This window comes from Salmo trutta, chromosome 36 (assembly GCF_901001165.1).
Source record: "Salmo trutta chromosome 36, fSalTru1.1, whole genome shotgun sequence".
Classification (NCBI taxonomy): Eukaryota; Metazoa; Chordata; class Actinopteri; order Salmoniformes; family Salmonidae; genus Salmo; species Salmo trutta.
In genome coordinates this window covers 7,724,306-7,796,144 of record NC_042992.1, presented here as the reverse complement: position 1 = coordinate 7,796,144, position 71,839 = coordinate 7,724,306, and the positions used below count along the sequence as shown (strand labels likewise).

The following is a 71,839-nucleotide window of genomic DNA, read 5'->3' as shown; positions in this document are numbered from 1 at the left end:
CCATTTTTCAGCGGCAGGGACTGGGACACTAGTCAGGATCGAGAGAAAGATGAACGGAGCAAAGAACCGAGAGAGCACTCAGGACCTTAGACTGAGGCAAAGGTTCACCTTCCAACAGGACAACGACCATAAACATACTGCCAAGACAATGCAGGAGTGGCTTCGGGACAAGTCTCTGAATGTCCTTGAGTGGCCCAGCCAGAGCCTGGACTTGAACCCGATGGAACATCTCTGGAGAGACCTGAACATAGCTGTGCAGATATGCTCCCCATCTAACCTGACAGAGCTTGAGAGGATCTGCAGAGAAGAATGGGAGAAACTCCATAAATACAGGTGTGCCAAGCTTGTAGCATCATACCCAAGAAGACTCGAGGCTGTAATCGCTGCTAAAGATGCTTCAACAAAGTACTGAGTAAAGGGCATAAATACTTATGGAAATGTCATATTTCCTTTTCTTTTTACATTGGTCAAATTTTCTAAAAACCAATTTTTGCTTTGTCATTATGGGATATTGTGTGTAGATTGATGAGGGAAAAGAAACAAATTAATACATTTTAGAATAAGGCTGTAACGTAACAAAATGTGAAAAAAGTCAAGGGGTCTGAATACTTTCCAAAATGCACTGTATGTGGAGGAAGAGGGAGAGAGAAGATAATTAGCAAACATTTCTAAGAACCTGTTTTTGCTTTGTCATTATGGGGTATTGTGATGTCACTATGGGGTATTGTCTGTAGATTGATGAGGGGAAAAAACTGTTTAATCCAAGTCAAGGGGTCGAAATACTTTCCAAATGCACTGTACTTCCATTCATTTTCTCAACTGGTACCGGGGTTCCTTCAGACGAGTCCTGTGAGGCCTGCCGGCGTCTTAGAGCAAAACAACTGACATGTACATGTTCCTGAGAGTCTCACCTTTAGTGTGTAGCCCGGACACTACAGACACAAGTTGGCAGATCGGCTGTACCAACTTCAGACGAGTCTCAAGACGTTTGTGGGGGTCTTAGAGCAAAGCTCTTTCCATAGAGAGGTCAGAGAGAGAGAGAGAGAGAGAGATGGAAAACATTCCACGGGGACTCAAAGATCTGCTTCCTCAAGAGGGAATCCTGGCATCTGGATGACATTAAGAGAGAATCTGTGTGGAGAACGAGGCTGAAAAAAACAGGCCAACTGACTGACCGCAACACAAGCTGGTGCTGATGGACCAGGGTCCAGGTTGGGATGCCAAGGATGGTGAAGAGGTGGAGGGGTTAGGGAAGGATGGCAGGGTGATCGTAGTGCTGATGGACCAGGGTGCAGGTTGGGACGCCAAGGGTGGTGAAGAGGTGGAGGGGTTAGGGAAGGATGGCAGGGTGACCGTAGTGCTGATGGACCAGGGTGCAGGTTGGGACGCCAAGGGTGGTGAAGAGGTGGAGGGGTTAGGGAAGGATGGCAGGATGACCGTGTATTGTATAAGATTTATGGATTTGCTAATATCTCAGCTGAAAATATACAATGACAGTTTATGTTCCAACAAATGGAGAATGCCAAAAAAGCTGCATCGAGTGTGATAAAGCGTTAAGTATTACGACAGTAAAGGGAGTTGATGGAAACAAAAGGACCTGCATTTAAATCAACCTCTAGTGCCGCATCCTCAATGGCACACTAGAGCCCTATAAGGCTCTGGTCTAAAGTAGTGTACTATATAGGGAATAGGGCTCTGGTCTAAAGTAGTGTACTATATAGGGAACAGGCTCTGGTCTAAAGTAGTGTACTATATAGGGAATAGGGCTCTGGTCTAAAGTAGTGTACTATATAGGGAATAGGGCTCTGGTCTAAAGTAGTGTACTATATAGGGAATAGGGCTCTGGTCTAAAGTAGTGCACTATATAGGGAATAGAGCTCTGGTCTAAAGTAGTGTACTATATAGGGAATAGGGCTCTGGTCTAAAGTAGTGTACTATATAAGGAACAGGGCTCTGGTCTAAAGTAGTGCACTATATAGGGAACAGGGCTCTGGTCTATAGTAGTACCACTATATAAGGAACAGGGCTCTGATCTAAAGTAGTGCACTATATAGGGAATAGGGTGCCATTTGGGATGTACGACGGGAGGCTGGCATTCATCCCGCTCTGTTAAATTGCTCGAGGCCCTGAGTGTAACTGATGACAGAACTTCATTCAAACATTTCTCCCTTATTCCCCTCATGACTAAAAAATAAATTCATACTTACTGTCATCTAGAAAGTAGCCAGAGAGACTGGAGACCTATAAAACCCTCCCTTGGGATGAGGCTTGAGTGTATATGTAAGCAATGAAGTAAAAGGCGTTCAGTTCAGTTTAGGGGGGGAATGTTGAGTTACGAGGGTTTTCTTCTTCCACAAGGCTTATGTTCCCGAATGGAACCTTATTTCATGTGTAGTGCATAGGGTGCCATTTGGGATGTGTAGTGCATAGGGTGCCATTTGGGATGTGTAGTGCATAGGGTGCCATTTGGGAAGCACCCTTGATCTGAGGTTTCAGGCATCGCGTGACCGAGAGAGTGCAGAGCCAGATCGCAGTTAACTGGCGGAGCCAGGGCGTTGTCCTAGTCACTAGGGCTACAGTGAGCTCCAAAAGTAGTGGGACAGTTTCAGATTTTTTTTGTTGTTTTGGCTCTGTACTGAAATGAGATTAAAGTGCAGACTGTCAGCTTTAATTTGAGGTTATTTTCATCCATACCAGGTGAACTGTTTAGAAATTACAGCACTTTCTGTACATAGTCCCCCCATTTTAGGGGACCAAAAGTTTTGGGACAAATCAAATGTTTACTTACAAGCCCTTAACCAAAAACGCAGTTTGACGAAAATAGAGTAAAGAAAATATTTACAAAATAAACTAAAGTAAAAAAATAAAAAAGGAACAATAAAATAACAATAACAAGGCTATATACAGGGGGTACCGGTACAGAGTCAATGTGGAGGCTATATACAGGGGGTACCGGTACAGAGTCAATGTGGAGGCTATATACAGGGGGGGTACCGGTACAGAGTCAATGTGGAGGCTATATACAGGGGGTACGGTACAGAGTCAATGTGGAGGCTATATACAGGGGGTACCGGTACAGAGTCAATGTGGAGGCTATATACAGGGGGTACCGGTACAGAGTCAATGTGGAGGCTATATACAGGGTGGTACCGGTACAGAGTCAATGTGGAGGCTATATACAGGGTGTTACGGTACAGAGTCAGTGTGGAGGCTATATACAGGGGGTACTGGTACAGAGTCAATGTGGAGGCTATATACAGGGGGGTACCGGTACAGAGTCAGTGTGGAGGCTATATACAGGGGGTACCGGTACAGAGTCAGTGTGGAGGCTATATACAGGGGGGTACCGGTACAGAGTCAATGTGGAGGCTATATACAGGGGGTACCGGTACAGAGTCAATGTGGAGGCTATATACAGGGGGGTACCGGTACAGAGTCAATGTGGAGGCTATATACAGGGGGGTACCGGTACAGAGTCAATGTGGAGGCTATATACAGGGGGGTACCGGTACAGAGTCAATGTGGAGGCTATATACAGGGGGTACCGGTACAGAGTCAATGTGGAGGCTATATACAGGGGGTACCTGTACAGAGTCAATGTGGAGGTATATACAGGGGGGTACCGGTACAGAGTCAATGTGGAGGCTATATACAGGGGGGGTTAACGGTACAGAGTCAATGTGGAGGCTATATACAGGGGGTCGGTACCGTACGAGTCAATGTGGAGGCTATATACAGGGGGGTACGGTACAGAGTCAATGTGGAGGCTATATACAGGGGGGTACCGGTACAGAGTCAATGTGGAGGCTATATACAGGGGGGTACGGTACAGAGTCAATGTGGAGGCTATATACAGGGGGTACCGGTACAGAGTCCAATGTGGAGGCTATATACAGGGGGGGACCGGTACAGAGTCAATGTGGAGGTATATACAGGGTCAGGGGGTACCGGTACAGAGTCAATGTGGAGGCTATATACAGGGCTGGGGTACGGTACAGAGTCAATGTGGAGGGCTATATAAAGGGGGTACCGGACAGAGTCAATGTGGAGGCTATTACAGGGGGGTCCGATACAGAGTCAATGTGGAGGCTATATACAGGGGGGTACCGGTACAGAGTCAATGTGGAGGCTATATACAGGGGGTACCGGTACAGAGTCAATGTGGAGGCTATATACAGGGGGTACCGGTACAGAGTCAATGTGGAGGCTATATACAGGGGGTACCGGTACAGAGTCAATGTGGAGGCTATATACAGGGGGTACCGCTACAGAGTCAATGTGGAGGCTATATACAGGGGGTACCGGTACCGAGTCAATGTGGAGGCTATATACAGGGGGTACCGGTACCGAGTCAATGTGGAGGCTATATACAGGGGTACCGGTACCGAGTCAATGTGGAGGCTATATACAGGTTGTACCGGTACCGAGTCAATGTGGAGGCTATATACAGGGGTACCGGTACCGAGTCAATGTGGAGGCTATATACAGGGGTACCGGTACCGAGTCAATGTGCAGGGGTAAAAGTTAATCGAGGTAATTTGTACATGTAGGTAGAGGTAAAGTGCATAGATAATAAACAGATTGTAGCAGCAGTGTAAAAACAAAGGAGGGGTGTCAATGCAAATAGTCCGGGTGGCTATTTGATTCATTGTTCAGCAGTCTTATGGCTTGGGGGTAGAAGCTGTTGAGCATTTTGGACCTAGACTTGGCGCTCCGGTACCGCTTGCCGTGTATTAAAGTAGACAAAAGTTTAGTTTTTGGTCCCATATTCCTAACACACAATGACTACATTAAGCGTACAAACTCGTACAAACTTGATGGATTCATTTGCTGTTTGTTTTGGTTGTGTTTTAGATTATTTTGTGCCCAACATAAATTAATGGTAAATAATGTATTGTCATTTTGGAGTCACTTTTATTGTTAATTAGAATAGAATATGTTTCTAAACACTCCTACATTCATGTGGATGCTACTATGATTACGGATAATCCTGAATGAATCGTGAATAATGATGAGTGAGAAAGTTACAGATGAATATCATACACCCAAGGCATGCTAACCTCTCACCATTACAATATCATTGGAAGTTAGCATTTTATATCATACACCCAAGGCATGCTAACCTCTCACCATAACAATATCATTGGAAGTTAGCATTTTATATCATACACCCAAGGCATGCTAACCTCTCACCATAACAATATCAGGGGAAGTTAGCATTTTATATCATACCCCCAAGACATGCTAACCTCTCACCATAACAATATCAGGGGAAGTTAGCATTTTATATCATACACCCAAGACATGCTAACCTCTCACCATTACAATAACAGGGGAGGTTAGCATTTTATATCATACCCCCCTGACATGCTAACATCTCACCATAACAATATCAGGGGAAGTTAGCATTTTTGGGGGGTATGATATTTATGCCTCTGGAACTTTCTCATCATCAATATTTACGATTCATTCAGGATTATCCGTAATCATTGTAGCATCCATGGATTGGACCCTTTTTTTTCAATTTTCGCCTAAAATGACATACCCAAATCTAACTGCCTGTAGCTCAGGACCTGAAGTAAGGATATGCATATTCTTGATACCATTTGAAAGGAAACACTTTGAAGTTTGTGGAAATGTGAAATTAATGTAGGAGAATATAACACATTAGATCTGGTAAAAGATAATACAAAGAAACAAAATCGTTTTTTGTATTTATTTTGTACCATCATCTTTGAAATGCAAGAGAAAGGCCATAATGTATTATTCCAGCCCAGGTGCAATTTTGATATTGGCCATTAGATGGCAGCAGTGTATGTGCAAAGTTTTAGACTGATCCAATGGCCCATTGCATATCTGTTCAAAATGTTGTATCAAGACTGCCCAAATGTGCCTAATTAGTTTATTAATACATTTTCATGTTTATAATTGTGCACTCTCCTAAAACAATATCATGGTATTATTTCACTGTAATAGCTACTGTAAACTGGACAGTGCAGTTAAATTAACAAGAATTGGAGCTTTCTGCCCATATCAGATATGTCTATGTCCTGGGAAATGTTTTTGTTACTTTCAACCTCATGCTAATCACATTAGCCTACATTAGCTCAACCGTCCCACGGGGGGACACCAATCCCGTAGAGGTTTTAATGTAGGAGTGTTTAGAAACATATTACATTCTTATTCACAATAAAAGTGACTCCAAAAGGACACAATACATAACCAATACATAACCACACCACATTTACCATTCATTTCTATTGGGCACAAAATAATCTGAAAAATTCCCTTAATTAATTTCAAGTCCAAACTGCTGTAGTACAGAGCCAAAACAACAAAAAATGTGTCACTGTCCCAATACTTTTGGAGCTCTCTGTATGTCAGCCCTGAGCAATTATTTTCCATGGAGGGGCACATTAGAATATATTTTTGCCATCGCGGGCCAGAATTATATTACAGGATTATACATCATGTTTATGTTCATGTGTTGACAGATCTATCTACTGTAAATCACATCCAGATATACAACTTTTTTAACATGCACAGAAATAAACCACATCCATGTTCTGCTTTTGGTAGGTATATTCATTATTAACAGGTAGCCTAGTGGTTAGAGCGTTGGACTAGCAACCGAAAGGTTGCAAGATTGAATCCCTGAGCTGACAAGGTAATAATAAAAATAAAAATAAAAGAATCTGTCGTTCTGCCCCTGAACAAAGCAGTTAACCCACTGTATCCTAGGCCGTCATTGAAAGTAAGAATTTGTTCTTAACTGACTTGCCTAGTTAAATAAATATAAAATTAACCCTTGTGTTGTCTTAAGGGTCAAACAATTACCAGTCACTATGTTAAACAGCAGAGAAAACCCCCTAAATGATATTTTTTCAACTTGAAATTTGATTACTTTTCCTAGATTGACCCCAACATTAGAAAAAGTGAAACACCGCCGTTGTTCATATTTCCATGAAAGCTGTACACCACCAGAGTACAAATATTGTTTTAGGGTCATTTTTGACCCGGCAGTTATAAAAATAATTGAACACCACAAAAACCACAAAGACAGACGCACACACAATGAGACATTGAGATTATGTGTGCTACCGATTGAACTCAGACAAAACTAAAACGCCTCAACATTCTACATGTTCATCACACCAGCCATCGAAAAAATAATCCTGGAGATGACACATTTGGAGGGTTTCCGTAAATATGGAGACAACTGGAAAAGGATGGATGAGATTGACCTGCGTGCCTACATAAACCTGCTAATCTTAGCAGGTGTGTATAGGTCCCGTGGCGAAGCTACATGTGGTCTCTGGGATGCAGAGAGTGGAAGGGCTGTTTTCCGTGCCAAGATGCCACTGAAAGTCTTTCACACTTTCTCAAGAATGCTACGATTTGATAACAGTGAGTCAAGACCTACAAGACATGTGAGAGACAAACTGGCGGCCATAAGAGAGGTCTGGGAGAAGTGGGTGGAGCGTCTGTCATACCTCTACAACCCTGGGCCTGAAGTAACAGTGGATGAGCAACTGGTCCCATTCAGAGGTAAATTTGTATTTTCATATCTGTAATGTAAGTGATATGTATTGCTGTAATATCATTGATTTATGTGATTATTTCTGTAACACTGATACTAACTACTGATAGTAATCTCTTTTGTCAAAAGGTCACTGTCCTTTCCGGCAGTATATGTCCAGCAAGCCAGCAAAGTATGGCATCAAGATATGGGTGGCCTGTGATGCACAATCCAGCTACGCTTGGAAGATGCAAGTCTGCACAGGGAAGCTGACCAGTGGAGGCCCGGAGAAGAACCAAGGGATGCGGGTTGTGCTTGATGTGACAGATGGACTGAGGAGGCACAATGTCACGTGTGACAATTTCTTCACCTCTTATGAACTCAGCCAGCAGCTCCTGAAGAGGAAGATCACCATGGTTGGCACAGTTAGAAAGAGCAAGCCCTGAGCTCCCCCCTGCACTCCTCGCAACAAGAGGGAGAGAGGCCTTCTTATCAAAGTTTGCCTTCACCCCCACCACCACTCTAGTTTCATACCTCCCAAAGAGGAACAAGAATGTGGTCCTCTGCGCACACTGCACAAAACGGCTGAGATCAGTGATCGTGAGGACAGGAAGTCAGCCATCATCCTGGACTACAACCACAACAAAGGAGGCGTGGACAACCTGGACAAGGTGATTGGAACTTACAGCTCAGGAGAATGACTGCCTGCTGGCCCCTGGTTATCTTCCATAACATCATTGATGTGACCTTATACAACGCCTTCATGATACGGAACAAGATTAACCCTACCTGGATGCCTGATAAGCGGAACAAGAGGAGGGTGTTCCTGGAGCAGCTGGGAAAGGCACTTGTAACCCCAAAAATTCAAAGAAGGGAGCACCGCCCCCCCCCCCCCCCCACACACACACACACAGCAGCCTCTGCAGCGCTTGTGAAAGCTGGTCAAGGGGCTGAATCCTGTCCTGGTCCACCTGAGGCTGCAGCTGGGGCAGGCAAGAGGAGATGCCAATTCTGCCCCCCAAAGAAGGACTGTAAAACAAATACTATGTGCTGCACATGTGAGAAATACATCTGCAAAGTCCATGCACACACACTTGCATACTGTCCTACATGTGCTAATTAGAGTTAATTGATTTATGTTCTTCACATTTATCTATTATCTTATTTTATTCGTATTTATTGTTGTTGTGTATACACCTTGTGGGTGGAGGCAATGGTTAAACAAATGGGAGAAGACTAGTATTTTGTAGTTGAATTCCTCATTGTACTGTATATAAGAATATATTTACATTTACATTTTAGTCATTTAGCAGACGCCCTTATCCAGAGCGACTTACAGTAGTGAATGCATACATTTCATTTAATTTCATACATTATTTTTCTGTGCTGGCCCCCCTGTGCTGGCTGAGTTCATATATCACTATGTTGCCAAAAAAGTTCAAGACTGTTATTGTTTCCCTTCAATAAAATGCATTCAAATCTACTTTCTGCACATTTCTGCTACTTTCTTAGGCTATACAATTGCTATCTCTTGCTAAAAAAATATGTTTACACCTATGCAGTACCTTTAGCAATAATAATACTAATAATAATAAACCTCAACTTTGGTAAAGAAAATAATTATGACAGGTGTGTTGTAATAAAAACGAGTGGTGTCCACAGATTAAATGCAGTCTTTCTGCATTGCGAAAAAGGAAATCCCAGATATTCACAAAGTTTGAATGACAGGTTGTTTCTTCATGCAAAATAGATTTGGGGTTTAAAATTCAATTAAGCGGCTTTATTTTAGGGGTTTAGTGAAGGTGGATAATTTTTTACCCTCAGGACAAGGGGAGTATACGGAATGTTAAGACTACACAAGGGTTAAACATGCAATGAACAACACGGAGGGAAAAGTACACTGTGCATTCAGCACCACGGACAGAACTCTTGTTAATGGGTATGCATAAAAACAAGAAAGAGAGAGAGCTCAACATTACATTTAAACTACTCAATCAGTGTGAGGATTGAAGTCTCTGATGGGCATCGACTAGAGCAGTGAAGTCAGGTATAGTTTCTGACGTCGCTATGCGCAGGATTGTTGAGAGGTGAGTCAGTAAGAGATGATCTGTGCCTTGACTTGCACGCAGCAGCGATGTATACTTCTCCCGCTGGTCATCTGATAGGGAACAGACTAGTAGTGTCGGAAGGTGGGTGAGATTGTTGGCTTCTACTTGGCGGGTCAGGAGTAATTTTCCCTTGAAGGCTTTGACAAGGCTGTACATCTGATTGTAGTTTGGAATTCAGTTCATTCATGAGGGCCATGATGTCCACGGTAAAGGCAAAATCAGCCCACCATTCAACCATCTTGCAGTTGAGGGAAATCCACATATTTTCCTTTCATTTGCAAAAACTCAGCAATCTCTGACTTTAGGTCCCACACCCTTTTAAGCACCTTCCCCAAACTCAGCCATGTCACGTTTGTGTGGTAGGGGAGATCAGCATGTCTCTTCCAACAGTGAGACAAACTGCCTGTGGTTTAAAGATTTTGCTCTTATGAAGTTTACCACTTTAGTGACTGTATCCACAACACGGCTCATTTTCAGAACACATTTACAGAGCACCTCCTGATGAATAATGCAGTGCAGGAAAATTATTTTCTGATCAGGGTTCAGCTCAGCTACTTGACCTTGTGTCCTTTTCAAAAGACCAATGTTTTTTCCTGTCAAGTTTGGGCACCCATCAGTGGTCACACTGGATAACTTCTCAAAACTCAGTCCCAGCTTTGCCACACACTTATTAACCTCCTCCAATAAATCTTTCCCTGTGGTTGTGCTCTTCATTGACTGCACTGAAGCAAGCTCCTCTGTCATTTCAAAGTCTGGGGTTCTGGAGTTTTGCCTCGTAAGAATATCAACAAATGCGCCGTGTCACGTGCATCACTGCTCTCATCCAGGGCCAAGGAGAAATAGGTGAAATACTTTACCTTGTCTTTCAACTGTTGTTCCATATTCTCTGCTATGTCCTCAACACGCCGTGCCATGGTTTGTCTTGACAGGGAAACATTTTAAAACAGCTCTTTCTAGTCGGGGCAAAGTATTGCTGCAGATTCAATTAAACATTATTTAATGAATTCGCCCTCAGCGAATGGCTTGCTATGTTTAGCAATTTTGTGGGACAGTACATAGCTAGCTCTCGCAATTCCGTCGTTTGTGAAAAGTCCTTGCAACTGAGAAAGAAATTATTTTGATGCTCAGAAGACATATTCCTATATTTCTCTGAATGCTTCGTCTGGAAGTGTCATGGTTGTGTGGAGAGACGGACCAAGGCGCAGCGTGCTCTGAGTTCCACATATTTTACTTAGTGAAACTTACAAAACAAAAGGAAACAAACAACTAACCGTAACATCAGAGGTGCTACATGCACTAACTCAAAACAAGATCCCACAAAACACAGTGGGGAAATGGCTGCCTAAATATCATCCCCAATCAGAGACAACAATAAACAGCTGCCTCTGATTGGGAACCATACCAGGCCAAGATAGAAACAAAACACCTAGATAGAAACACCCCCCTAGTCACACCCCGACCTAACCAAAACAGAGAATAAAAAGGCTCTCTATGGTCAGGGCGTGACAAGAAGTGTCGGGACAAGTTGTAGTCTTTCAAGACAGCGATGCTCTCGTTGCACACTAAGCACACAGCCTTCCCTGATACCTCAATAAAGAAATATTTCGATGTCCACTCTTGCTGGAACACCCTACATTACTTGTCTACTTTCCTTTTCTTAGAAATCTTTGAAAAAACATTTTTTTTTGCACAATTTCTAGCTAGCTACTATTTGTAACTGTGAAGTGTGTGTCAGTCTGCTAGTCGCTGTCTGTCCTCGTGCAGTTGTTATTTATACGTGCCTTCAAAATAAATGTCCCTCAAGAGGTGGGAGTTAAATCATTACACAAAGGTGGGTATTCATTGGGCTTTTAATTTGAATAACAAATATGTTTTTCAAAACTTTACTATCGCAAATTCTTTATGTGATCTGAGCATGATTCCATGGGCCGTATTGAATCAGGTCACGGGCAGCATACGGCCCCCGGGCCGGCCTTTCCCCAGCCCTGCTGTATGTTATGGTGGCAAAATTGAAACCTCTGTTACGCACATGCGCTGTATGAGCCTTCAACCCGTACATTTCTACTGTCTGTTTCTGTCATGAAAAAGCTAGTATTTTTCCTATCTTGTCTTTATGTAACTTGGTCACGCAGCCAAAGACAAAGAGTCTCTTTGAGTCCATCCTGTTCTTTTTTTGTTTTTTACAGATGAAGAGTGTACTTCTGTATAACTGTTTAATTGTTTAAATGATTCCCTTAAGAATGTTTTGCATCATGTGAAGGTAAAAAACTCAGTGGCACAACAGAAGCCATTTACAAAGATAATGTACTAGTGTAAGAAAGCCCTCTCCAACGTTTCATATTTTGCTTGGTTGAAGTTTTGCTTAGATTATGACATAATTGTCTTATATTATGAATGATTACTTACATGCTTACTTGTAATTTTGTATTAGGTTGATATGAGTCTTAAAAGGGAGGAATATGGTGGCAATATTACAAACTCTGTTATACACGCTGTATGAGCCTTCAACCTGCACATTTCCACTATCTGTTTCTGTCATGAAGAAGGTAGTATTTTTCCTCTCTTGTCTTTATGTAACTTGGTCAAGCGGCCGAAGACAAAGTGACCACAGTTTGAGAGTGACCTCTGAGAGTGACCACAGTTTTTGGTCCATCCTGTTCTTTTTGTATATTTCAGGGGCACAGCTGTGTGGATATATGACGAGAACAGAGGCTAGCGTGAGCAGCAGCAACAATTCTATCAGCAGAAAAGAGTAACAAAACTGGAAGCCCACTTGTTTGTATGCTATGTTCCCACCATGATCTCACACACCTGCTAAACTGCCACGAAGACAGAGGTTGTATTTTCCTATAAAGGCTGAGACCCAACTCTTGTTTGTTGGGCTCTTACCTCTACACTGTTGTTGAGTGGATTGTTGACCAGCCCCAGATTTGCAAATCTTATAATAAAAAGTTGCTGTTTGAAGAATCTACAGTCTCTTCCTTTCTGGTTAGAATTTCCAAAACAATGTCCCAAATGGCACCAAATTCCCTATGTAGTGTACCACTTTTGACCAGGGCTAAGCTTGTTAAGTGGTTTGAAGCCATGCCTGTACTGAGACTAAGCTGGCCTCTTAGCCCTGACATGGGGTACCCAGAGACTGAGCCAGGCTCCTAGCCCTGACATGGGGCACTCAGATGCCCTAGCCGGTCTGTATGGGCCCTTGCCCTTCTTCGCTCCACCATCACCCACCGTGACCAACATCTGCAAACCATTGCACCCCCTAATTATCCTCGGGTGAACCTCATGGAAAATGCGACACAAGCCATTGGAATGTAAACTTAACCCATTGAGAACTCCCATTGATGTTCTCTTTTGTTTTGTATTTAAAACCCAATTACTTTTAGACTTTTAGTACTATTTTACTGGATGCCTTTTCTATTAAGGTATCTTCACTTTCACTCAAGTACGACAACTGGGTACTTTTTCCACCACTGTGTAGAATCTATACCAAGGTGCATTGAAGCTAGTCTGGCTCGTGATTGGCCCAACGCCCTATTAAGACACTTAATGTTGGTGTTTCCTTTATTCTGGCAGTTACCTGAACCACTTTTCAGTTTGCATGTCTCTTTGTTATTAAACATGTTTGTTTTTTTTGGCAACGTGATTTTTCAAGTGTCGTGTTTTGGTGTGTGTGTGTGTGGTTAGGGAAAGGGGGATACCTAGTCAGTTGTACAACTGAATGCATTCAACTGAAATGTGTCTTCTGCATTTAACCCAAACCCTCTGAATCAGAGATGTGTGGGGCGGCTGCCTTAATCGACATCCACGTCTTCAGCGCCCCCAGGGAACAGTGGATTAACTGCCTTGCTCAGGGGCAGAATTACATATTTTTACCTTGTCAGCTCGGGGATTTGATCCAGCAACCTTTCGGTTACTGGCCCAACACTCTAACCACTAGGCTACCTTCCGCCACAGTTGCCCTTGTGATGCTTGTACCGGCTGGCAATGGCTTGTCATGCAAAAGACACACAAGAAGCATTTTCCACTCTGACTTGTGGCTGATTGTTCATGGTACACTGACTACGAAAGAATAAGGCAAACACAACAGCAAACACAACACATGGTGAAAATAGAACATTAGACCAAGGCTGTAGTACAGCTGTAGTGGTTTGAGTCCCAAATGGTACCCTATTCCCTATCCCCTTGTCAAATAGCACCCGATTCCCTATGGCCTTGTCTGAAGTAGTGCACTATTAAGGGGAATAGGGTGCCATTTGGAAGCATGCCTGGTTATGTTGGCTACGTGCCTTCCCATCGCAAAAAAGCTACTGATTTCCAAATCACTGCCAGAATCTTCCCAGCATCCAAAACAAGCAATTCTAGAGGAATGTGCACGGCACAACAATTCCAAATGCTGAAACAATTATGGTGAGTCAACAGGGATGTTGAAGCCGTCATCAGAGCCTGCCTGTATACCCAGGCCTGTGATAAAACCTGCTCATGCATTCAGACAGACAGGGAGGAGAGTGTACAGTACAGTGGTGGGCCTCTGTTACACATGCCAGGCACACCAAACACAACATGTGCACAGAGACTGGTTAAAGACTGGAGTACAGAAGGTAAACAACTTCCCATGATCATGGTGTAGGTCTGATGTGTGTTAGAGCAGAAGCCCAACCAGGTAGGGGCCTGTGTAAGAGCAGAAGCCCAACCAGGTAGGGGCCTGCGTTACAGCAGAGGCCCAACCAGGTAGGGGCCTGTGTAAGAGCAGAAGCCCAACCAGGTAGGGGCCTGTGTAAGAGCAGAGGCCCAACCAGGTAGCAACTTGTACAATTATTTACAAAAAGGCTTGCTTGGTAGAGCAAGACAAATGTTGCTTTGTCTTGATGCAATCTTCTGAGAACCGGTTTTAATTGAATTGAGGCCTGGGTTTCCACTTATCTTGGTTTGAATTCAACTGAATAAGAATAATTTACATGACCATATTGGCCCAGTTTTAATTACTCAAACTAAGTTAATGGAATCCCTGGCTCCTGACAGCAGGGCAAAATGAAAACACAGAAAGAATCTCTGGCTCCTGACAGCAGGGCAAAATGAAAACACAGAAAGGAATCCCTGGCTCCTGACAGCAGGGCAAAATGAAAACACAGAAAGGAATCCCTGGCTCCTGACAGCAGGGCAAAATGAAAACACAGAAAGAATCTCTGGCTCCTGACAGCAGGGCAAAATGAAAACACAGAAAGGAATCCCTGGCTCCTGACAGCAGGGCAAAATGAAAACACAGAAAGAATCTCTGGCTCCTGACAGCAGGGCAAAATGAAAACACAGAAAGGAATCTCTGGCTCCTGACAGCAGGGCAAAATGAAAACACAGAAAGAATCTCTGGCTCCTGACAGCAGGGCAAAATGAAAACACAGAAAGAATCCCTGGCTCCTGACAGCAGGGCAAAATGAAAACACAGAAAGAATCCCTGGCTCCTGACAGCAGGGCAAAATGAAAACACAGAAAGGAATCCCTGGCTCCTGACAGCAGGGCAAAATGAAAACACAGAAAGAATCCCTGGCTCCTGACAGCAGGGCAAAATGAAAACACAGAAAGAATCTCTGGCTCCTGACAGCAGGGCAAAATGAAAACACAGAAAGGAATCTCTGGCTCCTGACAGCAGGGCAAAATGAAAACACAGAAAGAATCCCTGGCTCCTGACAGCAGGGCAAAATGAAAACACAGAAAGAATCCCTGGCTCCTGACAGCAGGGCAAAATGAAAACACAGAAAGGAATCTCTGGCTCCTGACAGCAGGGCAAAATGAAAACACAGAAAGAATCCCTGGCTCCTGACAGCAGGGCAAAATGAAAACACAGAAAGAATCCCTGGCTCCTGACAGCAGGGCAAAATGAAAACACAGAAAGAATCCCTGGCTCCTGACAGCAGGGCAAAATGAAAACACAGAAAGGAATCTCTGGCTCCTGACAGCAGGAATGACAGCTTGTGCCTTATGTTTTACATTTCTGTGTATATAATCTTTTAGTTCCAGATTTTTGACGGGTGAGAAGGGAGTGGTGCTGCAGCTGGATCTAATTCAAGCCTGGATGTTTGGAGAGGAGGAGGGGGGGGGCTTTAGACAGCATCCCAAATGGCACCATATTCCCTATTTAGTGCACTACTTTAAACCAGAGCGAATAGGGAGCTAATTGGGACATATCCTATTGTGTTCCTCCACATTGGGGGAAACCTGCTTGGTCCTAGCTGTCTTTAGCCAGTTTCCACTCTGTTCTGAATCTACTAGCTAGCCTGGTAAATTAACAAGACGTCTACTGACAATGTAGGCACCGAAATATAACATGTGCAGGACGCTGAGTCACAGCCAAGACATGTGAGCTCTCCCCAAGTAATGAAGGACTGGAGGGTTTCTTTATTTCCACTCTTCATCTTCTTTCTCATGCATCCTGTTGGTGCAGGAAAAAGAAATGGATGATTAAAGCTGGCAGCAATAAGAGGCTGCCATTGGCTGTCCTGTGAGTTAGCCAAGAAGAGAGAAGTCAGACTTGAAAATAAGAAATGAAACATCAGATAAATCCATTGGTAGCTCAGCTCTTATATAACTGGTGGTGGAGCACATGTGTATGGTCTACTGTTGACTGTGAAAACAGAGCACGTGTGTATGGTCTACTGTTGACTGTGAAAACAGAGCACGTGTGTATGGTCTCCTGTTGACTGTGAAAACAGAGCACGTGTGTATGGTCTACTGTTGATATTGTTGTTCTGTTGTTGAGACTGGGAATGAATCCAGCTTGTTCTGTTGTTGAGACTGGGAATGAAGCCTGCTTGTTCTGTTGTTGAGACTGGGAATGAAGCCAGCTTGTTCTGTTGTTGAGACTGGGAATGAAGCCAGCTTGTTCTGTTGTTGAGACTGGGAATGAAGCCAGCTTGTTCTGTTGTTGAGACTGGGAATGAAGCCAGCTTATGTTGTTGAGACTGGGAATGAAGCCAGCTTGTTCTGTTGTTGAGACTGGGAATGAAGCCTGCTTGTTCTGTTGTTGAGACTGGGAATGAAGCCAGCTTGTTCTGTTGTTGAGACTGGGAATGAAGCCAGCTTGTTCTGTTGTTGAGACTGGGACTGAAGCCAGCTTGTTCTGTTGTTGAGACTGGGAATGAATCCAGCTTGTTCTGTTGTTGAGACTGGGACTGAAGCCAGCTTGTTCTGTTGTTGAGACTGGGCATCTGTGGGTGATCAGGGGCCGTCACATAGGAAGAAAACATGACAAATTTACAAGACACTGATCTTATGGTATCCATAGTTACCGCAGTAAAAAAAACATCTAAATCTAGACATTTTCACATTCCTTCAATGTTTTGTTTTTACACATTTATGGAGAATAAAGAAAAGTTAAGTTAAAGATGTATGGTTCTTTACTATCAGCACTCAATGTAAACACAGAAAGTGCTGTGTCGTAACGCAACCTGTCACACAAATCAGCGATGACGTGTCACACCTCTGAAGAAAAGGGATTGGCTGGGTGTAAAGAAACATGGCTTGAGACACCTCCACAGACAGGCTGAATGGTTACCAGACCAAGGGAGCATCCCAAATAGCCCCTTATTCCCTTTATAGTGCACTAGCTTTGACATCGGCCTGCCATTTGGGACGCAGCCCCAGGATGTGACATAATGCCTTAGTACCATTGAGCGCCGTGGCAACGCCCCGGCTGTTTCCCCTTGGCCAAAAGTGTCTCAAATGGCACCCTATTCCCTATGTAGTTCACTACTTTGGTGGTCAAAAGAAGGGCTCCATAGGGAACAGGGTACCATTTGGGAAGCAGGCTTACACCCCCCCCCCCTCCCAGCCCCAGAAAGAAAGGGACGTAATGTGATATCCATCCTAATTAATTAATTAGGGGAAACCAAGAGGCATTCGTTCACGTTACTGGGCATGGGAAAGGTCCCCGTGAACCAGGAATGCCACTTTCTTTAATAAAAGGTAGGCCTATGGCATACCCTCTCATAACCCCTCTATTTCAGTCTTGGTTTTAACTTGACAGACTTTCACTGTCAAAGAGGTAAACTATTTAAAGAGTGCATGGTGGTGGAGGAATTTACCTACAAATCTACGGCTATAGCAGCCTATAGTAGGCCTACCTGTTATTTCTTAAATAGGAAGAAATAGGTTCCAACACAAAGCCCTCTTGTTGTTAGTAAAGTCTAATTAAAATGAAGACGGTTGAAAGGAATTATTCTTACTCAAATTTGCCTCCTTTCAGCACCATGAGCTGTCCAATTCTGATTGATTGTGCCGACGAGGCAGCTGCTTCAAGTTTCAGCACCACAATGTAAGTTATTCAAATCTGGCTTATAGTGAGGTCAATAAGTCTGATAAATACATCATGGGCAAGAAACATAGTTTTTTAATAAAAATCAATTATAGTAGTAGCAAGATGACCTCCGGCCCTCCTTCTCATCTTCGCGCTCTCCTCAAACTGAACAGAACATAGGCTCTAGGCTAGTCCGTGAGCAAGACAGTGAATTTTACTGGACTAGGCCTAAACAAAACAAAAAAGAAAGCTTTGACTCTCCGCCTGAACTGCCACCGTAGCCCTACACAGCACAGCCACTGGCTAAGCAGCACAGCCACTGGTTAAGCAGCACAGCCACTGGTTAAGCAGCACACCCACTGGTTAAGCAGCACAGCCACTGGTTAAGCAGCACAGCCACTGGTAAAGCAGCACAGCCACTGGTTAAGCAGCACAGCCACTGGTTAAGCAGCACAGCCACTGGTTGAGCAGCACAGCCACTGGTTAAGCAGCACAGCCACTGGTTAAGCAGCACAGCCACTGGTTAAGCAGCACAGCCACTGGTTAAGCAGCACAGCCACTGGTTAAGCAGCACAGCCACTGGTAAAGCAGCACAGCCACTGGTTAAGCAGCACAGCCACTGGTTAGGCAGCACACCCACTGGTTGAGCAGCACAGCCACTGGTTAAGCAGGACACAAGAACGTGTTTGATCAACAAGAGCAGAGCAAGCCGGGGCTCAGGGTTGGAATATCCACTGCCGTGTGCAATGCAGCCTAGTTTTAATTACACCATCCCAGCAGCTATCTTAGGAATAAAACTTTTTTCTCCAAGCAGACATTTAGTAGCCTATAGGATTGAGACCACACTAAATAGGCTATAGCTGCAATTGATATTGCCCGCCCAGCGGGGGGCTGAGGGGCGGCATCGAGCACACATCAATATATATAGCCTAATAAGCAACTAATTCTAAAAAGAAACTGAGAAATATTGAAATTTCATCAACTACAAATTACGTGACCCTCCCCTGGACTAGATTTCAAAAACACTACACCCTCCCCTTGACTGAAATTGAAAAAGCATGACCCTCCCCATTGTCTTTCAGGTAACCATTCTGTACATTTTTATCTATCCCTAATCTAAATGACAGTGGGAAAAGAACTAAGCCTGTACAGAACAAAAATATTTTAAAAAATGCATCCTGTTTGCAATAAGGCACTAAAGTAAAAACAAATTGTGGCATAGAAATGTACTTTATGTCCTGAATACAAAGCGTTATGTTTGGGGCAAATCCAACACAACACATCACTGAGTACCACTCATCATATTTTCCAGCATGGTGGTGGCTGCATCATGTTATGGGTATTTATTTATTTATTTTATTTTTATTTTACCGTTATTTTACCAGGTAAGTTGACTGAGAACACATTCTCATTTACAGCAACGACCTGGGGAATAGTTTCAGGGGAGAGGAGGGGGATGAATGAGCCAATTGTAAGCTGGGGATGATTAGACAGCCGGGTATGCTTGTCATCGGCAAGGACTGGGGAGTTTTTTAAGATAAAAATAAACAAAATAGAGCTAAACACAGGCTAAATCCCAGAGGAAAACCTGGTTCAGTCTGCTTTCCAACAGACACTGGGAGATAAATTCACCTTTTAGAAGGACAATAACTGAAAACACAAGGCCAAAATATACACTGGAGTTGCTTACCAAGATGACCTTACCAATGTTCCTGAGTGGCCTAGTTACAGTTTTGACTTAAATCGGCTTGAAAATCTATGGCAAGACCTGAAAATGGCTGTCTAGTAAGGATTAACAAAAAACTTGACAGCGCTTGAATAATGTGCAAATATTGTACAATCCAGGTGTGCAAAGCTCTTAGAGAGGTATCTAGGAAGAGTCATCGCTGCCAAATGTGATTCTAACATGTATTGTGAACACTACATGAACAAAAGTATGTGGACACCTGCTAGTCGAACATCTCATTCCAAAATCATGGGCATTAATATGGATTTGGTCCCCTCTTTGCTGCTATAACAGGCTCCACTCTTCTGGGAAGGCTTTCCACTAGATGTTGGAACATTGCTGCAGGGACTTGCTTCCATTCAGCCATGAGCATTAGTGAGGTCGGGCACTGATGTTGGCCGATTAGGCCAGGCTCGCAGTCGGCGTTCCAATTCATCCCAAAGTTGTTCGATGGGGTTGAGGTCAGAGCTCTATGCAGGCCAGTCAAGTTCTTCCACACAGATCTCGACAAACCTTCTGTATGGACCTTGCTTTGTGCACGGGGGCATTGTAATGCTGAAACAGGAACGGGCCACAAAGTTGGAAGCTCAAGAATCGTCTAGAATGTCATTGTATGCTGTAGTGTTAAGATTTACCTTCACTGGAACTAAGGGGCCTAGCCCGATCTATGAAAAACAGCCCCAGACCATTATTCCTCCTCCACTAAACTTTATAGTTAGCACTATGCATTGGGGCAGGCAGTGTTCTCCTGGCATCTGCCAAAACCAGATTTGTCAGTCGGACTGCCAGATGGTGAAGCGTGATTCATCACTCCAGAGAACGCATTTCCACTGCTCCAAAGTCCAATGCTTTACACCATTCCAGCTGGCGCTTTACGCATTAGGCTTGTGTGCGGCTGCTCAGCCATAGAAACCCATTTCATGAAGCTCTTGAAGAACAGTTCTTGTGCTGACGTTGCTTCCAGAAGCAGTTTGGAACTCGGTAGTGAGTGTTGCAACAGAGGATAGACTATTTTTACACGTTGTGTGAGTTTTGTGTGTCATACCACTTCGCGGCTGAGCTGTTGTTGCTCCAAGACATTTCCGCTTCACAATAACAGCACTTACAGTTGACCGGGGCAGCTCTAGCAGGGGATACATTTGATGAACTGACTTGTTGGAAAGGTGGCATCCTATGACGGTGCCACGTTGAAAGTCATTGAGCACTTCCGAAAGGCCTTTCTACAGCCAATGTTTGTCTATGGAGATTGCATGGCTGTGGGCTCGATTTTACACACCTGTGGCTGAAATTGCCGTATCCACTAATTTGAAGGAGTGTCCACATACTTTTGCATATATTGTTTATCTCTGTATTTCCAATACAATTGCAAAAAAAAGTAAAACATGCTTTCACTTTGTCATTATAGGGTATTGTGTGTAGATGGGTGAGAAGAAAATATATTTAATCTCTTTTAAATTCGGGCTGTAACAACAAACTGTGGAATAAGTCAAGGGGTATTACTTTCTGAAGGCACCGTAGAGTGTGTCTAAACAGATGGTTAGTAGTTTGCAGCTTCTCCTTTAGAACTAAAGTTGTGTAGACACTTACATGTTCTCCCCAGCCTGTAGTCAGAGCTGCACTGACCCCTGCTGGCTGAGGTCATAACTGTTTTCCTCAGCCTGTAGTCAGAGCTGCACTGACCCCTGCTGACTGAGGTCATAACTGTTTTCCTCAGCCTGTAGTCAGAGCTGCACTGACCCCTGCTGGCTGAGGTCATAACTGTTTTCCTCAGCCTGTAGTCAGAGCTGCACTGACCCCTGCTGGCTGAGGTCATAACTGTTTTCCTCAGCCTGTAGTCAGAGCTGCACTGACCCCTGCTGACTGAGGTCATAACTGTTTTCCTCAGCCTGTAGTCAGAGCTGCACTGACCTCTGCTGGCTGAGGTCATAACTGTTTTCCTCAGCCTGTAGTCAGAGCTGCACTGACCCCTGCTGACTGAGGTCATAACTGTTTTCCTCAGCCTGTAGTCAGAGCTGCACTGACCCCTGCTGGCTGAGGTCATAACTGTTTTCCTCAGCCTGTAGTCAGAGCTGCACTGACCCCTGCTGGCTGAGGTCATAACTGTTTTCCTCAGCCTGTAGTCAGAGCTGCACTGACCCCTGCTGACTGAGGTCATAACTGTTTTCCTCAGCCTGTAGTCAGAGCTGCACTGACCCCTGCTGACTGAGGTCATAACTGTTTTCCTCAGCCTGTAGTCAGAGCTGCACTGACCCCTGCTGGCTGAGGTCATAACTGTTTTCCTCAGCCTGTAGTCAGAGCTGCACTGACCTCTGCTGGCTGAGGTCATACAATCTTATATGTGAAGTAGAAGTTATGTTTTGCATTTCACCTTATATAACATAGAATGGCTTTAACTTTAATTTCAGTTGTGAGAAGATAGATAAGAACGGTAATACCAAACCTTTTTTTATGTACTCAGAGGACCGTTATTAGCATGCTTTAACCACTCCATTAAAATCAGATCCAACAATAATATAAAATCCACAATGTTGACCCCTCCACGACCTCTAGATGAACTCTGTGAAGCATTTATTTGGACTGGAATTTCTGAGGCTGGTAACTCTAATAAACTTATCCTCTGCAACAGAGGTAACTCTGCAGTCTTCCTTTCCTGTGGCGGTCCTCATGAGAGCCAGTTTCATCATAGCGCTAGATGGTTTTTGCAACTGCACTTGAATAAACTTTCAAAGTTCTTCAAATTTTCCGGATTGACTGACCTTCATGTCTTAAAGTAATGATGGACTGTCGTTTCTCTTTGCTTATCTGTGCTGTTCTTGCCATAATATGGACTTGGTATTTTATCAAATAGGGCTATCTTCTGTATACCACTCCTACCTTGTCACAACACAACTGATTGGCTCAAACGCATTAAGAAGGAAAGAAATTCCACACATTAACTTTTAACAATGCTCACCTGTTAATTGAAATGCAATCCAGGTGACTACCTCATGAAGCTGGTTGAGAGAATACCAAGAGTGTGCAAAGCTGTCATCAAGGCAAAAGGAGGCTACTTTGAAGAATCTAAAATATGTTTTGACGTGTTTAACACTTTTTGGGGGTTACTACATGATTCCATGTGTGTTATTTCATAGTTTTGATGTCTTCACTATTATTCTACAATGTAAAAAAAAAAATAGTAAAATGAATTAAAACCCTTGAATGATTAGATGTCTAAACTTTTGACTAGTACTGTATATGGGGGATAGAACCATCCCAGCTCTGCAGATTTTTCTGCGAAGAGACAGAATCATTAGATAATTTGTTTAGGTACTGTCCATATGTAGCTTGTTTTGGTACTGTCCATATGTAGCTTGTTTTGGTACTGTCCATATGTAGCTTGTTTTGGTACTGTCCATATGTAGCTTGTTTTTGGTGGCAGGTTCAGGAACGGCTGAAGAATGGCAACATTTACCTGGAGATAACTGTGCAAATAGCACTGCTGGGTGATTTAAAAAGGCATAGTCAAATCGATCAATAATATAATAATAGCAACAACAAAAATGTATCTTTCATTTACAAATCGGTAGAACCTATGAGAATAGAAAGGTTTAGAACTTTGTGAAACATCACAGTTGAAAAATATATGGCAAATAGAAATCAAACCTGGATTGTGTTCAGAGATAGATGGGAGGGATTGAATGGAGCTGAAGGATGAGACAAAAAAATAACAAGTTAACTAAAGTAAAATATACTGTGCCCGTAGAATGTATATAGTATGTATAAGCTGGAAGTAGAAACCTAAGTGTAGGGGTAGGGGAAAATAATAAAAGGAAACTATATATTTTATATATTTACGGAAGGTAGCCTAGTGGTTAGAGCGTTGGACTAGTAACCAAAAGGTTGCAAGATCGAATCCCCGAGCTGACAAGGTACAAATCTGTCGTTCTGCCCCTGAACAAGGCAGTTAACCCACTGTTCCCCAGTAGGCCGTCATTGTAAATAAGAACGTGTTCTTAACTGACTAGCCTAGTTAAATAAAAAGGTCAAATTAAAAATGTAATATATTTATGAAAAAATAAAAAATGTGGGATTAGAAATGATGCAGATAATTACATCGATGGAATCTACATTACTCAAGCTGATCCACCCCCTAAAATATGAAACAAATTATAAATTGGATAACAAAAAGATATACAATAAATATAAAAACAGCTTTACAAGGTACAAAGGTGATCATATTTACACTATTGATTATTTGGAAGGAAAAGTCCTGACAAAAAAGTCTCACAAAAAAGGAACTTGTGTTTAAGACATTGTTTTTATTTAAGCATATTGATAGAAGGTCATAGATATCAATAAAACAGGTTGACAATTACTTTTTTTTTTTTTTTACTATGGTTGCATTTAACAGATATAATATTGTCATTATATTGGGTCCGTAGTCCAAGATTGTAATATATTACAAAGATTTGCATCAAAACGAGAACATCAGTCATAAATGAAGTTTTACAGCACATCAACAACTATGCTCTTCGTGTCCAGTCAACACCATCTACGACAGGGATTATAAACTAGATTTGAGCCGCGGGACAATTTAAAAAAAAAAAAATTATTATCGAGCGAATGGTCAAGGTGCCGGTAACATAATTACAAATAATATGAAGCTTAATCTGTGTTTTGTAAACTGCCAAGAGGTTTGCTCTTTCAACAGTGTTAATAAATGTGGTTATTACCACCAGAGTTTGTTATTATCATGTAGACAGTTGGATAAAAAATAAAAAAAAAGACAAAAGGTTCACTATCAGAACCTGATCTCACCTGAGCAATATAAAGACTATGGGGTGGTTTCCTGGACACAGATTAAGACTAGTCCTGGACTAAAATGCAAACGCAATGCAGAATCGCCATCGAGGATTAATCTGTGTTCAGGAAACTGGTCCTATAACTTGAATGGAGTGTGGCACTCTAAACTGTTTACACCAGAAAGGTGCCGGAAATGTACAGGTTACCAAAATCATTTATCTCCCTACAAAACCCAGAGATGAATTTACAAAAAAACAACAGTTTATTTTTTTCTATTCGATGTCCGTCCCCATTTGCTATATAATAGTTCATCAACAATAATATTAATAACAATTACGTGTGTTTGGAAATACAATGAATGTTAGTGTAGTAAATATCACAAGTAGAATTAAACATATCTTTATATTAATCCACTCTCCCGCCCCATTTTACTCCAATACTCTCCTTCATTTGAATAGAAATTCTACTTGCTTGTCTCAGGGTAAATGAGACAGGAGGTTAGCTGGAGGCCTTGAGCTCAGGTAGGGAATGTCAGGTTACATATCCCAGACCCATCCTTTTGCCCTGATGCCACTCCACTGACCCTGGCAACAGTGAGCTAGCTGGGCATCGCTCCGGGTATCCATCCCGGGCTGGTGTTTCAGGTTGGAGGGGGTCCATCCCGGGCTGGTGTTTCAGGTTGGAGGGGATCCATCCCGGGCTGGTGTTTCAGGTTGGAGGGGATCCATCCCGGGCTGGTGTTTCAGGTTGGAGGGGATCCATCCCGGGCTGGTGTTTCAGGTTGGAGGGGATCCATCCCGGGCTGGTGTTTCAGGTTGGAGGGGATCCGTCCCGGGCTGGTGTTTCAGGTTGGAGGGGATCCATCCCGGGCTGGTGTTTCAGGTTGGAGGGGATCCATCCCGGGCTGGTGTTTCAGGTTGGAGGGGATCCATCCCGGGCTGGTGTTTCAGGTTGGAGGGGATCCATCCCGGGCTGGTGTTTCAGGTTGGAGGGGATCCATCCCGGGCTGGTGTTTCAGGTTGGAGGGGATCCATCCCGGGCTGGTGTTTCAGGTTGGAGGGGATCCATCCCGGGCTGGTGTTTCAGGTTGGAGGGGATCCATCCCGGGCTGGTGTTTCAGGTTGGAGGGGATCCATCCCGGGCTGGTGTTTCAGGTTGGAGGGGATCCATCCCGGGCTGGTGTTTCAGGTTGGAGGGGATCCGTCCCGGGCTGGTGTTTCAGGTTGGAGGGGATCCATCCCGGGCTGGTGTTTCAGGTTGGAGGGGGTCCATCCCGGGCTGGTGTTTCAGGTTGGAGGGGATCCATCCCGGGCTGGTGTTTCAGGTTGGAGGGGATCCATCCCGGGCTGGTGTTTCAGGTTGGAGGGGGTCCATCCCGGGCTGGTGTTTCAGGTTGGGTGGGGGAATGAAATAAATAAAGATGTGAAAGAGAGGAGGGTTGTCTCTCTTCTCATTTGGTGGCTTGCCAGATGATGATGCCCAGTATGGTCAGTACTATGGACATGACCATAGCCAGAATGCACATCTTCTTACGGGACTTTTGCTGAGGGGAGAGACAGAGCAGAGGGATGGTAGGTTGGTGACAGTCGAGGTGCAGAAAACAGCATGGCACCAATTCATTTAATGTTACCTGTTACTGGGGATGAAACGCTCTATTCGACGGTTCAACGCTATGTGGGCAAATTTTTTTTCAAGCAGCAAACTCACAGCATGCTAGGTCGTGCTCAGTGGTGTAGTGGAGGGTATTACGTCGTATATCCACATTTTCTTTTCAGTGGGCTTTGTGTATACTCACTTCTCAATCCCCACTGACTTGTATCAAAGTAGTGTAGTGGAGGGTACACGCCGTATTAATCATGCACAACGTAGCCTACACAAATGCAAGTCAGTAAAATATTTGGCAATATATGGGTGTGAAAAGTGCGAGTGTGAAAACATAGAAGAAACCTATATTATTCAGCACCCAGGGCAGGTAATGTGGCTTGGCCCGGCGCTGGTTGAACCCGGCGAAATTCGGATCAAATGTTTCAGCACCAGACCGCTCCGCACTCCTCTCTTTTCTCAGACTCCTGATATTCCCACGTCTCATGAGTTGTACAGTTTAGCCTCTTCATTTTGCTTCTCGACAGAAGAGTTTAAGGGACAGGCTATGAGGTTTAGGCCAGGGCCCTGACTTGAACAGGTAGAGTTTAAGGGACAGGCTATGAGGTTTAGGCCAGGGCCCTGACTTGAACAGGTAGAGTTTAAGGGACAGGCTATGAGGTTTAGGCCAGGGCCCTGACTTGAACAGGTAGAGTTTAAGGGACAGGCTATGAGGTTTAGGCCAGGGCCCTGACTTGAACAGGTAGAGTTTAAGGGACAGGCTATGAGGTTTAGGCCAGGGCCCTGACTCAGAAGCGAGTAGCATCCAAGCCTTTATCTGAGGTCAAACGTAGGAACTCCTCGAGTATCCCGTTCTCATGTAAACGCACCACCACAGAAAGCTGGTCCTTTTTCTGAGCTCTGTGCTTATCTGGTCCCTTAGCCTAACGTATCAGCCATAAGGGCTGAGTCTACTGTTTCATTCTGGATATCATGGTGGATTGTATTTCTCATTGCCATGATTTAGGTCATTCAGAGTACATGTCACCGTTTCTCATCATTTTACTACACCGGGCCCTCCTTTACTACACCGGGCCCTCCTTTACTACACCGGGCCCTCCTTTACTACACCGGGCCCTCCTTTACTACACCGGGCCCTCCTTTACTACACCGGGCCCTCCTTTACTACACCGGGCGCCCCTTTACTACACCGGGCGCCCCTTTACTACACCGGGCCCTCCTTTACTACACCGGGCCCTCCTTTACTACAACGGGCACCCCTTTACTACACCGGGCACCCCTTTACTACACCGGGCACCCCTTTACTACACCGGGCACCCCTTTACTACACCGGGCCCTCCTTTACTACACCGGGCCCTCCTTTACTACACCGGGCCCTCCTTTACTACACCGGGCCCTCCTTTACTACACCGGGCCCTCCTTTACTACACCGGGCCCTCCTTTACTACACCGGGCCCTCCTTTACTACACCGGGCAGGCCATTTTGGAAATTAGAGTATACCCACTTCTCCATGGCATCAACAGCCAATCAAGCATGGGCTGGAAGCTATAACGATCTTCGATTGGTCAGTTGCACCATTATATATCGCGCTATGATATCGCCTAGAATTTGCATAATGTTCAGCTTTTGTCAAATTATTGTTCTGTTCACACTTTGTTCAAACAGTTCGGCGCGAGGCGCTTTCCTTCTATTGAATATGAATGGGTTCCCTCATTTTGTTGGTAGCCATCGCTAGCTAGCAGTGGACACAGGGTCTTACTCTGCCTCAATGATATTCTGCCTTACCTGGTAGTAGGCGGCTCTCTGGAGCTGTTCTGTCCCTCGGTCTACGTGGACCTCAGCACTCTCCACGTTGGCCTCTATGCTGTCTGTGGTGTAAACACAGAGGGTCAGACAGACTGGCTCAGCTTGTAGTACGGAAGATTTTTTATTTTTTACACATATGTACCGTGCCTTCAGAAAGTATTCACACCCCTTGACTTTTTCCACATTTTGTTGTGTTACAGCCTGAATTTAAAATGGATTAAATTGAGATTTTGTGTCACTGACCTACACACAATACCCCATAATGTGAAAGCAGTATTATGTTTTTTGACATTTTTACAAATGTCTTCAGTCAACAAGTATTCAACCCTTTTGTTATGGAAAGCCTAAATAAGTTCAGGAGTAAAAAATTGCTTAACAAGTCACATAAGCTGCATGGACTAACACTGTGTGCAATAATAGTGCTGAACATGATTTATGAATGACTACCTCATCTCTGTAAGGTCCCTCAGTCGAGCAGTGAATTTCAAACACAGATTCAACCACAAACACTAGGGAGCTTTACCAATGCCACTCCAAGAAGGGCACCTATTGATAGATGGGTAAAACATTTAAAAAAGCAGCCATTGAATATCCCTTTGAGCATGGTGAAGTTATTAACTACACTTTGGATGGTGTTTCAATAACCCTGTCACTACAGATATATAGGCCTCCTTCCTAACTCAGTTGCCGGAGAGGAATGAAACCACTCAGCGATTTCACCATGAGGCCAATGGTGACTTTAAAATAGTTTAATGGCTGTGATAGGAGAAAACTTTGGACGGATCAACAACATTGTAGTTACTCCACAATACTAACCTAATTGACAGAGTGAAAAGAAGGAAGCCTGTGTAGAATACAAATATTCCAAAACACGCATCCTGTTTGCAACAAGGCACTAAAGTAATATTGCAAAAAATGTGGCAAACCAATTCACCTTTTGTCCTGAATACAAAGTGTTATGTTTGGGAGAAATCCAATACATTACTGAGTATCACTCTTCATATATTCAAGCATAGTGGTGGCTGCATCATGTTATGGGAATGCTTGTAATCGTTAAGGACTGAGGAGTTCTTCAGGATAAAAAATAAACAGAGTGGAGCTAAGCACAGGCAAAATCCAAGAGGAAAACCTGGTTCAGTCTGCTTTCCACCAGACACTGGGAGATGAATTCACCTTTCAGCAGCAGAGCTTGAATTTTTTTTTTTTTTTAAGAATAAATGGGCAAATGTTTTACCCAGGAAGACTCAGCTGTAATCATATTGACTCAGGGGTGTGAATACTTATGTAAATTAGATATTTCTGAATTTCATTTTTAATACATTTGCTACAATTTCTAAAAACATGTTTTCACTTTGCCATTGTGGGGTTTTGTGCATAGATGGGTGAGAAAATATATCTATTTAATACATTTTGAATTCACGCTGCAACAACAAAATGTGGAATAGGTCAAGGGGTATGAATACTATAATACAGATGTTTTGGGGTCAGATTTTTTTTTTTTAGAGAGTTCAAATCATGATTCAGAGGCGTGGTTTTTATGAAGGAAGCAACTGATTGGGTTCTGTACTCCAGTACTACAACAGTGATGGGACTCACCAATCATCTCTCCCTGATCATGGATCATCACTGCCAGGTCCTTGAAGATCTGGTTCACATCCAAGATGTCCGACTGAAATAACACAACATAACTCAATAAAAAGGCAAAGCTGAAATAACACATAACTCAATGAGAAAGGAAATGCTTTCCTGTTTATGCCATGTGCTCAGCAGTCTAAGGCACTGCATCTCAGTGCTAGAGGCGTCACTACAGACACCCTGGTTCGAATCCAGGCTGTATCACAACCGGCCGTGTTTGGGAGTGCCATAGGGCGGCGCACAATTGGCCCAGCGTCACCCGGGTTAGGGTTTGGTCGGGGTAGGCCGTCATTGTAAAATAAGAATTTGTTCTTAACTGACCTGCCTAGTTAAATAAAAATAAATTTAAAAAATGTGATGAGAATAGGCATTGGTCTGGTCCCCAGGCTCTGGATGCATCCTGAATGGCAAACTATTCCCCAGGGCATTAGTTTTGACCAGCACCCTATTCCTCAGGGCATTAGTTTTGACCAGCACCCTATTCCCCAGGGCATTAGTTTGAACCAGCACCCTATTCCTCAGGGCATTAGTTTTGACCAGCACCCTATTCCCCAGGGCATTAGTTTGAACCAGCACCCTATTCCTCAGGGCATTAGTTTTGACCAGCACACTATTTCCCAGGGCATTAGTTTTGACCAGCACCCTATTCCCCAGGGCATTAGTTTGGACCAGCACCCTATTCCCCAGGGCATTAGTTTGGACCAGCACCCTATTCCCCAGGGCATTAGTTTGGACCAGCACCCTATGCACAATGTAGGGAACAGGGTGTAATAAGGGACACGGCCACTGTTTCAGATTGAAGGGGGGGGGGGGGGGGGGGGGGGCAGACTGACCTCTAGCTGTCTGATGTTGGTCTCTCTCTCCTTGATAAGCTCCAAGTCCTCTTCTGTTATGGCCTCCTCTGTCGTCTGTGTGGTTGTCTGACCCCAATCCTCTTGGCTACAGAAAAGAAAGAGGGAAAGAAACACTTGTATGGAGAGGAGATACAAACAATATTTAAGAAACCAGGCACCATATCCTGGAGTAGAGAAGTATCAAAACATCCTCCTCTGAGCGAGACAGTGAGAGAGAGACAGAGAGACAGAGAGACAGAGAGACAGAGAGACAGAGAGACAGTGAGACAGTGAGAGAGAGACAGAGAGACAGAGAGACAGAGAGACAGAGAGACAGAGAGAGACAGAGAGAGACAGAGAGAGACAGAGAGAGACAGAGAGAGACAGAGAGAGAGAGAGAGAGAGAGAGAGAGACAGAGAGAGACAGAGAGAGACAGAGAGAGACAGAGAGAGACAGAGAGAGACAGAGAGAGAGAGAAGCTTGAACCTACTTATCAAAAGACACGAGCTGTTCCTCAGAGGCACCATCTTCAGCCTGACAGAGAGGAACCAGACATCACTTGAAGTTTGATCATAGAAAACCTGCCAATGGTATGACATACTCAGCATTCCATCCATTGTTCTATCTGTATTTTCAAAGCCTTACAGAGAGACGGGAACCAGCTCTGGCTCTGGCCACAGACTCCTTCTCCTTCTGTGCTGCCTGGCGCTGTGTGGCCTGGAAGTTGTTAAGGGCAGCGGAGAACTCATTCATCAGCCGATCCTTCTGGATCTTCTGTTGCCTCTGTGGGTTGAGAAGAAGAAATGGGTCATTCAAACACATTGTCCCTGTCAAGGAGTTGTCACTGTCACAGAGTTCCCCCCCCGACACAGAGTTCCCCCCCGACACAGAGTTCCCCACTCAGACACAGAGTTCCCCCCCCAGACACAGAGTTCCCTCCCAGACACAGAGTTCCCCCCCTAGACACAGAGTTCCCCCCCTAGACACAGAGTTCCCCCCCTAGACACAGAGTCCCCCCCCCCAGACACAGAGTTCCCCCCCTAGACACAGAGTTCCCCCCCCAGACACAGAGTTCCCCCCCCAGACACAGAGTTCCCCCCCCAGACACAGAGTTCCCCCCCTAGACACAGAGTTCCCCCCCTAGACACAGAGTTCCCCCCCTAGACACAGAGTTCCCCCCCCAGACACAGAGTTCCCCCCCAGACACAGAGTTCCCCCCTCCCCCAGACAGAGTTCCCCCCTCCCCCAGACACTGAGTCCCCCCCCTAGACACCGAGTTACCCCCCCTAGACACCGAGTTCCCCCCCCTAGACACCGAGTTCCCCCCCCTAGACACCGAGTTCCCCCCCAGACACCGAGTTCCCCCCCCAGACACCGAGTTCCCCCCCAGACACCGAGTTCCCCCCTCCCCTAGACACCGAGTTCCCCCCTCCCCTAGACACCGAGTTCCCCCCTCCCCTAGACACCGAGTTCCCCCCTCCCCTAGACACCGAGTTCCCCCCTCCCCTAGACACCGAGTTCCCCCCTCCCCCAGACACCGAGTTCCCCCCAAGATCTGTACCTATGGTTACTCAAGGTACTCCCATTGTCATTGTTGGGATGTCCGTCCCACACACAAACTCATTGGAACAGACACTGACCTGCTCTGAAGGTGCTGAAGATAGTGAGACGGAGCCCAGGTCTTTCAGGTGCTTGTTGGTCTCCTTGGCCAGCTGGTTGGTAAAGTGCTGAATGTGCTGCCTGAAAGAAAATGAACAGTAAGAGAGATGCTAAACTCTCAGGGAGTAACATAGAAAACACACACACACACACACACACACACACACACACACACACACACACACACACACTCTGTTCTGTATACAGCACATTAACAAGTTTGTCAGTGTATGTACTGTAAGTACATTACCAGTCAAAAGTTTGCACTCACCTACTCATTCAAGGGTTTTTCTTTATTTTTTCACTATATTGTAGAATAATAGTGATGACAAAAACTATGAAATAACACACATGGAATCATGTAGTAACCAAAAAAAGAAACAAATCAAAATATATTTTAGATTCTTCAAAGTAGCAAACCTATTCCTTGATAACAGCTTTGCACACTCTTGGCCTTCTCTCAACCAGCTTCACCTGGAATGCTTTTCCAACAGTCTTGAAGGAGTTCCCACATATGCTGAGCACTTGTTGGCTGCTTTTCCTTCACTCCGCAGTCCAACTCATCCCAAACCATCTAAATTGGGTTGAGGTTGAGTGATTGTAGGTCATCTGATGCAGCACTCCATCACTCTCCTTCTTGGTCAAATAGCCCTTACACAGCCTGGAGGTGTGTTTTGGGTTATTGTCCTGCAGATTGTCTTTGCAGCATTTATTTGGGCTGCAAGTTCTGAGGCTGGTAACGCTAAAGAACTTATCCTCTGCAGCAGAGGTAACTCTGGGTCTTCCTTTCCTGTGGCGGTCCTCATGAGAGCCAGTTTCATCATAGCGCTTGATGGTTTTTGCGACTGCACTTGAAGAAACTTTCCAAGTTTTTGAAATTTTCCGGATTGACTGACCTTCATGTCTTAAAGTAATGATGGACTGTCATTTCTCCTTGCTAATCTGAGCTGTTCTTGCCATAATATGGACTTGGCATTTTTCCAAATAGGACTATCTTCTGTATACTACTACTACCTTGTCACAACACAACTGATTGGCTCAAACACATTAAGAAGGAAAGAAATTCCCCAAATTAACTTTTAACAAGGCACACCTGTTCATTGAAATGCATTCCAGGTTACTACCTCATGAAGCTGGTTGAGAGAATGCCAAGCGTGTGCAAAGCTGTCATCAAGGCAAAGGGTGGCTACTTTTAATCATCTGAAATATAACATATTTTGATTTGTTTAACACTTTTTTGGTTACTACATGATTCCATATGTGCTATTTCATAGTTTTGATGTCTTCACTATTATTCTACAATGTAGAAAATAGGAAAAATAAAGAAAAACCCTGGAATGAGTAGGTGTGTCCAAACTTGACTAATACTGTATGTACATTAATACGTTTATCAGCATATGTACAAGCAAAACATTTTGAGAATACTTACAGACGGTCCTGCAGTTCGCTTGTGTCTTGCCTCGTCCCCAGCTGACTCACCATGCTCTTTATCTGAGCAGCTGAGAAGACATACATTCTCTAAACTGTAGGCCAGGGCTGTCCAATCCTCTTCCTGGTGATCTGCCGTCCAGTGGGTTTTCAGTCCAAACCCTAATTTAACACACCTGATTCTACTAATTAGCTGCTCGACAAGAACTTAACTAGCTTAATCAGATATGCTAAATTAGGGTTGGACTGAAAACCTACAGGACAGTAGATCTCCAGGAAGAGAGTTGGACAGCCCTGCTGTAAGCTATAGGATACATCATGTATAGATCATTACAAAGTACTGACTGAATTATCTTCATCACATCAACTTCTCTCTTTCTGCAGCAATACTTACTGTTCTGTGTGATCTTCTGGATGTTGGAGCTGCATGTCTGGATGAGGGTGTTGGAGTCCCGTGGCTGGGTGCGATAGCCGTCTGCTTTACTGTAAGACATTGCTGCCAGTGTGGCGTGCTCTCAGGTCTCACGGTGAAGACTGTTGGGGGCTGCGTGGCAGGTGTATTGGGAAAACTCTGGGAGAGGAGAAAGTCGTTTTAAGTTTTGTTATCAAGACAGAGATACACAGAGGGTGCAATTTGGGACACATCCTAAAAATCCTATCTAGCTGTTCATAATGGAGAATAGAGCATGATGTCCACTATATAGTGCATTCGGAAAGTATTCAGACCCCTTCCCCAACTTTGTTACTTTACAGCTTTCTTCAAAAAATGATTAAATTACTTATTTTCCTCATCAATTTACACGCAATACCCCATAATGACAAAGCAAAAAACATTTATTTTTTATGTTTGCACATTTATATAAAAAAAATAAGAAGAAGAAATACCGTATTTACATAAGTATTCAGACCCTTTGCTATGAGACTCGAAGTAGAGCTCAGGTGCTTCCTGTTTCCATTGATCATCCTTGAGATGTTTCTACAACTTGATTGGAGTCCACGTGTGGTAAATTCAATTGATTGGACATGATTTGGAAAGGCACACACCTGTCTATATAAAGGTCCCACAGTTGACAGGACATGTCAGAGGAAAAACCAAGCCATGAGGTCTTAGGAATTGTCCGTAGAGCAATCCAAGAGCCTGATGGTCACTCTGACAGAGTTCCTCTGTGGAGATGGGAGAACCTTCCGGAAGAACAACCATCTCTGCAGCACTCCACCAATCAGGCCTTTATGGTAGAATGGCCAGATGGAAGCCACTCCTCAGTAAAAGGCACATGACAGTCCACTTGGTGTTTGCCAAAAGGCACCTAAATGACTCTCAAACCATGAGAAACAACATTCTCTGGTCTGATGAAACCAAGATTGAACTCTTTGGCCTGAATACCAAGCGTCACGTCTGGAGGAAACCTGGTACCATCCCTACGGTGAAGCATTGTGGTGTCAGAAATCGACGAAAAGATGAACGGAGCAAAGTAGAGAGAGATCCGTGATGAAAACCTGCTCCAGAGCCCTCAGGACCTCAGACTGGGGCGAAGGTTCACCTTCCAACAGAACTAAGCACACAGCCAAGACAACGCAGGAGTGGCTTCGGGACAAGTCTCTGAATGTCCTTGAGTGGCCCAGCCAGAGCCCGGACTTGAACCTGATCTAACATATTTGAAGAGACCTGAAAAAAGCCATACAGTGACGCTCCCCATCTAACCAGACAGAGCTTGAGAGGATCTTCAGAGAAAAACGGGAGAAGCTCACAAATACAGGTGTGCCAAGCTGGTAGCGTCATACTCAAAAAGACTTGAGGCTGTAATCGCTGCCAAAGGTGCTTCAACAAAGTATTGAGTAAAGGGTTTGAATACTTACGTCAATGTGATGTTTTTTTTGTTTGTTTTTTTTACAAAATTTGCAAATTTAAAAAAAAAAAATATTTTTGCTTTGTCATTATCAAAATGTAGAAAAATGTAAAAGGAATACTATCTGAATGCACCATATATACAAAAGTATGTGGACACCCCTTCAAATTAGTGGATTCGGCTATTTCAGCCACACCCTTTGCCGTACATTTGCCGGGCAGATGTATAAAATCAAGCACACAGCCATGCAATCTCCATAAACAAACATTGGCTGTAGAAGGGCCTTACTGAAGAGCCCAGTGACTTTCAACGTGGCACCGTCCAACAAGTCAATTCATCAAATTTCTGCCCTGCTATAGCTTCCCCGGTCAACTGTAAGTTGGAGCAACAACGGCTTAGCTGCGAAGTGGTAGGCCACACAAGCTCACACAACAGGACCGCTGAGTGCTGAAGCACGTAAAAAATTGTCAGTCTTCAGTTGCAACACTTACTACCGAGTTCCAAACTGTCTCTGGAAGCAACGTCAGCACACATAGGGAGCTACATGAAATTAGTTCCAATAGCCGAGCAGCTGCACACAGGCCAAAGTTCACCATGCGCTATGTCAAGCATTGGTTGGAGTGGTGTAAGGCTCGCCGCCATTGGACTCTGGAGCAGTGGAAAGGCGTTCTCTGGAGTGATGAATCACGCTTCAACATTTGGCAGTCCGACGGACAAATCTGGGGTTTGGCGGATGCCAGGAGAACGCTACCTGCACCAATACATAGTACCAACTGTAAAGTTTGGTGGAGGAGGGATAATGGTTTGGGCTAGGCTCCTTAGTTAATGTGAAGGGAAATCTACAGCATACAATGACATTCTAGATGATTCTGGGCTTCCAACTTTGTGGCAACATTTTGGGGAAGGCCCTTTCATGTTTTAGCATGACAGTGCCCCCTTGCACATAGCTAGGTCAATATAGAAATGGTTACAGATCGGTATGGAAGAACTTTACTGGACTGCACAGAGCCCTGACCTCAACACCATTGAACACCTTTAGAATAAATTGGAACGCCGACTGCGAGCCTGGCCTAATCGCCCATCAGTGCCCGACCTCACTAATGCTCGTGGCTGAATTGGAAGCAAGTCCCTGCAGCAATGTTCCAACATCCAGTGGAATGCCTTCCAAGAATAGTGGAGGCTGTTATAGCAGCAAAGAGGAGACCAACTCCATATTAATGCCCATGATTTTGAAATTAGATGTTTGACAAGCAGATGTCCACACACTTTTGGCCAAGTAGGGTAAATACTATTATCAAACTTATCAGTCAAGTTTGTCCTAAGATAGGCCTATTAAAATGTGTCACAAGTTACATATTAACAGCTAAATGCCTAGTCATAACTGGAGAGAAGTGCTGTCAGATTTATAAGGATGTAAAAGGGGCTTTATATTTTATTTTAGTGTTAAGTATGATTTGAAATGACAACAGTACCTGTTAAAAGGTATTTCACGATCCATCCGGACCAGCTCAAATACCCAAAGTAGCAAACACTATTTTAGCCATTTAGGACAATCATTGGTTTAATCGACTTTCTGTTGCTTACGCCTTTAGACAGGAGAGTTCCAGGGAACAAACACTAAAGTGCCAGGTCAGACATTGCCAAGTCACACAGTAGCAAATCAGACAAGTGTATTGAGTGACAAACTATTTTGATATAGCAGTTGATCACTCCCAAAACATCAGACTGCCACATAACTACCTAGCCAGACATTGAATAGGTAAGATATTAAATAAACCACAAGCGAGATTTAGCCCTTGTTGCCGCCGGGTATTTCTTCAGAATTTAACTAGCTATGTTATGGTGGCTAGCTAGTTGGCTTGCTAGATGATTTACAGCTAAAGTTAGCGAACTAACAAAACTTACTTAAGCTTATGTAGCTTGCTTGTAAAACTAGACAGCTGTTGTTTTATACAAAGTTAATGAGATGTTTCCAAATTGTGTAATTGAATTGGAGTTGTATTGCCTACACAGGCCTGCACTGATGACGCTGAAAATAGCCACGCTAGCTAGCTTGATTGTTAGCACAAAGACATCAGATACGGAACTTGGCTCCCAGCAAATTGTTGGAAGCTTGTCAACAAAATGTGACTTTTTATTTTACAGCGAGTTATACATTAACGTAGGTTTTTAAACTGAAAAATAACCCAATCTTACTTGTTTAAGTAGGCTGTTGCACATAAAACATCCGCTGTGCTTCACTTTGTTCCTCCGTCAAGAAGCTCGCCTCCCAAAACTGTCAAATGACGTCATTGCGTACATAAAACAAACCTTTGGGTGGCGCCAACAGTAATAAAATAATCCCAGAGTAATTATTATTATTATTATTTTTAACATTATGAATATACATAGTAAAAAAAAAAATGTTGACACGTTTTACAACTTTCACTCGGGAGCAGAAGACGATTACCTACAAAATGGTATTCAGAAACTAAACAAACTCAAGAGCAGGTTTAGTTATGCAAAATAATCTCAAATCCTGTCCAGTGTGGGATTGATTCAATGGGCAGCCCGTCCCTCCCTTTCAGTCACTGGGAAACCTTGTGACTCGTGGTTTTCTGCTGATAAAACCTGCGCTATCACTTTGCTCAACAGAGACTGGGGCACATTTAGCGGTACACAACGTTTGAGAACACGCAGATAGAAAAATAAAAACAACCATTACTCTGACATGTAGAATAAGGAACATGTCCACTCTATTCATGCCATTTCTATCCACAACGTTGTACCTTGCTGAACTCTCCCCAGTCTATGAGATTTGAAACAACTCCTGTAATTTTGGTTGGGTAATTTTATAAGACATCTCCACCTGGTAACATGATACATACACATTTACTCCATCTTTACAAACACATATGGAAATAGACAGAAGGCAGTGTAACATTGCAGATTACACAATCACGTACTCAATTGAGAAAAATGGTGTCCCAAATGACACTCCATTCCTTATATAGTGCAATACTTTGACCTAAGCTCTTTTAGGCCCTAGCTAAAAGTAGTGCTGCACTAAATAGAGAATAGGGTCCCATTTGGGATACACAAATAGAGAATAGGGTCCCATTTGGGATACACAAATAGAGAATAGGGTCCCATTTGGGATACACAAATAGAGAATAGGGTCCCATTTGGGATACATACATCTTTGCAGTTTAGCGAAGCATAACAAAAGAAAACAGGAAGCTATTCTTAGGTACAGCATGACTTTTATAAAGATGCACAAAATAAAACATTTGTCAATTAACAAAAAAATTGTGTCTTGTAAGCAAATGGCAGTTATGGCCAAGGACTGGGGATATGCCTTTAGCCTTTCCATGATCAAACATTTACAGAATATAATATGAAAGGCCAAAGAACATGGCAAAAGAGGATATTGCCATTCCATTGTATGCCTCAACAGTAGACAGGTTCTGGAAGGCTACTCGTGGTTCCAAATGCTTGTTCCGAGGATTCCAAGGGTTGCCAGTGGCACTGGATAAGGGCATCATACAGTTCCTCACTGTGTTCCATAAACATCCTGTTGGCTTCCAACACATCCAGCTCTGGGTTAGGATCTACAATGGAGGAAAAGGCTGGCAGTGATTATTTGTTGACTGCTGTCATCACAGGTGGGGATGTGAACCCCAGTCTCCTGCTCGGGAAACTAACCATTAGACCGACTCCGCTAAATTCAATATACACTGGTTAATCCTCGGGACGTGCAGGATATCAATCTAAGTTCATTATGAAACACCTCAATTCCATCAAGTCAATGTCATTAAGAGCCTTTTAGATAATAGGCCACAATAGTCTGGTGAAAAAAAAGTCTGAAAAAATAAATAACACCTACCTTCCAGACCGTCCTCTTCCACAGCTTCATTTTCCTGAAAATGTTAAGAGTTGGTTAATAAAATGATCGTGTATATTGAAAAGTCTTAACGACAAAGGAAAAGACAATGCATTAAGGTGTTAATATTGTCTAAGAAGTTGTAGTGACGTTGAGCTACGTAACATATCACCAGTAACGGTGACATTGAGCTACGTAACATATCCCCAGTAACAGTGACGTTGAGCTACGTAACATATCCCCAGTAACAGTGACGTTGAGCTACGTAACATATCACCAGTAACAGTGACGTTGAGCTACGTAACATATCCCCAGTAACAGTAACATTGAGCTACGTAACATATCACCAGTAAAGGTGACATTGAGCTACGTAACATATCCCCAGTAACAGTAACATTGAGCTACGTAACATATCCCCAGTAACATTGAGCTACGTAACATATCCCCAGTAACAGTAACATTGAGCTACGTAACATATCCCCAGTAACAGTGACATTGAGCTACGTAACATATCCCCAGTAACAGTGACGTTGAGCTACGTAACATATCCCCAGTAACATTGAGCTACGTAACATATCACCAGTAAAGGTGACATTGAGCTACGTAACATATCCCCAGTAAAGGTGACATTGAGCTACGTAACATATCCCCAGTAACGGTGACGTTGAGCTACGTAACATATCCCCAGTAACATTGAGCTACGTAACATATCACCAGTAACGGTGACATTGAGCTACGTAACATATCCCCAGTAACAGTGACGTTGAGCTACGTAACATATCCCCAGTAACAGTGACGTTGAGCTACGTAACATATCCCCAGTAACAGTGACATTGAGCTACGTAACATATCCCCAGTAACAGTGACGTTGAGCTACGTAACATATCCCCAGTAACATTGAGCTACGTAACATATCACCAGTAAAGGTGACATTGAGCTACGTAACATATCACCAGTAAAGGTGACATTGAGCTACGTAACATATCCCCAGTAACAGTGACGTTGAGCTACGTAACATATCACCAGTAACAGTGACGTTGAGCTACGTAACATATCCCCAGTAACAGTGACGTTGAGCTACGTAACATATCCCCAGTAACAGTGAGCTACGTAACATATCACCAGTAACAGTAACATTGAGCTACGTAACATATCCCCAGTAACGGTGACATTGAGCTACGTAACATATCCCCAGTAACAGTAACATTGAGCTACGTAACATATCACCAGTAACAGTAACATTGAGCTACGTAACATATCCCCAGTAACGGTGACATTGAGCTACGTAACATATCACCAGTAACAGTGACGTTGAGCTACGTAACATATCACCAGTAAAGGTGACATTGAGCTACGTAACATATCCCCAGTAACATTGAGCTACGTAACATATCACCAGTAAAGGTGACATTGAGCTATGTAACATATCACCAGTAACGGTGACATTGAGCTACGTAACATATCACCAGTAACAGTGACGTTGAGCTACGTAACATATCACCAGTAACGGTGACATTGAGCTACGTAACATATCACCAGTAAAGGTGACATTGAGCTACGTAACATATCCCCAGTAAAGGGGAAGCAGGGCAGTAATCTTACCTGTGCAGGATTCTGTGTGTAATCATACTGGTTATAGTTGTAGCCACCGTAGTTGCCTCCATTTTGGTCGTAGCCCCAAGAGCCCCATCCACTACCGTACGGCTGTTGATTGTATTGTTGCTGGTTGTGTCTGTAGCCTCCTCCATGTGACCCCCAGCCCCTGTTGTCTGATTGATTATGCCTAGTTCTGTGAGTGAGAGAATTATTGGTAACCGAGGCATCTGACAGTGATTATTAAAACCCATCTTTTTATGAGTTGAAAAACTATTATTTTAGGGAAAGATACTCTGCTCAGGTTTTTATGAGCGCTTTGCAAAATCTGACTAACAAGAGGAATAGTCAAATACTGTGTTGGAATTATAGCTACAGTTTTAAAGGCTATAAAAGATGGTTTGGAAACTGAATGGGTTATACTACAACCCTGGTTTTCGAATGGTGTATATACACACACACCATGTCTGGAGACGGCTTACAACATTTTATACAGTAAGAACTGAAGTAAAACTCACTTGTTAGCAGCTAGGCTCAGTCGTAAGGGCTTGCTCCCGAGCCCCACTGCTCCCTGACACTCCTCCAGCGCCAGTTTCTGAAGCCTCTGGTCTGGGAACTGGACAAACCCACAACCCCTAGAAACAAGAGAAACGTTCAGACAAGTATACATGTAAATAACTAGCTTCGGCTGTGAATATTTTTTTGGGTAGTGGAAGAAGTTTAGACATTTTAAAAATTGTTAGTGTAGAAATAGTGACTATTATAAATAGTCGTGGAATAGTAACAGTTTATGTTTTGGAAATAGCCGTATCAATTGTATTCACATCCTATTAGATCACATCAACCTTGATATATGGAAACCCTTCTATAGGGATTATAATATCCTACTGGACTCACTTGGAGTTCCCCGTGCCATCCAGCACCACCTTCCCCCCACGACAGGAAGGGTAGCGGTTGTAGAAGAACTCGTACAGCATCCCGTCATCCACTTCAGGTGTGAGATCCCCAACAAACAGAGAATAGAGTGGACTGTAGCAGAGAGAAGGGGGGGAAAAAAGGAGTTGTGTGTTCATTTCCAATGTTTCTATATGGCATCTCATGACATTTAGTTTGACTTACAATCAAGCTGGTTGATATACCTGCTTTCTCCTTGCTTCCCAAAAGTGGCCCGGTTTAACTTAAATCTTCTGGGCTGTGAAGAACAAAAAAGCTTCCTTAAAAATGCTCATTTACAATATGACGACAATAGGCATTCATTTATACAAGCGCTAATGAGGCAAATTGCATAAATATCTTGTTTGTCTCAGGCTACCAAAAAGCATTATGTATAAACTTAAACAATCTGGTTCTACATCCCATTGGGCCCGGGTCAAAAGTAGTGAACTATATTAGGGGATGAATAGGGTGCAATTTGGGATGCAAAATTGAATCCATAACATCCAAGTAGCCTTGTTAAACGGTATATTTACTGGTGTGGCTCCTGGCAGTGCTTTTCCATTGACTTTACGAAGACACCTCTCAGCTGTGGCTTCATCTGTCAGCTCCACGAAGCAGTATCCTGCTGCACCCCTACTGAAGAGCAACACAGAGAAGGGATATCAGTCCAATGTTGCATTCAAAGGATGGATTTTAACTGTGTATGGTGTGTAGCTATAATACAATGGTGCTAGCCTGGGTACCAGCCTGTTTGTGCCCTCATGCCACTCCTTGTCATGTCAAAGGCACAAAAGCTCACTAAACTCAGGACTCTCTCTGCAACTGGATCCTGGACTTCCTGACAGGTCGCCTCCAGGTGGTGAGGGTAGGCAACAACACATACGCCACACAGACCTTCAACACGGGGCCCCACAGGGGTGTGTGCTTAGTCCCGTCCCCCCCGTTTACTCAAACATCATTATTAAGTTTGCTGACAACACTGCAGTGGTAGGCCTGAACACAGACGACGATGTGACAGCCTATAGGGAGGAAATCAGTGACCTGACAAGGTGGTGCCAGGACAACAACCTCTCCCTCCAGGTCAGCAAGACAAAAGGTGCTGATCGTGGACTAAAGGAAACTGAGAGCCGAACTGACTGCATCCCCGCTTGGTATGACAACTGCTTGGCAGCTGATTGCAAGGCGCTACAGCTGGTAGTGCATACGGCCCAGCTTAGCTCACTGCCATCTAGGACCTCTATACCAGGCGGTGTCAGAGGAAGGCCCTTAAAATGGTCAAAGACTCCAGCCACCCAAGTCATAAACTGTCCACTCTGCTCCCACACGGCAAGCGGTACCAATGCACCAAGTCTGGAACCGACAGGACCCTTAAGCCATAATACTGATAAAATAGTTAACCAAAAAGCTACCTGGACTATCTGCATTGCCCCAACTCTTTTGACTCATCATATACACTGCTGCTATTGGTTATTATCTATGTTGTTGGCTAGTCAGTTCACCCCTACCTATATGTACATACAATGTCTTCAGAAGGTATTCACACCCCTTTGACTTTTTCCACATTTTGTTGTGTTACAGCCTGATTCAATTGAATTTGTCACTGCCCTAAATGCAATACCCATAATGTCAAAGTAGCATTATATTTTACTTTTCTTTTTTTAACAAATGAATTAAATAAGTATTCAACCCATTTGTTATGGCAAGCATGAGAAGGTTCAGGTATAATAATGTGCTTAACAAGTCACAAGTTTCATGGAGTCACTGTGTGCAATAATAGTGCATTACATGATTTTTGAATGACTACCTCATCTCTGTACCCCACACATACAATCTGTAAAGGTCCCTCAGTCAAGCACCGAATTTCAAAACACAGATTCAACCACAAAGACCAGGGAGGTTTTCCAATGCCTCGCAAAGAAGGACACCTATTGGTAGATGGGTAAAAAAAAAATTAAACAGACATTGAATATCCCTTTGAGCATGGTGAAGTTATGAATGAGACTTTGGATGGTGTTTCACAGGGTTGGGCGGTATCCAGACCGCGTCCTCTCATCCTGGGATTTACGGAATTACCGGTTTAGTGCACAAAGGGAACACCCCCCAAAAATACGCTAAACAATCCATTGGCTGTCTATTACCAGAAAGCAAACTAAATTAGCGCATGTAATAGCGAATTTCCATGAAGTCTGCAAGCTAAATGTGCTAAAGAGCGTAAATTAAAAATAAAATTGCAATGACAGGCAATCCAGCTTATAAAAAGTTAAATTGCATTGCGCATGTTGATCTTAGGTTTGTGTGTTGGCTGGCCAAGTTCATTGTTTCCCCATGCGGTTCATCAGGTTCTACTGTCATGTTCTGTGGACTAAAACTGCACAAAACCTGGTTTTGATCAAATTAATTTTACGACGCTCCTGACAAACAGTTTTGCCAACGTTGCTTCCAGAGGCAGTTTAGAACTCTGTAATGAGTGTTGCAACAGAGGACAGACGATTTTTACACGGTGCAGCATTCGGCGGTCTTGTTCTGTGAGCTTGTGTGGCCTACCACTTCGCGGCTGAGCCGTTGTTGCTCCTAGACATTTCCATTTCACAATAACAGCACGTACAGTTGATCGGGGCAGCTCTAGCAGGGCAGACATTTGACGAACTGACTTGTTGGAAAGGTGGCATCCTATGACAGCACACAATTGGCCCAGCATCGTCCGTTGTAAATAAGAATTTGTTCTTAACTGACTTGCCTAGTTAAATAAAAACACACTTAAAAAAAAAAGTCTGAGACTCTTCCGTAAGGCCATTCTACTGCCAATGTTTGTCTATGGAGATTGCATGGCTGTGTGCTCGATTTGACACCTGTCAGCAACGGGTGTGGTTGAAATAGCCAAATCCACTAATTTGAAGCGATGTCCACATACTTTTGTATATATAGTGTATATCTTTATCAAAAATGTGTTTAAATGCTTATAAAAGTGTGGTAAATCTACATTTTCATGTTAAAAACTACATATTTTTCAAAACAAGATGTTCAGTTACTACTCTGCCCCAGTGACCGTCAGTAGTAGCAGCAGCTCCTCCGTGGGCGCATAGGACGTGAGAACATTGCTTGGATTGTTTTGCCAGCTATTTAGTATGAGGGGGAAATTCCCCAATGAAATCGCAGGATTTCATAGCAGAAATTGTAACAGGACAAAGTAAACGGAGCACTTAAATGTGTGTTCAGTCAGAACTTCTGGGTCTGCTCTAGTCTCCCAATAACTGTCGTGCCAGACGGGCTTGCTTCTGCACGCAATATCTGCTCTATCAGGTACAGATGGTACTAAAGGAAATTGTAATTCACTTGTAAATAAATATTCATAACAGTCATGGGAGCCTGGGACTTGATAAACCGGACAACTACATCCAACAAGAGTCCAAGGACAGAGGGATGCACCATCTAGAACCTTCTCATCAAGGACAGAGGGATGCACCATCTAGAACCTTCTCATCAAGGACAGAGGGATGCACCATCTAGAACCTTCTCATCAAGGCCAGAGGGATGCACCATCTAGAACCTTCTCATCAAGGACAGAGGGATGCACCATCTAGAACCTTCTCATCAAGGACAGAGGGATACACCATCTAGAACCTTCTCATCAAGGATCTGGTAGGACAAAAAAGTATGAAGTTGGCTGGCCAAGTTGATTGTTTCCCCATATGGTTCATCAGGTTCTACTGTCATGTTCTGTGGACTAAAACGGCATAAAACCTGGTGTATCACAAAGCATTATCAAATTAATTAGCCAGCTCCAGTCATTTTGAGAAACATTGAGAAATAGTTTAGTAGATTCTTTTGTCAAATGAACCACTTTTCTACCTTTGATAACCAGAAAGCTAGCTGGATGGGACAAGGAAATCTCCGCCTGCCAAACCCGGGCCAATCGTGCGCCTCCTCATTGGTCTCCCAGTCACGGCCAGTTGTGACAAAGCCTGGGATCGAACCTGGGTCTGTAGTGACTCCTCAAGCACTGCGATGCAGTGCCTTAGACCGCTGTGCCACTCGGGAGGCCCCTGCAAAATCCCGATGTGGCCCTCGAGCCAAAAGGTTTGCCTACCCTTGTGTTAGCTACTTAGTTCCCATGCCAATTTCAAGTTTAAAATAATACCTAACTCGGAAATATTATGTTATTTCATAATGAAAGTTAACTGGCTAGCACATCATGCTTTGTGACATTATGTTAGCTAGCTATCCCCAGTTAGATAATGTGTTTTCACTCATTTGTTTGTGAGCTGGCTGTTCGTTCTAAATACACTGAACAAAAATATAAACGCAAAATGTAAAGTGTTGGTCCCATGTTTCATGAGCTGAAATAAAATAAAATAAATCCCAGTTTTTCTGTCTGTAATAAAGCCTGTTGAGAAAACTCATTCTGATTGGCTGGGCCTGGCTCCACAGTTGGTGGGCCTATGAATTTATTTCAATTGATGCTTTCCTTATATGAACTGTAACTATGGAGCGAGATACCTGCCAAAAAGGTTGAGCATACGACAAAAGGTGTCCTGCACATTTTGAAGTTACAACTCTCCGTTCTCTAGTACTCCCCAGTTAAGTTTACCTCACATTTAGGTAGCTAATGTCATGGATTTGTTTACCCATGAGGAGACCCGTGAGGAGGCGTAAGTCTAGATAGCATAAGCTGTATTATGTCTACAACAGTGTAGTTTCAGTCCGCTAGGTGTCTCTCTACAGCATGGACATATCTCTAGGCGACGTAGACATCTTCATGCAAAATATTACTAAATCAATATTGCACCATCCCATTCTCTGGGCGGTCTGCAATCATAGCCAGTAGTATCTACTAGGAATAATGAAACATAGATTCACCAAACATCGATTATTATTCTATGAATTATGTATGACCACTGGAGTCTTTGCAACTCAAAATAATTATATTTTGATATTTATTTCATCCGTCAAAATCTTGCCAAAGTATATTCAGTAGGAGGGGCTAATATGAATGAAAAATGTCACAATTTATACACCGCTCAAAAAAATAAAAGGGAACACTTAATCAACACAATGTAACTCCAAGTCAATCACACTTCTGTGAAATCAAACTGTCCACTGAGGAAGCAACACTGATGGACAATACATTTCACATGCTGTTGTGCAAATGGAATAGACAACAGGTGGAAATTATAGGCAGTTAGCAAGACACCCCCAATAAAGGAGTGGTTCTGCAGGTGGTGACCACAGACCACTTCTCAGTTCCTATGCTTCCTGGCTGATGTTTTGGTCACTTTTGAATGCTGGCGGTGCTTTCACTCTAGTGGTAGCATGAGACGGAGTCTACAACCCACTCAAGTGGCTCAGGTAGTGCAGCTCATCCAGGATGGCACATCAATGCGAGCTGTGGCAAGAAGGTTTGCTGTGTCTGTCAGCGTAGTGTCCAGAGCATGGAGGCGCTACCAGGAGACAGGCCAGTACATCAGGAGACGTGGAGGAGGCCGTAGGAGGGCAACAACCCAGCAGTAGGACCGCTACCTCCGCCTTTGTGCAAGGAGGAGCACTGCCAGAGCCCTGCAAAATGACCTCCAGCAGGCCACAAATGTGCATGTGTCTGCTCAAACGGTCAGAAACAGACTCCATGAGGGTGGTATGAGGGCCCGACGTCCACAGGTGGGGGTTGTGCTTACAGCCCAACACCGTGCAGGACGTTTGGCATTTGCCAGAGAACACCAAGATTGGCAAATTCGCCACTGGCGCCCTGTGCACTTCACAGATGAAAGCAGGTTCACACTGAGCACATGTGACAGACGTGACAGAGTCTGGAGACGCCGTGGAGAACGTTCTGCTGCCTGCAACATCCTCCAGCATGACCGGTTTGGCGGTGGGTCAGTCATGGTGTGGGGTGGCATTTCTTTGGGGGCCGCACAGCCCTCCATGTGCTCGCCAGAGGTAGCCTGACTGCCATTAGGTACCGAGATGAGATCCTCAGACCCCTTGTGAGACCATATGCTGGTGCGGTTGGCCCTGGGTTCCTCCTAATGCAAGACAATGCTAGACCTCATGTGGCTGGAGTGTGTCAGCAGTTCCTGCAAGAGGAAGGCATTGATGATATGGACTGGCCCGCCCGTTCCCCAGACCTGAATCCAATTGAGCACATCTGGGACATCATGTCTCGCTCCATCCACCAACGCCACGTTGCACCACAGACTGTCCAGGAGTTGGCGGATGCTTTAGTCCAGGTCTGGGAGGAGATCCCTCAGGAGACCATCCGCCACCTCATCAGGAGCATGCCCAGGCGCTGTAGGGAGGTCATACAGGCACGTGGAGGCCACACACACTAGTGAGCCTCATTTTGACTTGTTTTAAGGAGATTACATCAAAGTTGGATCAGCCTGTAGTGTGGTTTTCCACTTTAATTTTGAGTGCGCCTCCAAATCCAGACCTCCATGGGTTGATAAATTGGATTTCCATTGATTATTTTTGTGTGATTTTGTTGTCAGCACATTCAACTATGTAAAGAAAAAAGTATTTAATAAGATTATTTCATTCATTCAGATCTAGGATGTGTTATTTTAGTGTTCCCTTTATTTTTTTGAGCAGTGTATATAAATCGGGTTGTGAACATATGGATTTTGAAATAAACATGGGAGAGGTTAAATGTAGGCATAAACGTATTCCCACACTTTACAATATCTCTGTTGCAGTGGTCTTCGGTAGTCTCCGTATAGGCCATTCTCCCCATCACGACACTGCTGCCCAGTTAAATAACTTGTGATCTCTATGCAGCACCACAGCACTATGCGCTTTTGGGAAAAACACCCCTCAACCTCAGACGATGTTCATCTGGGGGCCACAGTCAATATTTCCTAATGTACATTTCATTATATTTGAACATTTAATTCATCCTTCATCCATTCAGTCATTTGTCTTTTTCTTATTTCACCTTTATTTGAGTTGTAACAGGAACTACATAAGAGAATAGAACAGTCTTATCCATTTGTTTATTGAAATCCATGTGTGTATTTAAAATGGTCTAAATTCCTCGAGCCTATCACTTTAATAATTCAATGTTTAATTTAGAAAGATTGAAAAAAAAACAGGCCTTCAACTTGTAGGCAATCACTTTGGGTACTGGTGTCTTGCAGAATAATTTTATAACTCTGTTTTATAACTGTTTTTATTATAAGGCTCCCCTAAATGTTTTTATTTAACCTTTATTTAACTTGGCAAGTCATTTAAGAACAAATTCTTATTTACAATGACAGCGTTGGAACAGTGGGTTAACTGCCTTGTTCAAGGGAAGAATGACAGATTTTTACCTTGTCAGCTCGGGGTTTTGATCTTGCAACCTTTCGGTTACTGGCCCAATGCTCTAACCCAGGGGTGGACAATTCCAGTCCCCGGGGACCTGATTGGTGTCAGAGTTTTGCCCCAACTAACACACCCGACTCCAATAATCACCTAATTATGATCTTCAGTTTAGATTGCAATTTGATTAATCAGCTGTGTTTGCTAGAGATAGAGAAAAGGTGTGACACCAATCAGGCCCTTGAGAACTGGAGTTGCCCACCCCTGCTCTACCCACCGACCCCCCAAAAAGAGAGACCCTAGATCACATGCCTCTAAATACATTTGAAACAAAATTGTTGCAGCAGCACATGCAGTGGCTGATAGGGAAAACATCAGACAATAAAAATTAGCTTTAGATAGTTTTGAACATTTGGGACCCCTTAACGATTTCACACAAGACAGGTTATAGCCAAGACTTAATATTTAGTTTTGTCTCATTTATTGCTATAGCCTCTGTGTGATGAAGTTGTGCAACGCAAATGGCTATAACAAGCCTACATACAGAGTGGAATTCACTAATACAACAGTCAAAATGCCCATTATAAAAGCTCGACCATGCTCCCAAATACATTTCCCCAAAACAAGTAGACTAAATTACTACACAGTAAACACTTTATTGGGTTAGGGTTCCCCCAAGGCCATATCACATTGCTTGTTTGCGGATGCCAGACAGAAGACATAGGTGGCTACCTGCGCTAATTAGCTACCTAGCATCGCCCTGAACACCGGCGTGTAAGTGGACTTTCACTGGAGGCGCACAAGCTTGTGGATATGTGCAAAACTGCTACAGTATCTTTATTTCTGACATGAAAGATACGGGTTATATCAGAATATGTTTCGCAAACCGGTTTGAAAGCTATGATTAACTTTCCCAAATGTTAAAACGTTGGACTTGTAGTTCATATGGAGCCAAATGTGGGCGAATGTAATCGCTGAAAACACTAACGTTACATACGGAGAAGAGGGTTAGAGAGCCAGCGTAGTTATAGCTTTTAACTCAGGTCAAAACGTCCTAGATAAAATACTCACCCGGTCATCTTGTTGCGTATAATCCTTACACTCACCACCAACTCCCCCATAGTGCCGAAGGCTCGGGTTATGAAGTTTTCGTCCATGTATGGCTCCAACTACCAAACAGACAGACTTCATTATCATAACATGGTAAGGTTAGCTAACGTTAACTTAGCTAAGAGTTAGCTACCACATGTCCCTTGAAAATATTATAAAGGCTGGGTTTAGCTTGTAGTATGTGTCAAAATGTTCCATCTGCAGCAAGTTAACAGATTTAGCACTAATAAAACTAAGTTAACATCAGGTGGCTAGTTATGTTACTACTAGCTAGCTAGCTAGTATGCTAACATAACATAACTTAAATTGAAGCTAGCTACTTAGCTTCAACTAGCTAATTTACCTACAACCTGAAGTGTTAGAAATATCGACTGAACTGGTTTGAGATACTCACGTTTCCCATCCATAGCGTGCTCATGTTTAAGACCTGAAGTTGTAAAGCTTTTTAAAATTTGTTTTTGTTTTACATTTAGTCGTTAAAACCCGAAATAACACATACAGCCTCTTGCAAGTGTCGTGTCGTTAGAGGCAACACGGACGTTTCTGCGCACGCGCGTTGAACACAAGTCCAACTGACTGCTCTCTAGCCTGGTTCCAGATCTGTTTGTGCCATCCTACCACTCACGACCAAAATATGTTAAAAAAAAATAATTTAAAACAAAAACAAATTTTTTTCTTTCAATAGTCGTTTATTGATAAATCATCCATAAACCTCACATGGTATTACAAAGTGGGGAATAATGTGTCAATTGACAGTTTACATAATTGCATTCACAGCAAGGTCATGGCCTAGTACTCGGACAAGAGGACAGGATAGCCTATTCAGGTATATGACCATTCATTACGAAATTGGACATCTGCAACTAGCCTCTAAATTACATTGCGAGTTAAATATCTAACTTTTAGGTTATAGCCAATCAGATTGCAAAAAAGTATAACCATGTGATGTCAAGTTTTTTTTTAAACTGTAGCAAGCTACTGATCCTGTCATATCCCTGAACCACTCAGTAACAATTTTTTGAAGGATGTCATTTTCTGAAGTTACACGGCATCAAACTGGGAATATGGTCTTTCTAGCAAACCAATGTCACAGCACGTTGTGACGATAAATAACTAGTTTCATAGTAACAGCCTGCCACTTACATTTGCAAAATGTAAAAAAAAAAAAAAAAAAAAAATCGTGAGGATTGACCATATTTAGGTATGTGTACAACTGACCTCAGTTGATTTACTAGCCAGAATCTTCAAAGCTAGCCTGGGTTCCAGTCTGTTTGTGCTAACATTCGAATTCCATGGTCACCCATTGTCATGCCAAACTAAATTTGTCATGACAAGGATTGGCATTATGAGCACAAACAGATCTGGGACCAGGCTACATCACAGTCCAGTTAAAATGTATTATGGTCATAGGAAATTAATGTTCAGGGTTTTGAATAACAACCAAGGAATGGTGATGAAGAAAGAAGGGGGGGGGAAATATTATCCACTACTAAATCATGAATACAACAACCATATTCCAAAATAAAGACATTCAAAACATAAGCCCAAGATAGTTTCCAATCCCCATATAAAAAACAGAAATATTCACCAGGAAAATCATACACCTTTAAAATGCTCTTGTTGACTCACACGAAAGACCAGGAAACATTTCTTCTAAAGTTTCATCCAGAAAAAAAAAAAATAATTCACTGCTTGATCTTTACATTTAGTATAGTCTCTGCAACTAAGTGCTCAGCATACAATCTTAATGTAAAATATACAGTATATATAATTATAAGGATATGTTCATGGAAACACAGATAACAGTAGCACAGTAGACAAGCTTGAGTTAGTCCTCCCCTCTGTGGTTACCACTGCCCAGCTTGAATAAAACAGTTCTAGCATATCAACATGATTCTAATTTAGCTAAAGCTCTAAAACTGCTTGTAGTAAATCACTGGCAGATTACAATAAAACATTCTAAAGGAGCAATGGAATTGCAATTACGTTCTAGAATATTTACGCCATGACAACTACTTCTGTATTATGAATGCAAGATCGAAATCCGAGCTGGAAAGCAGGCACAGAAAGGCATATAGCAACATAAACAGTCTACAATACAATCTCTAATGAATACAGTACATCTGGAAACACCCTGAAAACCATTAAATCATACTCAAAACATATTCATGAGAACAAGGAATGATTCTCTTTAGTCCACCCCCTCATCCATTGAGGGGCAAGCTTGTAAAGGCAGTATCTAAAATCAGCGTTTTCCAACTCTGGTCCTCCAACAGTACAGTTTCATTGTCAAGGGCTACAAAAACACACCTCGTTCAGCTCATTGATGGGCTTGATGATTAGTTGAATCAGGTGTGCTTGTAAAGGGTTACAATAATAGGGGGGGGATCCTGGAGGACCAGGTTTGGACAACACTGATCCAGAGCAGTAGTGTCAAATTCAATCCACTGAGGGTTTAGTAGTGCTAGGGGAAACACTCAGCAAGACCATAACACTTCCAAAATAGTGTGAGACGTCAACTATAAAAAACACACTGACAAGACAAGGTTATTATAAACAGCTGGAAAATGGCCACCACATGACAACTACGGTATAGCACAGGGCTCTCCAACCCTGTTCCTGGAGAGCTACCCTCCTGAAGCGAAAACCTTCAACCCCAGTTGTAACTAACCCGATTCAGCTGATCAACCAGCTACATTTACATTTTAGTCATTTAGCAGACGCTCTTATCCAGAGCGACTTACAGTAGTGAATACATAAATTTCATGCATTTTTTTGTTGTTGTTGTACTGGCCCCCTGTGGGAATAGAACCCACAACCCTGGCGTTGTACACACACCATGCTGGCGTTGCAAACACCATGCTCTACCAACCGAGCCACAGGGAAGACTAGCTAATTATTAGAATCAGGTGCGCTAGGTAAGGGTTGGAATGAACCTACAGGACTGTAGCTCTCCAGGAACAGGGTTGGAGAACACTGGTATAGTGACCACTATAACCAACAATGAATATTGAAAGATTTCACACCTCTCAGATCAAATACTATGTGCAACTTAGATGTTCACCCAAAGTGCACAAATAAGAAGGTAAGAGAAGCACAAAACTCTTACTTAAAAAAATAGAATCATAAATACTATACATGATTATGTTCATAGTAGGAAGACATTCTCCCCCCCACCATGTCATTCTTCTCTAGGATAACTAGCTAGTTTATAACTCTTCTTTAAATTAGTTTAGTAAGGCTTATTACGTTCAAGAGGACAACCAAAACATGTCATCTTTCTGAACAATGTATTCCAGTCATTCTTGTGCCTGTGAAAATGCCAACCGTTTTTGTGGATTCCTATAGTTTAAAATACATAATTGCATTTTAAAAATTACAGTAAACAGAAAAGTTAAACCAAAGAAACCATTCATTAATGTATAACATGAATATTCTCTTGTTTTTAAATTGCCTTCATGGAAAATGAAGAATTCTACTGCAATTCACTGAAGTATGACAGGTTTTCTGAGACCTCTGTAATAACCCTGTATGCCTTAAGTTGGTTAAACCGTCACCACGGTTGGCCGACTACGCCAACCACCAACCCGCTCCAACACCAGACAACAAAATAAATGAAACATAAGGTCAATATACACCATGATCTAAGGAATGTGAAATAGGATGATGGCCTGGAGAGTGAAGGAGGTGTGAGAGTCTGATAGGAGACTACAGTTCAGCCCAGCTTCAGTGGGTTTGCTAGCTGAAACTGGAGTTCAGGGTTTGAGTAGAAACCCCAATAGAAACTATAAGGCTACCTCCCAAATAGCACCCCATTAAAGTGCACTATATAGGGAATAGGGTGCCATTTGGGATGCCCCCCCCCCTAGGACGACAGCGTGGAGAGCAGTTAAGTACAGAGTCCGAGCAGCCGGGAGGAAGAAGAGTTGAATGAAGATGAAGAGGTATAGGAGTATGCTGGGCCGAGCCGCTTTCCACATACACAGGTTCAGTCCATCTTCTCTTTCTGCACCAGTTTGGGGGCGTCCACAAAGTCACGGCCGTTGAAGACTATGACGGCAGCGGTGACGGCAGCAGCAGTGCCCCAGAACAACAAATAGGCCAGGGTCTCAGTCCATGTGTCACCTGGGAAAGAGGGGGACATGAGAACAACCAATAAAGTACACAAAGATATACAGAGAGAAACAGTGATTTTTGTGACCAGAGATCAACACATTTTATGGATATAGACATAACCAGAACAAGCAAGCACGCCCTTGTGTCCTGAAGTTAGTAGGGCTAGAGTTAAAAGGCTAAAATGGACTTGTCAGAGGGAGATTAACAGTGGTTTTCTTACCAGCCATGAGGAGACAGATGATACACATGGAGAATGCAACCACCATGATGATGGGCAGCTGCAAGACAAAGATAACAAAATACATTACTCATAGTTTGGGGGGGGGGGGGGGGGGGGGGCAGAACTCCATATTAAAATGTGAGGAGAGGACCAGAGATGTAGTCGTGTAAAGTGAATGGACAAAACATCCAGAAAAGGCATCTCCCCACTCCTATGATACCGGTCTCCATCTCTCAGCAGTAATGGAGATGCGACTGACCGTGAGGAACTTCCAGTCCTTCTGGATGCGGAGTGGAGTGGGGCTGTCCGTTTCATCAACAGCATAGTTTCCAAGGAACAAATCAATGGAATCCTGGAGACAAGAAGAAAACACACATAACCTTTGAGCAACAAAGGGCTGACAACTAACAAAGCAAAAATAATGAGGAAAGCAATATTGGTCTATAGAAAAAAACTTCCAACTATACAGTAGATTTCTGATATAATAATTTAATTACTGACTACCTTATGTAGTTCACTAAATTAACTCATGTCATTTTTCTAGGCTTTTAAACTGAAAACCAGACGTACTTGTCTGAATCCGTCAGAGAAGTTATTCTTGTAGTAACGGATGGCAGAGTTCACTCCGTCCATCACCAAACCCATCTGGGTCCTCTTCCCTGTCCTAATGAAGGACAGGAAATAACAAACATCAATAACAAACACCGTCAACACATATCAAACGTTTCCCCCAACAAGGACGAGTGACATGTCACAAATAACCAGAAATACAGTCTGCCATTATGTCCACATAGCAATACTAACTGAATGGCATCAATCTGGTGTAGAAATAACAACCAACACACTACATCTCATGGCCAAAAAGGCACATTATCTACTTGTACACACCAACCAGCTAGTACCTAGAAAGTCCACATATCAATTAAGCACAAGGGACCTCAAATTGAAGCCGCACAACCAACACTTGACCTTTAACATCACAAGCATAGTGTCTGAAGACAGCAGCACACGGATGTTCAATACCTTGTGAAGTCAGTCTTCAGGGCTCCCGTGCCAGCGTACTGCTTGGCGCATGCGTTGGCATTGTCAGCCCAAGCTAGTGCAGAGAAACAAAGATATAAATAACACGGACAGACATTATTAGTGAGCAGAGAAATACCCAAATGCGGGACAACAGAATGATTTTGCAGGACAGTGTAGCCTGCACGAATACAAAGTGTTGGCAGCACCCCCTGCCCCTGTAAATGACGTCAGAATTTCTCAAAGTTTGTACCGACAGAGTAGCCTATTAAATATCATTACAGAATACACATAAAATGCATCCTCCAATTGCAACGTCTGCCTACACACATTGTATCAAGAAGTGTACATTTAACACCCTCAAACACCAAGTTAGGCATAACTCATTTCACCATAGGCCATCAGTCAATAGTTAATGAGAATTCTTCACATTTAACCAATGAAAACAGCCAAACTGCAATAATTTCATCTCAATCAGTTTCGTGAGAATATGCATTTAGATTTTCAATTACTTTTTCATGAGCAAATTAGAGCAGATTGTGTTAAGTGTATATAGCCTTCCTGAATACTTCCTGTATTCGTTTCAATCCAAGCAAATTCTTCCTAGTGGCTTGCATTTGAGTTTTGGCAGCATGAGCATTTTCTGGGGACTATTCAGCTAACCATCAGAAAATAGAATAAGAAATTAGGTGTTGTTGTGTGATAGTAATGTTATTATATTTGGTTGTGTTATGTAGAATACAAATGAAACATTGTGTGATCTTCCAAGACATGGATCCCGCTTGGAACTAATTTTAGTAAACAAGCACCATTGTGAGAAGTGGTGGAGAGCAGTGGCGCAGCTCTACACCCCTGCGCCCAACGAGCTTGATTGATTGATTGATGCGCGCGTAGCATACTCTTTTTGCCTCGCGCAAAATGTGGTGCTGCAGAAACGAGACCACGTGGAGCTGGGAATATTTGGCCAAGGAAACATTTCTGGTTGTTCTCAGGGAATGGAAAACAGTTAAGAAGTGAGGCTTTTAAAAAAACGGTAGTGAAGTAGCAGAAAATATGTTGAATGAGAAAGTAATGAACATGGAGAGCCTCACAATTTTGACGAAATTACCAGATATCTTTCAGCCCATTACAGCCATTTACTTTTGTAGCTCTACCTCAGAAGCACACTTTTTGTAGTTAAGGGGAAAAAAATAAGTAATTTTGACCCTAAATTAGGGACATTATTGTTTGGTTGCGGGACAAAGACACAAAATGCGGGACTGTCCCACACAATTCGGGACATGTGGTCACCCAAGAATAGTGTCAGAGGGACCACACAGATCAACTTCATATGACACTCAAAAGCTGCGTTCACACACACACACTTAGTCAAGGGCAGATTTTAACTAAGGGTTAGGAGAAACCCTGGGCTAAGGGTTAGGAGAAGTCCTGGGCTAAGATAATGCAGTGTGAAAAGGCCTAAAGCAGCTGCCATTCATAGGCTGTAGAGGGGCGGGGCCAACTTACCATTCTTATAGATCTTCTCAAAATCGGCCTGTTCCTCAATCCGCTGGGCCACATGCAGGACACCCATCCTCTGTGGAAAACCACCAAACAAGCATACATATGTCCATTTAGAAGGTGATAGGGTCAAGGAACTAGGGACAGGCCTCAGTCATTTACATTTTAGTCATTTAGCAGACGCTCTTATCCAGAGCAACTTACAGTAGTGAATGCATACATTTCATACTTTTTTTTTTTGTACTGGCCCCCCCGTGGGAATCGAACCCACAACCCTGGCGTTGCACACACCATGCTGGCGTTGCAAAAACCATGCTCTACCAACTGAGCCACAGGGAAGACCGCTCCCTGCTTGTCTGAGCCACAGGGAAGACCGCTCCCTGCTTGTTCTCTAAAATAAACGGCAAAAAATACTTTGGGAAACAACAGTAGCCACTGGTTGTCTTTGTTCAACCCTCTGCCTCTCATCTCTAACTCTCTCATCTAACGGTCAGAAGGATAACGCCCCAGTGTGTAAAACAAGGGGGTTTCAAGTAATAACGAGTGCAACCCTCCTAGCTCCCACCTGTAGCTGGGACTGTACGGAGCGGCGGGCCAGCTCGGGAGGACTTCCTACCTGTAGCTGGGACTGTACGGAGCGGCGGGCCAGCTCTGGAGGACTTCCTACCTGTAGCTGGGACTGTACGGAGCGGCGGGCCAGCTCTGGAGGACTTCCTACCTGTAGCTGGGACTGTACGGAGCGGCGGGCCAGCATGCTCTGGATGACGTTGGTGCGGTCCAGACAGTCCATGCAGTTACTACGGAACGTCCCCTTCTGCTGGGACAACACCTTCCCCTCTGTGTCTACCATGAAGTAGCTGCAGAGAGACAGAGGAGTCAGGAGACAAGGCTAGGAGAACACATATCCACAGAGCCAGTGACAGCACTGTAACGTTGGAACACCACCTACCGCTCCCTCTGCAGGGAGACAGAGGGGTCATCAGGAGACAAGGCTAGATGAGTCCCAAATGGCACCCTATTCCCTATATAGTGCACCATCTACTTGAGCCCCAATGGAAGGGAATAGGCTGCCACTTGGGATGCAGCCTGGGAAAACTCATATGCCCAGAGGAATTTCAGACGTCACTGACTGTAATGTAATCACTGGCATTGTACCCTGAAGACAGACCAGAGATATAGGGTAGAGGAGAAGACAATTTGCCTCTTCTGTGTTCATATGCCTATCGTCTTGCTAAAGAACATTAACCTGAGTCTTGTATGGTTGTTGGTGTATAGTCAATACGGAGATAATACCTGTATTCATCTTGTGTCTCAGCCACATTGTCCACCAGGATACTCAGACGATCCCATCTCATCCCACTGCACTCCTTGTGGAAGTCAAATGCTACATACCTGCAGTCATAAGAAACAAGGAGTGGATGTGTTAGATCCATCAATGAATCCACCCATCTAAAAGAAAATCTACAAAAATCATGGAAATAATAAGATAATGGGTGAGAGGGTGTTCAGGAGAGTGGTGTTTGGTTCTTACTTGATCATGCCGTTCTCCATGCCAGTCACCATCTTGGCAAAGGCTTGCTCCAGTGGCTTCTCTGAACCCTTCTGGTTGATCTGGAGGAAGAAGGGGAAAAAAACACCATCTTATACTGAACAATTTTTTTTTTCTTTTTAATGCAACATGTTAATTGTTTGTCACATGTTTCATGAGCTGAAATAAAAGATCCCAGAAATGTTCCATACTGCACAAAAAGCTTATTTCTCTCAAATGTTACCAAAATTGTTTACATCCCTGTTAGTGAGCATTTATCCTTTGCCAAGATAATCTATCCACCTGACAGATGTGGCATATCAAGAAGCTGATTAAACAGCATGATCATTACAGGTGCACCTTCTGCTGGGGACAAGAAAAGGCTACTAAAATGTGCAGTTGTGTCACACAACAATGCCACAGATGGCTCAAGTTTTGAGAGAGTGCGCAATTGGCATGCTGACTGCAGGAATGTCCACCTGAGCTGTTGCCAAACAATTGAATTTTCATTTCTCTACCATAGGCCGTCTCAATATTGTTGTAGAGAATTTGGCATTATGTTCAACCAGCCTCACAACCGCCTGCCAGATCAGGACCTCCACATCCAGCTTCTTCACCTGAGGGATCGTCTGAGACCAGCCACCCGGACAGCTGATGAAACTGTGGATTTTCACAACCGAAGTATTTCTGCACAAAATGTCAGAAACCGTCTCAGGGAAGCTCATCTGCGTGCCCGTCAACCTCACCAGGGTCTTGATCTGACTGCAATTCGACGTCGTAACCAACTTCAGCAGGCAAATGCTCATCTTCGATTTCTACTGGCACGCTGGAGAAGTGTGCTCTTCACGGATGAAGACCGGGCAGATGGCAGACTGCGTGTATGGCGTCGTGTGGGCGAGCGGTTTGCTGATGTCAACGTTGTGAACAGAGCGCCCCATGGTGGCGGTGGGGTTATGGTATAGGCAAGCATAAGTTAAACAACAAACACAATTGCATTTTATCAATGGCAATTTGAATGCACAGAGATACCGTGATGAGATCCTGAGGCCCATTGTCGTGATATTCATCTGCTGTCTTCACCTCATGTTTCAGCATGATAGTGCACGGCCCCATGTCGCAAGAATCTGTACACAATTCCTGGAAGCTGAACATGTCCCAGTTCTTCCATGGCCTGCGTACTCAGACATGTCACCCATTGAGCATGTTTGGGATGCTCTGGATCGACAGCGTGTTCCAGTTCCCGCTAATATCCAGCAACTTCACACCGCCTTTGAAGAGTGGGACAACATTCCACAGGCCATAATCAACAGCCTGATCAACTCTATGCGAAGGAAGGAGATGTCGCGTTGCATGAGGCAAATGGTGCTCACACCAGATACTGACTGGTTTCTGAACCACGTCCCTACTTTTAAATGTAAAAAATATGAGGCATCTGTGCATATCTGTGAAGTCCATAGATTAAGGCCCAATGAATTCATTTCAATTGACCGATTTCCTTATATGAACTTTAATTCAGTAAAATCTTTGAAATTGTTGCATGTTGGGTTTATATTTTTGTTCTCATATATAAAATATATATATAAAATATATATATATAAAATATATATAAAAATCTTTCTAATGCTTCTCTCTCACAATGCTGTGACAGGGATATGTTTTAGCCATCGTGAAGCTTCAACATTTTTTGGGTCCTACCAGGTTCAGAATGGTCTGCTTTCCATAGATGAGGACCTGGGAGTCAAAATGCCTCTGGAAGCCATCCATCTAGGAAGACAGTTGGGGGAGAATTAGTTAATTGAGGATTTGGCCGACAAGAGATCCACAGAGTGATTAGTGCAATAGATAGAGGGAAACTACCAGAAGATGTAAAAGCCCTTACGTGATTGGTGTTCTTGCTGATCAGTGGTTTGGGCTTGTATTTCAGGTTGGGCCTCTGAGACCAGAAGAAGGGCATGGAGCCTCGTGTCTGTGGACGGAAAACATATTTAATAACATTTAAAAAAGTATATTATTTTTTGAAAAGCTCTTATTTCTCTGTATTGGTTCAGAGTAGGGTTGTGGCGGTCTTTCAATTTTGACCGCCGGTTACTGTCATGCAAAAGACTGCCGGTCTCACGGTAATTGACAAACACCTTTAGCATCTCCAGGCCTCCATGTATTCAAGCTGAATGAATACAAGCAGCTGATGCACACCTTTGGAAAATCTACATTTAAAAAAAAATCTAATAGATCAATTTAATATACACCATCAAAATAAATCCATTATTTACTTTAGTCCGGTCTAAAGAAGCATTATGAAAAAAAAAAATATGTCCTTAGAACAGAACATGAGTTGGTCCACTGTATGTTATCTGGCTATGCTCCATGCCATAGGCTGTAAGCTTGTTCATTTAGCAGACAAGATACTGTATGTTATCTGGCTATGCTCCATGCCATAGGCTGTAAGCTTGTTCATTTAGCAGACAAGATACTGTATGTTATCTGGCTATGCTCCATGCCATAGGCTGTAAGCTTGTTCATTTAGCAGACAAGATACTGTATGTTATCCGGCTATTCTCCATGCCATAGGCTGTAAGCTTGTTCATTTAGCAGACAAGATACTGATGTTATCTGGCTATGCTCCATGCCATAGGCTGTAAGCTTGTTCATTTAGCAGACAAGATACTGTATGTTATCCGGCTATTCTCCATGCCATAGGCTGTAAGCTTGTTCATTTAGCAGACTAGATATGCTTATAAGTCCAGCGCCATCATTTTATAGTAAGAAGAATATATTTGAACTTAGCTGAATAAAATATAATGGCTATTTTTTTCCCCCCCATTCTGGAGCAAGTACACAAAGTGGCTATGATGAGCGTAAAAGTGATCATTTGAAACAGGTCCTGTAAATGATCAACCTTAATGTCTTAGAAATCAAAACATACATACACACACATACACACACACACACACACACACACACACACACACACACGGGCTACATGATGCTTCTATAGGCTGTTGATGATTTGAGGAAGTCCCACATGTAATTTTTTTAAAGCTTGCGATTTGTTCCTTGCCTCAGGCTGAAAAGATGATCATATTTTCTTTACTAAAACATACAATTAGTTTTGATTTAGAATGGCCCATTATTAAAATGGGCAGGAACAAACAGGAACAAGAGGAAAATACATGTTATCTGTATGCACTCCAATAGCCGAATGGAGGCGGCACGTTTTCCCTCTGATCTGTTTTTCAATGACGCCGGGTAGGCTACTTCGGTTTTATAGCGGAGCTGTACTGAATATGAGCAGCTGAGAAATATATATAACACTTATTTCACTCCATGTGTAAACCACTGTTTGAGGAGCACGCTCTCGCTGCATGACAGGTGATATTCTGCCCAAACTCTGTATGTCATGGTCTCTCCAACCCTGTTCCTGTAGTTACCCAGTACTCTGTATGTCATGGTCTCTCCAGCCCTGTTCCTGTAGTTACCCAGTACTCTGTATGTCATGGTCTCTCCAACCCTGTTCCTGTTGCTGTAGTTACCCAGTACTCTGTATTTCATGGGCTCTCCAACCCTGTTCCTGTAGTTACCAAGTACTCTGTATGTCATGGTCCCTCCAACCCTGTTCCTGTAGTTACCCAGTACTCTGTATGTCATGGTCTCTCCTACCCTGTTCCTGTAGTTACCCAGTACTCTGTATGTCATGGTCTCTCCAACCCTGTTCCTGTAGTTACCCAGTACTCTGTATGTCATGGGCTCTCCAACCCTGTTCCTGTAGTTACCCAGTACTCTGTATGTCATGGGCTCTCCTACCCTGTTCCTGTAGTTACCCAGTGCTTACATTTTGGGAAACCAAGTGAAATCAGTTCGGGAACATTGATAGTAACATGTGTTTACAACAAAACATATTTAATTAAACTGTTGACAGCCCCTCTGCACACTGCAGAAAGGAATAAAGGAGAGAGGAGATGGAAACACACGGTGGTGAGATTTTCTGTACAGCTAAAGGGTCACCCAATTAACTATTCAAATGTTTTAAAAAATCCCTATAACTAGGCTTTTCAAAATAAAATACAATTTCACTATAATTGTAGGCTAACTGTAAGCCGCCCTGCACAATGAATGAACCAACAGCATCGCCTAGGGCTATACGTTCTCTCCCAGACTCTTCCTAGACCGCCATCTACCACTACTATTGCTGCCGTCGCTGCTACCACCACTACTCACCTGTACGAATGAAGCTCTTCCTCCATTGTACAGGACAATTTGTTCAGTCTCCACAAAGTTAGCAGCGTGGCCCTCAGAATCGATACCTGAGGGGAAAAAAACAAATAATGAGAGAATGAATATGACCTATGCAGCATTCCAGTGCTGTTCAGTACCATGGCTCCATCCCAATTGGCACCAAAGCCCTATGGACCCTGGTCAAAAGTAGTGCACTACATAGGGAACAGGGTGCCAATCGGGACGTGACCCGTGTGTTACCTCTGACGTAGTATCTGACCCCAGCCCTGAAGCAGCTCCTCCTGGATATGAGGATCCATTCAAAGATCTTCCCGTTGACTCGGCACGGCTTCATCACGACGACTGGATCCGGGTCAAGGACCTCACACTGCTACATCATCAGGCCAAATTGTACTAAGGTCACGTCCCAAATGGCACCTTATTCCCTATATAGTGCACCACTACTGACCAGGGCAAAAGTAGTGCCCTATATAGGGAATAGGGTGCCATTTGGGACTTAACACAAGTGGAGGATGCTACTGTACTTGCACGCTAAGTGGAGGATGCTACTGTACTTGCACGCTAAGTGGAGGATGCTACTGTACTTGCACGCTAAGTGGAGGATGCTACTGTACTTGCACGCTAAGTGGAGGATGCTACTGTACTTGCACGCTAAGTGGAGGATGCTACTGTACTTGCACGCTAAGTGGAGGATGCTACTGTACTTGCACGCTAAGTGGAGGATGCTACTGTACTTGCACGCTAAGTGGAGGATGCTACTGTACTTGCACGCTAAGTGGAGGATGCTACTGTACTTGCACGCTAAGTGGAGGATGCTACTGTACTTGCACGCTAAGTGGAGGATGCTACTGTACTTGCACGCTAAGTGGAGGATGCTACTGTACTTGCACGCTAAGTGGAGGATGCTACTGTACTTGCACGCTAAGTGGAGGATGCTACTGTACTTGCACGCTAAGTGGAGGATGCTACTGTACTTGCACGCTAAGTGGAGGATGCTAATGTACTTGCACGCTAAGTGGAGGATGCTAATGTACTTGCACGCTAAGTGGAGGATGCTATCATTTGTGACCTTGCAATGGCTTTCTAAAGTGCCCCTGAGGGAATGATTTAAGTTCCACCGAGTTGAAATTGGTTCTTGGAACACTCAGAGACCCATTCAGACTCTTATGTTCTGATGTGGTTCCACTGATTACTAGTACAAGATAGATAAGTGGGAGCAAAGCAAGACCGTGAAAAGGATACATCCATGGACAACAGGGATCGCAAACTTGTGGAGCTGAAAAAGGGAAACAAAGATAATATTTTTTTTTAACTTTGTCACTGGATATATTACAACGAAGAACAAAGACTGTGGTCATCTATAGTGAGTTATTGTTAAAACAGATCATTTCGGAAGGGTAAGGTTGATGTTATCTTGTCTATATTCTAATACTATTACCTCTGATACATGAGAATAAGAAACAATGAATTAAGACTGTGGACATGTGTAATGTGTTATAATGCAAACAGGTGGAGGTGTTGTGATGTCATCTTCATATCACTCACCTCCGGCTGGGTAAGGAACTCTCTCAGGAGGCTTCCATTCCACACAAACCTCTGATCTGCCTAGAAACAGGAGAAACAGTCAGCCAGTCAGTCATAGAGTCCATCAATTCCTTAAATCTGTCCAACCTGCAGTAAATTATTTCCACTCAATCCGTTTGAGCAGACAATAGCCAGGTTTCCATTGACCGAACGTTCCATTTATTACAGAAAATATATATATTTTTTAAATCACTGCGACATGTGTAATGTAAAAGGCTGATATAGGAAACATTTTCTAAAGATCGTACAACATTTATCTGTTTGACAGGGGTGGATTTTTAATTCTGTCTAACTTTCCTTATGGCAACAAATGATGGAAACTGTTCCCCCACAAAAAAAAAATATATATTATTGCTGAATAATTTGGAAGGTATGCAGGGCACGTAACTACAAAACTCCACATTTAATTCTAAATGCCTACTGCTTGTGTTTCTTTGCAGGACAAGGATAGTCCTGACTTTCAAGTATGCCCAAATTGCTTCGCCTTTCTTTTCTGATTGGCTGACGAGTTTCACCATCCAATTATTACAGATCTACAGGAGTACAAGTTCGCCATGGCGATACGTTGGCACAGACCGTGGCGATACGTTGGCACAAGAGAATTGTTAGAATACAGCAAATATTAGTTAATTATTGCATTCTATACATGCTGGCTTTCGCAGGCTATACCCTGAGACATGAAACATATGTGGGGAGGGCATACATGCTGTCGCCAATGTATTAGCGCGCAATTCTCCTAAAAGCTTCCACCACTACTTTGATTAGACGAGGGCAAGGTGGAGCTAACCACCCCATTGCTTTTAACTAACCAATTCTTTCAAATCTAGATGAAGTGCTTATTTCAGGAGCATAAGAGTTGGGGTTTTTTGAGGGGCACGGCCAGAGTTGTCTTACTGCGTACCAAGCTAGTCAACCGCGAACGCCGAGGTCAGAGAGTATTATCAAAGATGTTGGTCTAAAAATAGATATTTCACAGGATGTGGTCCGTCTCATCTACCTGGCAGTATTATCCCATTAGATATTATCCATGGCTCGTCCATATTGGAGGAGTGTCACTGCCAGATTAACTGTGGCGTTTGGGCTCCTGCCATGCATGTAAACCACACCAGTCACCTTGCCCTCACGTGTACACACAGATTGACCTTTTCAAACCCCCCCCCCCCCCCTCCTCAGTCTCAGCTGAGGCATTACTCTCGTGTGCAGAAGGTGTACATATAGTGTACAGGATTTTCACTTTCTTCTCCAATGAAACTTTGTTCAACTGGTTTGATGGTGAGAAGAACGTGTGGCCCTAGTTTAGACATGGAACAGGAGTCACGATCTGTCCCCCGTCCGCCCCCATACTGTTCCCCGTCCGCCCCCCCAGTATCGTTCCCCGTCCGCCCCCCATACCGTCCCCCGTCCGCCCCCATACCGTTCCCCGTCCGCCCCCCATACCGTTCCCCGTCCGCCCCCCCCAGTACCGTTCCCCGTCCGCCCCCCCCAGTACCGTTCCCCGTCCGCCCCCCCCAGTACCGTTCCCCGTCCGCCCCCCAGTACCGTTCCCCGTCCGCCCCCCCAGTACCGTTCCCCGTCCGCCCCCCCAGTACCGTTCCCCGTCCGCCCCCCAGTACCGTTCCCCGTCCGCCCCCCCAGTACCGTTCCCCGTCCGCCCCCCCAGTACCGTTCCCCGTCCGCCCCCCCAGTACCGTTCCCCGTCCGCCCCCCCAGTACCGTTGCCCGTCCGCCCCCCCAGTACCGTTGCCCGTCCGCCCTCCCGTACCGTTGCCCGTCCGCCCTCCCGTACCGTTGCCCGTCCGCCCCCATACTGTCACCCTATGGAACATGTTTCAAAGTAAGGTACTATATAGTGAAGAGTGCAGCCTCTAGCTGTGTTCTGTTCATTTGTCCTGTGCTTTATAAAAAAACATTTTTTGCATATAAAATAGATGCGACAATTTCCTGCTAGGATGCATTTCCATTTAACCACCTTGTGTCGAGTAAAAACAGCTGGACGCAATGTCACACACAAAAAAAACGAGTGTTTGCCCTCTGATAGAGGTAGATAGTTTACCATACTGCTCATATCCAAATCTTTCCAGGTCTACAAAAGAGTCTAGAGGGTTATGAAAGGTCTAGGGTTGTTTCTGGAAAGGGTCTTTGTTCCAGAGAAACAATAGTCCTCTCTCTCTCTCTCTCTCTCCTCACCCTCTCCAGCAGGCTCATCTCCTGGAAGTCGTGGCTGACGTTGGCCAGTCTCTGAAGGGTGTGAGTCAGGTCATAGTCAGTGCAGAAGTAGAATCCATCTGTCGTCAGCACGTTGTTAATCATGGACAGGAATGTCTTGTTGTCTTGCGTCTGGAGAGAGGGGAGAACATAGATTAGCTGGCTGGGCACAACTCATGACAGTGCAGTTTGTAGGAGTTGTATATGGGAAATGTGAGAAGAGGCTGTTAAGCCAGGGATGTTATCATATGAAATTAAAACAGCATGCTTTAGAAACATGGAAATAAATCTTACAAGGCAACCAATAAACAAATTAAATACATCTGAATCAGATTGACAGTATTAGCAGTAACACAGCCTCAATTGACTACAGTGGGTAAAAAAAAATTTAAAAAATTTTTTTTTTTAAAAAGGGAACCTTGTTATTGCATGGCTGACATCATTTCCGTATTACAATAGCCCTCCGTCAATAGATTTCCATCTAAACCTTGTCCACTTCACCTCCCTCACAGGGCTTTACTGCACGTGGAGGTTAGGATGCATAACCCCTAATGATCTCTGCATCCCAAACGGCAGCACCCTATTCCCTATACGGTGCAGGTGTCTTACTTCAGCTACCGAGCAACCCCAGGCATTAAGGCCCCTCCCTCCACATGTCTAATAGGATCTGTATTCTGGATGCTAAGCCAGTTAGCCCAGGGAGAGAGGGGGAGAGCGAGAGAAGACAGACATGAATGACTCTCCGGGTACGCCCACAAGGACTTCTCCCGAAGTGTCTTTTCGCGATCCCTCACATCCTATCTGCTTGTGTCCTTCTCAACAGTATTGGAGAAGGTCCAAGGTTCCTCCTCAGGTCTTCTCCAATGCGTTCTGAAGAGGAGGCAAGGAGAGAGGATGCAAGGAAATACAAATGAGATTCGTCCTATACCTCCTCAACCACTACGAGGCTGCAGCTGCTTCCCTGCATTATGTCAGCACTTTATATCCTGTTTTTGCTAGTGAGTGCAGTCTGTCTTCTCTCCCCACACCCCGGGTGCTCTGGTCAAAAGTAGTGCACTGCATAGGGAATAGGGTGGCATTTGGAATCATTCATGTTTATTAAACACCTCCAAACTAATCTCCAGCCCCAGTTTCCACTACGGCACTCATGGAAATATGAAAAGTATTAAACGCTTGAAGAATTTAGGTCTAAACTTAACTTTCACTGACCATTCTAATAAAATATGTCTTTCTTTAAAACATCAAGTAAACAGTGTGACAACCATGTACATGTGGACACACCCGTTGCTGACAGGTGTATAAAAATAGAACAAAAACATCGGCAGTAGGCTGGGCCCGTATTGAAGAGTAAATTTCAACGTGGCACCATCCTAGGATGCCACCTTTCCAACAAGTCAGTTCGTCAAATTTCTGCCCTGGTCAACTGTAAGTGCTGTTATTGTAAAGTGGAAACATCTAGGAGCAACAACGTCTCAGCCACGAAGTGGTAGGCCACACAAGCTCCCAGAACAGGACCGCCGAGTGCTGAAGCGTGTAAAAAATTGTCTATCCCCTGTTGCAACACTCACGACCGAGTTCCAAACTGCCTCTGGACTCAACATCTGCACAAGAACTGTTCTTCTGGAGCTTCATGAAATGGGTTTCCATGGCCGAGCAGCCGGATACAAGTCTAAGTTCACAATGCGCAATGCCAATGCATAGTGCCAACTGTAAAGTTTGGTGGATGAGGAATAATGGTCTGGGGCTGTTTTTCATGGTTTGGGCTAGGCCCCTTAGAGCCACATTCTAGATGATTCTGTACTTCCAACTTTGTGTCAACAGTTTGGGGAAGGCTCATTCCTGTTTCAGCATGCCAATGCCCCTGTGCACAAAGCGAGGTCATTACAGAAATGGCTACACAGCGGTATGGAAGAACTTGACTGGCATGCACAGAGCCCTGACCTCAACTCCATCGAACACCTTTAGGATGAATTGGAACGCCGACTGCGAGCCTGGCCTAATCGCCCAACATCAGTGCCCAACCTCACTAATGCTCATGTGGCTGAATGGAAGCAAGTCCCTGCAGCAATGTTCCAACATCTAGTGGAAAGCCTTCCCAGAAGAGTGGAGGCTGTTATAGCAGCAAAGAGGAGACCAACTCCATATTAATGCCCATGATTTTGGAATGAAATGTTCGACGAGCAGGTGTCCACATACATGTAGTGCATGTCAAATCTGTGTAGTTTACATGTAACAACAAAAGAAAACGTGTAAAAAAATATATATATTTTTTATTTCTGTCCTCTAAAAGAGTGGTGGTGTATGGGCCAAAAATAAAATATGTATGTATGTATGTATGTATGTATGTATGTATGTATGTATGTATGTATGTATGTATGTATGTATGTATGTATGTATGTATGTATGTATGTATGTATGTATATATTGTAACGACCCTGGGTTTATAAGCGCGGAAATCGACTCTGCCGCTCGAGCATGCTTTTGCGGCACAGTCGATAGCGCGCCGGACTTCGGGCATGAAGGTCGAGGGTTCGAGACCTGCTCCCTGCTGTTTCATTACAAGATTTTTTTATCAGTGACAAATTACATTTTCCTTAATAAAGGCAATTCAGTGTAAACTTAGTCAGCCGTGCCGTTAGCCAGCGTTGTTCTGGCCGAGCCGTTAGCCAGCCAGCGTTGTTCTGGCCGTGCCGTCAGCCAGCGTTGTTCTGGCCGTGCCGTCAGCCAGCGTTGTTCTGGCCGTGCTGTGGTGCGTCTCTAAACTCCCCGGTGGCAGTTACAATGACTTAAGTTAAGTCCCAAATGGCTCCTTTGTAGTGCACTAGAGTCCCATCAAAAGTAGTATAGGGAAAAGGATACCATTTGTGATGTAACCTTACAGTCTCAAGCCAAGGCTGCTCTTTCAATTAGCACTACAGGAATAGCCAGCCTTGATGAATAATGTACATGGCCTGCGTCACTGAAATTACATACTAACTCTTTGTCATTGTGTGATTCCAACAGTAGGGAATAAAGGCAAAGGAGCTTGTTGTTGAAACAGGAGGTTCAATCTAGTTCAAAAGCTACTGTCTGTTAGCCGTCCTAACACTACTGTAGCTAGGTCCCCTCTGGTTCAAATACACTGTATATAGATAGGCCATTTCCTCAGAGCTGTGGACTGTTTCCATGTGAGTGTGCTTTCCCTACTGCTTGGCAAACACTAGGATAAATTATAACCAAATTCTCCCTGTGTACTGATGGAGTGATAACATGCAACAACTATCAATGAATACAGTATCTAGAAAGAGGCTGAAACAAAATCAGCTGACAGTGCTGCATATTGGAATAGGAAGTGGTAACAACCCTGGCTAGTCACATATACGCTATTTACCACTAGAGACTGGGGTTAAATAAACACAACACACCTTCCTACTGTTCTCTCACTTGCCTGTCTCTCCCTCTGTTTCTAACTATAGTCTAAAATGAAATAAATTTAAATAACATACAAAAAAATAAAAAATAATATCCCCAAAAATGTGCCAGAGCGTGTTTGTCACCTGGTTCTCAGTGAGGTGAAGCACAGTCTTTTTGTAGGAAATGACATCAAAATCCACTGCCTTCCACACAGCGTGACCCAAGAGGCTGCCCACGTTCCTCTTCTTGGTGATGACAATCAGGTACATCCCTGTGAGGGGGGGGGGAAATCCATGGGTTAACATGGCAGGCTGGTCAGCCCCATATCTAAACAGTGACGTGTTACAGGGGTACATCTTGTGGGACAAGACGGAAGTTACGTCCAAATGTTCACTTCCAACTCATTTGAAAGTAAATTACTGCTCTAAGGAATATGGTGGAAACTCCCACTAGTGGCTAGGCCACGCCTCCACCAATCCAATGTTTTTAGATTTGTGGGAAGTAGTGAACGAGTCCACCCTTCAGAATTAAGGAGATATTGTTGGGGCGCACCAAGTGGCAGGCCTACATCTTGTGTGACAACATATACAGGACCAGCCCAGTGTTGTCAGGCTGTGGACCTACCTGCCACCAGGCGGACGGTGCCCATGATGCCACAGATGGGCCTGGTGTTGGCTGACGGCGGAACATCCTTCTTCCCTAAAGAAATAAGACTAAAATCAGTGTTTCACCTTAATCGTTTCGTTTTTGAGATGTTTTTAATGTTTATACTGAAAACGTTTTACCAACTCAAACCAGATATACCGTAACGTATGTAGAAAAGATAATGGAGCGATACATCTTAAAATATAATCTGAGAACTAACAATCACCAAAATAAAAACCAGACTGGGAGAATCCACATTTCTGAAAAGGGAATGGAATTGATTTTGTAATAAATGTTTGAGTCACTGGGATAGCATAAGAACACAGTGTAAGCCACGGCAAAATGCGTAGAACTGCAGGAAACTAGCTTTAAAAACATCTACACGTCTCTGTGGCACAGAGGAGGGTCTATAAAACGTTAATCAGAAACACTATTCATAACTTCTTCACTTCAGGAAGTCCATTGGATACCTAGAAAAACCCTCTCGGCAACGAGGCAAGGCACTCGTACAGAGTATGAGATAGATCCATTGAAGGGTCATGGCATGGTTAGAACCATGAGCAGGGGTCCACTATTTACAGAGCAACTCAGAGCATCTTCATGTCCATATCAACTGACAAGAATTCTAATGGTATTGACCCTGAACTCTTGACTCACGCCAATTAATGGCAGCGTATTTCTGTTTTGTGTTGACAATCTTCCCATTGAAGCCACCAGCATTGTATTCACTAGAATCCAAACGGAAGCCGAAACAGGGAGTTCATCTATTAATAAATACTTGTTTTTTGTTTTCTGTTGCAAAGCGTTTTGCTACGTTGTGCACTAAGTCTTACCAGTCAGGGTCATCTCATTGGACACCCTGTCGATGGCCAGAACTGCCTCCACCCCATCATCACAGGCCTCAATGTAGAACTTCTCTGGGCTGGTGTGCCTGTGGGAAGGGAGGGGGAATAATGAGGTTCAAGTATGTTGCGGACTAGGGTGAAGTACCTAGGGAATACTTCAACCCGGAGCACGTTACAGAGAACATCCAGTGACATGAAGAGCAATAAAAAGTGAAATGTACAGAAAGGTTATCTGCCACCTGAGATGCAGCACATTACAGAGATGTAATAAACCTCAGGATTATTAATCACAGGGCAGACAGGCAGACAATAAACGTAGATAATGCCAACTGATTAACACTACAGTCTGAAGAAGCACTGTCCTGCACCAAACTCTAAACCGGAAGAACAATAGCTACACAGCGACTGTTTATGTTTAGCTTGCTTGCCAGTGCCACAGTGGTGACGTCAGACAGAGGAAATACCAGAATAAGCAACTTGGTGGTTTCTGTATCCATAGTTACATGTTGCACTGCTTGTCCC

At 43.7% G+C, this 71,839-nt stretch overlaps 3 protein-coding genes across 4 annotated transcripts in view; all 3 read right to left on the bottom strand.

The window, feature by feature from the left end:
* Positions 1-23,921: 23,921 nt before the first annotated feature.
* stx12 (syntaxin 12) lies at positions 23,922-38,352 on the bottom strand. The gene is made up of 10 exons (XM_029734502.1): positions 37,434-38,352; positions 33,785-33,961; positions 33,392-33,461; positions 31,944-32,043; positions 30,949-31,086; positions 30,794-30,837; positions 30,303-30,408; positions 29,431-29,503; positions 27,814-27,896; positions 23,922-25,968 (listed from the first exon to the last, which is right to left on the bottom strand). Exons 2-10 carry the CDS (start codon positions 33,882-33,884, stop codon positions 25,876-25,878), a joined length of 807 nt encoding a protein of 268 aa, XP_029590362.1. The 5' UTR covers positions 33,885-33,961; positions 37,434-38,352; the 3' UTR covers positions 23,922-25,875.
* A 113-nt stretch (positions 38,353-38,465) lies between these two features.
* Positions 38,466-50,591, bottom strand: LOC115175323 (tRNA selenocysteine 1-associated protein 1). 2 transcript variants are annotated; one of them, XM_029734500.1, is made up of 9 exons: positions 50,423-50,591; positions 49,990-50,087; positions 42,162-42,264; positions 41,832-41,884; positions 41,590-41,721; positions 41,211-41,327; positions 40,702-40,888; positions 39,103-39,136; positions 38,466-38,827 (listed from the first exon to the last, which is right to left on the bottom strand). In XM_029734500.1, the coding sequence occupies exons 1-9, from the start codon at positions 50,444-50,446 to the stop codon at positions 38,667-38,669; spliced, it is 909 nt and encodes a 302-aa protein (XP_029590360.1). In that variant the 5' UTR covers positions 50,447-50,591; the 3' UTR covers positions 38,466-38,666. The 2 variants fall into 2 exon arrangements, with proteins under 2 accessions (XP_029590360.1, XP_029590361.1); XM_029734501.1 differs by having other exon boundaries at positions 42,162-42,261.
* Positions 50,592-53,249: 2,658 nt separating this feature from the next.
* Positions 53,250-71,839, bottom strand: part of LOC115175322 (phosphatidylinositide phosphatase SAC1-A) — a 20,194-nt gene continuing 1,604 nt past the window's right edge. Inside the window, exons 2-20 of the mRNA XM_029734499.1 lie at positions 71,306-71,403; positions 70,452-70,526; positions 69,971-70,098; positions 66,417-66,566; positions 64,191-64,250; positions 63,888-63,921; positions 62,886-62,987; positions 62,628-62,713; positions 60,292-60,378; positions 60,108-60,176; positions 58,416-58,495; positions 58,178-58,276; positions 57,603-57,741; positions 56,891-56,960; positions 55,388-55,460; positions 54,935-55,028; positions 54,624-54,716; positions 54,365-54,422; positions 53,250-54,153 (exon numbers count right to left, since the gene is read on the bottom strand). Coding sequence (XP_029590359.1) covers positions 54,017-54,153; positions 54,365-54,422; positions 54,624-54,716; positions 54,935-55,028; positions 55,388-55,460; positions 56,891-56,960; positions 57,603-57,741; positions 58,178-58,276; positions 58,416-58,495; positions 60,108-60,176; positions 60,292-60,378; positions 62,628-62,713; positions 62,886-62,987; positions 63,888-63,921; positions 64,191-64,250; positions 66,417-66,566; positions 69,971-70,098; positions 70,452-70,526; positions 71,306-71,403 — 1,732 coding nt within the window. The 3' untranslated portion in view covers positions 53,250-54,016. The remainder of the gene's footprint in view (positions 54,154-54,364; positions 54,423-54,623; positions 54,717-54,934; positions 55,029-55,387; positions 55,461-56,890; positions 56,961-57,602; positions 57,742-58,177; positions 58,277-58,415; positions 58,496-60,107; positions 60,177-60,291; positions 60,379-62,627; positions 62,714-62,885; positions 62,988-63,887; positions 63,922-64,190; positions 64,251-66,416; positions 66,567-69,970; positions 70,099-70,451; positions 70,527-71,305; positions 71,404-71,839) is intronic.

What these genes read in the sequence shown, in the direction of transcription:
- stx12 (XM_029734502.1), bottom strand. Translation starts at nt 33,884, where the DNA reads ATGTCTTACAGTAAAGCAGACGGCTATCGCACCCAGCCACGGGACTCC. An exon ending in CAGCTCGTGTCTTTTGATAA is followed by an intron (nt 30,409 to 30,793) that starts GTAGGTTCAAGC and finishes TCTTTTCTGTAG; the next exon opens with CCAAGAGGATTGGGGTCAGA. An exon ending in AGAGAGCCGCCTACTACCAG is followed by an intron (nt 25,969 to 27,813) that starts GTAAGGCAGAAT and finishes CTCTCCCCTCAG; the next exon opens with CAAAAGTCCCGTAAGAAGAT.
- LOC115175323 (XM_029734500.1), bottom strand. Translation starts at nt 50,446, where the DNA reads ATGAGCACGCTATGGATGGGAAAC. An exon ending in GCACGCTATGGATGGGAAAC is followed by an intron (nt 50,088 to 50,422) that starts GTGAGTATCTCA and finishes TCTGTTTGGTAG; the next exon opens with TTGGAGCCATACATGGACGA. An exon ending in GGGAAGCAAGGAGAAAGCAG is followed by an intron (nt 41,722 to 41,831) that starts GTATATCAACCA and finishes TCTCTGCTACAG; the next exon opens with TCCACTCTATTCTCTGTTTG.